Genomic DNA, 72,089 nt, shown 5'->3' on the forward strand with positions numbered 1-72,089 from the left:
GGTCGGGCTCGTCGCGTGGTCAGCCTCGCTGGGGCTGGGCAGCATGGTCGCGGTGCACGTCGCGAGCGCGGCGCCGGGCCTCGCTCTGAGGGTCGCCCTGTGGGTGCTCGCCGGCCTCGCCATCGTCCTGGCGGTTTACTTGTCGTTTGAAGCCCGCCGCGGCGATTACGGAACGGACGACGATGGGCGCTGGCCGGAGAAGGATCTCCACGAGCTCTCCCCGGAGCAGAGGGTTTGAGCTATACCTATACGTGGAATGGAGCTATGGAAGTAAACCATCGGTTTCCCTTTTCTTAGTTGGCGACTTGCCGTTGTCACCAAAATCGATGACCAAATATCTTTGATCCATTCCTTCCTGTATAGTTCAACTTACAATTGTATTTACCACACTTTTTATTTGATTGCCACAACTGTTTTCCGTTCCATTTTGATGTCTTTTTGGACGGCCTCCCGAATCCTGAATTCCCGATACGGTAACGGGGCACCAGTCGCAAAACCATGAACTCAAGATAACAAACACTGCATATTGCACATAGTAAGAAGTTGTGACCAAATAAATAGGTTTGCCTCGTATATCCAGGCACATCTTTTTAAGACATCCGATGGTGGTTTCAGGACTTGGTACTCCATCAGACTAAGAACATCTTTAACTGATACCTCTTCGTATGCTAATTTTATTGCACCTCCATCTAGATCTCCTTGTGGGTGGGGGACACCGGAACACACAGCTTAACCGATTCCTCCAATTTTAGAGGAGTACCCGGCCAAGTATCATTTAGAGCAGTACATTTTCTCCTCTAAAGTTTAGCCATTTTAATCGAATTCCTAAATTTATCGGAGTAACACCGATATGAATCGCAATTTTACACGAATTCATCCCAATTTGATTCAAACTAGTACGTAATAAACTTAATAATACTACTAAATTAACCTAAATCTTGTCTACAACTCATCCTCGTTGCTCGAGAAACTCTCGATAGTGACCCTTTTCATGGAGTCATCGTTGTCATCAACGATTTTCTCGCTCGATGCTCCCCATATGCTTGAGGCGGAGCTCCTCCATGTAGTCCCAGTCGGCCCGCTTCATCGTGAGGCATTCACGAGCCTCCCAATCCTCCCGAGCCTCGCGGTCACCGACCACATGATGGTTGATGTCCTTCAGCCATGGCTGACCAATTTGTAAGCCGACTTTCGGATCAACGTCGTGGAGGCTAACCAATGCGATGTGATAGGCCTTCTCCGCCTACACCGCCGTTTGGAAGGTGCCAAGCCAATGGCGTCCATGGGTGTTGTGGTTAGTTACTTGCGCCAACCATGTGGGCCACGCGTGCTGATGCACGCTGTGGTAATTCCTCCTCGTCACGATGGTACGTCGAGGGACCCAGCGCAAGACGAAGAAGGGCCGCGGGATAAGAATACACCTTGAGTCTTTCGTTGATTGTTGTCTTTGTCTTCTCGCTCCTACAACAGATGGTTCGCAGGAAACATCCGTTTTTCTTTTTAATGCTTGTGATGGAAGACTTGTCAAGGCTCATAGTGGGTAGTCGGTTTAGCCCAAGGAAAGGCCACGGTCCACACTCCACACCCTAAAAGCTTCACGAGGTAATGCGCAGCAGGTGGGTATAATTAACAACAACTTGACTCGCCTGCAATTTCGAGGTCCGGAGTTACCCACACTGTATTTCTCATGTCAAGAACGAATCTTCTCCCATGGGCATTTGCAGAATTTGTCAACTACCACTTTTTTTTTTTGGAGAAACGGCAGTTGTTCTGTCAATTCATCCACTTGGTCAGATGTGCAAAGTCAGAAGCTTAGAGCATCTCCAGCCGTCTCCCCGACGAGGCCCCCAGGACGCTTTTTTTTTTCATCCGGATGGACGAAAACAGCTCAGTCGCGCCCCCGGCTCCTCATTTTCATCCGGATTAGGCCTTTTATCCGTCCGGAGAGCCCATGCCATCCCCCCTGGTGTGCTCGGGGACTCCGAACGAGAGAAAAGCGGGGACTGGCCCGCTCTATCGACGAGAGAATAGACGAACCCCACCACTTTGCCGACGCAAATCCCTCCTCCCCTCCCGTTGCTTTGTTTGAAAACTTATTTTATTTTATTGAACTGTAACGTTTATTTGTAAAAATAAGCCAAATATTAGCAACACTGATCAAATCGCCAAATTATGCCGGAAATTTGATATCCAGGGACGTTTTCCTCTAAAAAAACGCCGAACCCCGGGTGTCTATCGGGGAGACGACTGCAGGTGCTCCCCAGGCCAAACTTTCGTCTAACCTGGCGCTATTTAGCGCCGGATTACGGCCCGAGGAGCCCAAGGGGTGGAGGATGCTCTTAACCACATCTGGCGAGAGGGGAAAGCTTTTCTTTTTCTTTTTCTTTTTCTTATTAGATGCGCTTGCTGTTTTGCCTCCAATGGTGGACAGAGTCGCTTCCCAGCTGCTTCTGTGCGCTGTTTGCTGTCCTATAACCAGTAAGAGCGGCCCCTGCTCACTGCAAACAAACGGACTCGCAGCACACCGACCACTATAGCTCAATCCGTCCACGTACGCCCCCTGCTTACGCCGGCCGCCAGCTGCTGCACCTCAAGCTCACGAAGACCTCGCCCGGCATCCAGAGGCGTGCATGGAGCCGGCAGCGACCTCCTTCCCCGGCGAGAAAGACCCGCCGCAACCACCCACGAAGGCAGCGCACCTGAGCGAGGGCCAGGGCCCGGCGCATGGAGGATGGGCCCGCTGGGCGTTCCCAACGATTCTCATCCTCCTCGCCATAGCCTTCGGGTGGGGGCTGTGCCAGGGCTACGACCTCGTGTTCGTGCTCAGCACCTTCTACCTCGCGGTTTGGTGCTTCTGCCTATGGATGCTCCAGCTCGACCGGCGAGACCATGGCGGCGACCCGGCGGCAGCGGCGCGCGAGCGGCAGCGGTTCAGGCTCGCCGCGTGGGCAATCTCGCTTCATTGGAGCAGCATGGCCGCGATACTAGTCGTGAAGGCGGCGTCGGTCCTGGCCCTCAAGATCTTCCTGTGGGTGTTCGCCGGCCTCGCCATGGTCCTAGCGTTGTACTTGATGGTTGCCGTCCGCCGCAGTGATTCCCGTACGGACGACGACGGACGCTGGCCGGAGAAGGATCTCGACGAGCTGTCCCCGTAGCATAGGGTCTGAAGTATACGTGGAACTGTGGTATGGATGTAGCCATGGTTCCGTTCTTTTCTGTTTTTGTTTTTGTAAAGTTTGTTTGGAACTTAATTGAACTTAACTGGCGGGAGAAGGATCTCGACGACCTGTCCCCTGAGCAGAGGGTTTCAACCATTCAGCTATACGAGCAATGGAAGTAAACCGTCGTTCCTTTTTCTTGTTTTGTATAGTTCGTTTTGGAACTTAATTTTGGTAAAATGTTTTGCTGTCGTTGTCACCAAAATCGATGACCAAAGTATGTACCAAACCACTGTTGTCCTATTTGTATCATGTAATTTGAATGAAATTTACGATACTTAATTTTACGATCTTTGCCAGTATTGTTTCTCTTCCATTTTCTTTTGTCTTTGCACGGGCCAGCCAACACGGTGAGACAGCACCAGAGACAAAACCCTAAATTCGAGATGGAAAACACAATGGAAAAATGTGGCCAATTCAATAATTTTGCCTTGTATATTCAGGCACTTCATCGGAACGTGGGTTTTTGTAGGGATTGTGCATCAATTATAAATGATACTCCCTAGTCTAATTTTTTTTACAGATTTATCTAAATTCAGATGTATCTGCATACTTTTCGGAAGGGACGGAGTACATGTACTCTCTATACCTTTCTAATTGTTGTATTGCATCATGATTCGTGCTATCTGAGTTGCAACACACTAACACACGAGGTTGTAACTGAGATTTTAATATTTGCAACATGGATTGCAACCAAAAAAAGATAACCTAGACAGTTAAATTGCTTTGTGATTCGTCTTATTCATGAGCTGTAAATAAAATTCGATGACATCACCTGAATTGACTAATTCTGAGTCTAATAATGTGCCCACTTAGAAGGTACTACCTTCTTTCTATCTAAAGTTTCTATTATTTTTTAAAAATCAACCCATTGAAATTTGATCGAATTGTTTTATAAAAATATTTACACTCAAAATACAAAATCAATATTGTTTGACATATCATGAAATATCTGGATTATGTGAATGGAAGGAGTATAAACTAGAATCCAATTAGACCATAAGAGTATATCTCCGCCGGATCCCGCTCATCCGGCCGCCGGCTCCCGCCGTACTCCGGAGGTCCACGACGCCTCGCTCCTGCTCCTGTCCATCCGGCGTCCCTGTGAAGGTCTACCCAATCCCGCCGGCCCTGCACGTCCAGATCGCGAGGCGGATGCAACGTATCCGTCCCATCGCCCGCATTTCGATCGGATCGAAGAACTGGAGTTCCGTGGCGCGTGATGGGGCCTGCGCGTGATGGGGCGGCTCGGTCGGATCCTGCGCGTGCCGCCGGCGCATCGGCTCCTCCCTCGCCGGCGCGGCCAACCGTTGGATCCAGATTCTGCTGCTTAGCGGAGGACGAGGATTCTGATGAGAAGACGAGGGAGACGGCGGAGGAGGCGGCGTGGTCGGTGCTTGGGTTTGAACCAGCAGTGCAGCAGATCGGGCGGTTGCCGGAATTGTCCCTAGAGGAGGTGAGAGAAGACTTCTGGACAAAGATCGGATTCCCGACGTCTGAGTCCAGGGAATGGTCAAGGTCTGCGTCGCCGGAGGTACGTTTTTCGTCGTGCAGGTTGTCGGAGCGGGCAAGGTCTGCGTCGCCGCCGCCGAGGGAGAAGGTCAAGAGGTCCGTGATGAGGGCGGCGTCCTCGTCGCCGGTAGGCCTACGGCTTTCCCGGATGCCGCGGATGAAGCCCTGGAGAGGTCCGCTTCCGCGTCGTCGAGTCACGCCGGCGCCTGTCTTTGGGGACTTCCTCGCTGCAGCCACGGCACGTCGGCCGGCAGCGATCGCGCCGGTGGATCCTTCGTTGGGGTCTGCTACCTCCGTGGTGCTTGGGGCGTCTCCGACGCTGAGTCGCGTGGTGGTGGAGGCGACGCCGGCAGCTTCGCCTTCGGTGACGGCCGAGGAGCCGGCGGTGCGGCCGTTGATCGCGGCGGGTCTCGAGCCGCGATTCAAACCGGCGGATGCGGCACTGGAGGCCTCCTCTAGTGGGCCGCAAAGTCGCTGGGCCTGGTTCGGTCGGGCCGTGATGGCTGTGCAGAAGGCGCCTCGCTGCGTCCCTATCGACAACAGCATTCGATCACGGGAGATCGACCAGGTCCCGTATCGTTCCAGAGTCATCTTCACCGCCGCCGCTCGCCCTTGCGTGGTGGTGGAGGCGACGTCGGCAGCTTCGCCTTCGGTGGCGGCCGAGGAGCCGGCGGTGCGGCCGTTGATCGCGGCGGGTCTCGAGCCGCGATTCAAACCGGCGGATGCGGCACTGGAGGTCTCCTCTAGTGGGCCGCAAAGTCGATGGGTCTGGTTCGGTCGGGCCGTGATGGCTGTGCAGAAGGCGCCTCGCTGCGTCCCTATCGTCAACATGCAGCAGTCGGCCGCGGTGACCCCAGCGTCGCTGCAGCTGACCACGGGCCTGCTGGCATTGGGGCCGATGCACCGGCCGGCTGAGGGGCAGGCTGATGGGACGAAGGGCGCTTCTTCTTCGACACCCTCTTCCCCCGCGAAGGGGGACTCGCCTGGGGCTGCTGTGATACAGGGGGCTACATCACCTTCTACCCCTGTATTGACGACCTCTTCTCCCTCACCGGCTTGGTCTCCACCGCCCTCGACAAAAGACAAGTCTTTTTCTTAAACGATATGTCTCCTCGAACCCGGCTTAGTGAATTCTACGCAATTCTATAATCCTCATGCGTGCCATGTCTCCATAGTTTTCCTGCAACTGGTTCACCTGACATAAAAAAATCTAGACAAAAAATTCTTGCAAATTCTGAAAGTTAAGTGAGTAATTGGACATAGCATAGTCATAACATGTCACAAAATTCAACTATACAAACTCAATAAAATTAACGGTTGTGCTAATTCTCAATTGACTCTTATAACATTAGCTTGCGTCGATGAATCATGCTAGCCATATGTTGTAGTAATTCTTACTTGACTCCAATAATATTACCTTGTATCGTGATTAAGAAAAAAAGAAAGAAAAGGAACCCGTGGACAGAGTCAGTGCCAGCCTTTTCTCTATGCTACTCTATCTCTGTCCTCGCCATAAAGAGCAGCCGCTGCTCGCAAGTCGCAGCCAGCAGGCACACCATTTACCACCGCCGCGCCGACGCCTACAGCGCAATCAGTTCCTGTACGCCGGAAAGCAGCAGGTGAGCTACACCGTAAGCTCACGGCGATCTTGCCCGGCGCATGGAGCACGCCGCGGCCCCCTTCCTCGAACCGCGAGAACCGGCACCGCCGAAGACGGTGCAGCTGGGCCAGCCCGGATGGGCGGTCTGGGCGATCCTCTCGCTCGTCACCGGCGGTTTCGCGTGGGGACTGTACCGCGCGCGCCACGACGCGCACGACCTCGTGTCCGTGGTCGGCGACTACTGCATCACCTACTACGGCCTCTGGCTGCTCTACGTCTGCCTGAGGAAGCACCAGCTCCTGCGGGGCGACGACGACGACCCGGCGGCCGCGACCGAGCTGCGACGGGTCAGGATCGTCCCGTGGGCGATCTCGCTGTTCCTGAGCTTCCCCATGGCGCTCTCCGTCCCCAGCACGGTGCCGAGCCTCCAGCCGAAGTTCGGCATGTGGGTGCTCGCCGTGCTCGCCATAGGCCTCGGGCTCTACTTCGCGGTTGCCGCCCGCCGCAGCGATGTTGCCCGTGTGGGCGACGACAACCCGGCGGCCGCGACAGAGCTGCGACGGGCCAGGCTTGTCCCGTGGGCGATCTCGCTGTATCTGGGCTGGTGGATGTGGTTGCTCGTCCTGAACGCGGTGCCGAGCCTGGCGCCGCCCTTCGGCATGTGGGTGCTCGGCCTCCTTGTCATGGGCCTCGGGCTCTACTTCTTGGGTGCCGCCTGCCGCAGCGATGCACGCGTGGACGACGACGACGATGGACGCCGGCCGGAGCCGGAGGAGGTTCTCCACGACCACGAGGTGTCTCCGGAGCACAGGGTTTGAGCTATACACGTGGGAAATCGATTACCACGTGATGTTTCACACACGGATCAATGACCAATCGCCGTGCCTTTCCTGTAAATTTCCACCGACGACTATATCTACACGATTTTCATACTACTGTTTTCGCTTATTATTCATGCATTTCGCTTCCTATTTCCTCTGGCCCGCAATAAGCGCCAACGATCGTAGTCCAACATGGGAATTAAAGCACACAGCAACCCATGGAAAATTTCGCGTCAAAACTATATTTTTGTCTCATGTATATTGACGAACAGAAAATATGCTGGTTCAAAAGCTGAATCATAATTATATTAGAAGCTTGGGGAATAACACTTTTGGTTAGGTGTCATGGTGATGATGAAGCAAGGTGGGATCCTGATGGGATCCTGATGGGATCTCATTTTTAGTGTACTATGCCTTTTTCTAGTTCAAAATTTTATGAGTACCAACCTTTTGGCAACCTGAGGTTGGGTGATTAGGAGGGTGGTTGTACCCCCAGCCCACCAGAGTTCAAACCTCAGGTTTGACATCTGTGTGTCTCATAAAGACGGAATATTCATTCAGTGGGAGGCGACATTCCCGTCGACAACGAGGTTTCTGTGGTGACTTCATCAATTTCTGCCAGCTCAGTATTCCGGATGTGCTCATAGGGGTAGGATGTGCGTGTGTGCGTTTATAGGGTTGAGTGTATACGCATGTATGCGAGCGTTTGTACTGTGTTTCTCAAAAAAAGAAGTTCAAAATTTTGGGTCAAAATTTACACTAGAAAAAATAAAATGTACTACAAGTGGGATTTAGGTGGGATCCCACTTGACACCTTACTTGCCCCTTGGAACTTTCTCTATTATGGACGAGTCGATGATTTGGTTATGTGAGGGTAAATGACTAAACACGAACATCGTTCTTTCATTAATGCGGTGAAAGAAACGCTTCGCGTCTCGCATCTCCTCTCGCATGGTCGATCAAGATGCACCTATAGCGCAGCCCCGTCCTCCTATCCCCTCCCTTCCTCCTTCGTTGCTGAGCAAAGCCCGCGTGGAGCCGGTGGTGGCGGAACCTCCCCTACCCGCGTGCTAGAAACAATTAAACATCTTTCTTCCATTGTAGGTCTATGCGCACTATATAGTGACATTAAGGTGGCTTCGAACTCTTACCTGCATCATGTAGCCTTAATTTGGTCTATGTGATTACTTAGAAATAACATGTTCTTTGATGGCAAAAATTAATTGGTTTTGTGGGCTATCTACAATTGTACATAGAGGTTCCGTTCATGTCCTCTTTTCTTCGGCGACCAGAACAACCTGTTTACGGTTGTGTGTACGTGTTTTGAGCGGGCGGTCAAGGATGTTTACCCAACATTGATAATAATTATGTAGTATTCGTACCGGCCTTAGAGACACAGGGGATTCTTGTTTTTTCTGCTTTTTTCTCGCATCAGACTCATCCATTTCAAGATCTGGGCCTATGGGACATCCATTTAGCTAATTGGCTTAAGGTCTTAGCTTCTATTACCACAATAAGATTTTTCCAGGCCCCGCCCCCCAATCCCACGCGCACCACCGCCTTCAAGAACATGAGCATTGTTGCCCACCACAACAAGCAAGACAAATTAAGATGAAGACGTTTGTCCTCACCTCGTCATTTAGAGGTAGGTAGCCAGGTTGGAGTACAAAATAAGAGGTCTCTACAAAGAGGCAGAGCTATGTGCAACTCGTAGGGAGGGGGGCACTGCCCCCAGCCCAACAACTTTTTTTCTAGAATTCCTTTATATTTGGCACATTTTGCCTAAAATATCTTATGTTTAGCGCCATTATCCCCCCCCCCCCCCCCCCCCCCCCCCCACACACACACACCCACCCAAGAATGACCCAAAACATCTCTCTATCACATTTGCCCCAGCAACCTCTTCCACTGCCTACACACAAGAAGATATGGACGTGCCACCATCCCTCCTATTGCTTGCTCTACCTAAAATGTGGCATAAAAATTAAATGAGTTTACTAGTTACAAAAACTCGTAGACATGGGAAAACAAGTGGAATTCACCCTAACAAAAATTGTACTACTAATCCACACCGTGTATAAACAGAGGCCAAGTTGAATATCGATGTTCTCCCCGATGGAGTTTCTCCTTCTCGAACTGGCTCGACCTCCCCATCAAGTATGGTCGGCACCATCACAGAGCTGGCTTAGTTGCAATCTACAAAATTCTAGCGCAGGTGGACCATGTCCACATGTCTTGCACGTCACCGGAATTTCAACTACTGAGCTGATTTAGACCAAATCGAGTCAAAATGTCAAGTTCGGGCGAACGATTGTGCAATTGGCAAGTATGAGGACTAAATCGTGCCAATGACACAAGTACAATAACCGTAGATGTTTGCATCTCCAAGAATTTCATGTCAACGAAATTTCTTTGTCCTCACGCAAAAAGAAGAGGAACAGATAGAGATATGATTAGAGAGGATAGTTTGTTGTTTCTTTATGAAGAAACGAACTAGCACTGATGGCAAAGACGTGACGAGAGAATCTGTCAGCTACCACTTGGTCAGAGTTGAGGAGTCAGAAGCTTACCATATCTATCCAGCTTAAATTTTTTTCCATCAGACGCGCTTGCTGATTTGGCCCCAATCGTGGACATAGTCGCTGTCCAAGATGCTTCTCTGCGCTGCTCAGCTCGGTGTCTATCCTATCCTATATAACCACGACCGGCAACCATGCTCGCAACAAACAAACGCCCGCGCAGCGCCGGCACCTGCAACTCAATCAGCCGACGTACGACGGCCGGCGGCTACTGCAACTCAAGCACACAAAGAGCTCGCCCGGTTGGCAGCGGCGCAGATGGAGCCCGCGGCGACCTCCTTCCTCGTCGCCCGAGACCCACCGCCGCCGACCAAGACGGCGCACCTGGGGCAGGGCCATGGCCCGGCGCTGGAAGGATGGGTCCGCTGGGCGTTCCCGCAGGTTGTCTGCGTCCTTCTCGTCTTCGCCTTCGCGTGGGGGCTGCGGCGCGCGAGCTACGACGTCGGAGTGCTCCCGGGGCCAACCGCCTACCTGCTCGCAGTGCTGTGCTTCTGTCTCTGGAAGCTCGAGGTCCTGCGGCGCGACCTCGGCGGCGACCCAGCGTCGGCGGCGAGAGAGTGGCGGAAGGTCGGGCTCGCCACGTTGTCGGCCTCGCTGGCGCTGGGCAGCATGGTCGCGGTGCACGTCGCGAGCGCGGCGCCGGGCCTCGCTCTGAGGGTCACCCTGTGGGTGCTCGCCGGCCTCGCCATGGTCCTGGCGGTTTACTTGTCGTTTGAAGCCCGCCGCGGCGATTACCGAACGGATGACGCCGAGCACTGGCCGGAGAAGGATCTCCACGAGCTCTCCCCGGAGCAGAGGGTTTGAAAAAGAATGGAGTATTGATCCATTGTTCCGTTTTCGTATTTTGTAAAGTTTGTTCTGAATTCCATTTTCACATGTCTTTTCATGGGCCCGCAACACGGTGATACAACACCAGAGGAATAACTATAAATTCAAGATTTAAAACACAATGAGAATTACAAAACAATGTGGCTAATTCAATAAATTCGCCTCGGATATTAAGGCATTTCGTCAGAATGTGGGTTCTGGTTGGAATTGTGTTCATCGACTTTATCCAAAATAATACTTAGAGTGTTTATGACACCTTTTGGAGGAACTGTTGACCATGGAATTGCTTACTTTGGATTTATTGCTGATTTGGATTGGTTACCGATGGTATTTGAATTTGAGAAATTTCTATATATGCTCAAGATGTACTCAAGTAATTTTAGTATTGGAGTGCCGTAATAGTTATTATACCGCAAAGAACACTCATGTATGATAATAATTGGAAAGGACTAGGTTGATTATTGTCAAATTACGGTCCCCATGGAAATGAAACTGCATAATTAAATTATGGCACATGACACAAACATCAATTGTGCAGGAAAGGGGAATAAACAAAGGTACGAGAACCAAGTTCATTCTCGTTGAGGTGATCATCAAATTTTAGTTGCAACCCACGTTGCAAATCATGGGTAGCACGAATCACAAAGCAATTCAATGATCCAAGGGAGTTGCAGCTCATGCTACAACTCATTTTAGCACAAATCATGACCCAGTCCTAAGATTTAGAAGTCGAGTGAGAACTGATACGCGTAAAGCATACGTCCGTTGGGAACCCCAAGTGGAAGGTATGATGCGTATAGAAGCAAGTTTCCCTCAGTAAGAAACCAAGGTTTATCGAACCAGTAGGAGCCAAGAAGCACGTTGAAGGTTGTTGGTGGCGGAGTGTAGTGCGGCGCAACACCAGTGATTCCGGCGCCAACGTGGAACCTGCACAACACAACCAAAGTACTTTGCCCCAACGTAACAGTGAGGTTGTGAATCTCACCGGCTTGCTGAAAACAAATGATTAAACGTATTGTGTGGAAGATGATGATTGTTTGCGAAGAACAGTAAAGAACAATTGCAGTAGATTGTATTTCAGATGTAAAGAATAGGACCGGGGTCCACAGTTCACTAGTGGTGTCTCTCCCATAAGATAAATAGCATGTTGGGTGAACAAATTACAGTCGGGCAATTGACAAAAAATAGAGAGGGCATGACAATGCACATACATGATACGATGAGTATTGTGAGATTTAATTGGGCATTACGACAAAATACATAGACCGCTATCCAGCATGCATCTATGCCTAAAAAGTCCACCTTCAGGTTATCATCCGAACCCCTTCCAGTATTAAGTTGCAAACAACAGACAATTGCATTAAGTATGGTGCGTAATGTAATCAATAACTACATCCTCGGACATAACATCAATGTTTTATCCCTAGTGGCAACAGCACATCCACAACCTTAGAACTTTCTGTCACTGTCCCAGATTTAATGGAGGCATGAACCCACTATCGAGCATAAATACTCCCTCTTGGAGTTAAGAGCAAAAACTTGGCCAGAGCCTCTACTAATAACGGAGAGCATGCAAGATCATAAACAACACATAGGTAATAGATTGATAATCACCATAACATAGTATTCTCTATCCATCGGATCCCGACAAACACAACATATAGAATTACAGATAGATGATCTTGATCATGTTAGGCAGCTCACAAGATCCAACAATGAAGCACATAAGGAGAAGACGACCATCTAGCTACTGCTATGGACCCATAGTCCAGGGGTGAACTACTCACTCATCACTCCGGAGGCGATCATGGCGATGAAGAGTCCTCCGGGAGATGATTCCCCTCTCCGGCAGGGTGCCGGAGGCGATCTCCAGAATCCCCCGAGATGGGATTGGCGGCGGCGGCGTCTCAGTAAGGTTTTCCGTCTCGTGGCTCTCGGTACTGGGGGTTTCGCGACGAAGGCTTTAAGTAGGCGGAAGGGCAGGTCAGGAGGCGACGCGAGGGGCCCACACAACAGGGCCGCGCGGCCAGGAGGTGGGCCGCGCCGCCCTGGCGTATCGCCGCCTCGTCGCCTCACTTCGTTTCCCTTTCGGTCTTCTGGAAGCTTCGTGGCAAAATAGGACCCTGGGCGTTGATTTCGTCCAATTCCGAGAATATTTCCTTTGTAGGATTTCTGAAACCAAAAACAGCAGAGAAAACAAAGAATCGGCTCTTCGGCATCTTGTTAATAGGTTAGTGCCAGAAAATGCATAAATACGACATATAATGTGTATAAAACATATAGATATCATCAATAATGTGGCATGGAATATAAGAAATTATCCGCTTCAGCCAGGGCCTCGGCGTCCCTGACCGGATCGAGGAGGTCGGTGCTGTCGTCGGAGCTCGAGGCCGGGGGAGGTGGAGTGGGAGGTGTAGTGGGAGGTGGAGGCGTGGCAGCCTGGCCGCTGCCGGCGCTGCTCATGGTGGCTCCGGTGGAGGCTGAGCGGCAGCGGTGCTACAGTGGAGGTTGTTGATGTAAGTTATTTCCCTATTTGTTAGGGGCCTCGATGTAAGTTGTAACCTACCGACGATTTAATGAAGCAGCCTGGACCTTCGGGTCCTCCTTTGTTCAAAGAAAAATATCTGAGGAGTCAGGGCGAAGCGTTCACACGCGTATGCCGATATATTTGCCCGGATAGAGTCATCCAAAACAAAATAAAAAAATTTGTAGACACTTTTCTTAAGTGAAAATCTCAGTCAGACATAGACACCCTTTTCTCTGTCCTGGCTATAAAGAGCAGCCGCTGCTCGCAAGTCGCAACCAAGCATCACCACCGTCGCACCGCAATCAGTTCCCGCACGCCGGAAAGCAGCAGCTGAGCTCAACCTGAAGCTCACGACCACCACCTTACCCGGCGTCCAGTGGCGCGCATGGAGCCCGCCGCGACCCCCTTCCTCGTCCCGCGAGAACCGGCACCGCCGAAGACGGTGCAGCTGGGCCAGCCCGGATGGGCGGTCTGGGCGATCCTCTCGCTCGTCACCGGCGGTTTCGCGTGGGGACTGTACCGTGCGCGCCATGACGCGCACGACCTCGTGTACGTGGTCGGCGACTACTGCATCACCTACTACGGCCTCTGGCTGCTCTACGTCTGCCTGAGGAAGCACCAGCTGCTGCGGGGCGACGACGACGACCCGGCGGCCGCGACCGAGCTGCGACGGGTCAGGCTCTTCCCGTGGAGGGCCTCGCTGTTCCTGGGCTGTTCGATGGCGTTCCGCGTACCCAGCGCGGTGCCGAACCTCCGGCCGAAGTTCGGCATGTGGGTGCTCGCCGTCCTCGCCATAGGCCTCGGGCTCTACTTCGCGGTTACCGCCCGCCGCAGTGATGTTGCCCGTGTGGGCGACGACGACCCGGCCGCCGCGACCGAGCTGCGACGGGCCAGGCTTGTCCCGTGGGCGATCTCGCTGTATCTGGGCTGGTGGATGTGGTTGCTCGTCCTGAACGCGGTGCCGAGCCTAGCGCCGCCCTTCGGCATGTGGGTGCTCGGCCTCCTCGTCATGGCCCTCGGGCTCTACTTCTTGGGTGCCGCCTGCCGCAGCGATGCACGCGTGGACGACGACGACGGACGCCGGCCGGAGCCGGAGGAGGTTCTCCACGACCACGAGGTGTCTCCGGAGCACAGGGTTTGACCTGTACACGTTGGAAATCGATTACCACCTGATGTTTCACACACTGTATCTACACGGATTTCATACTATATTTTCGCTTATTTTTCATACACTAGCAAAAGTGCCTGTACGTTGCACCGGGATAAGTAAATATTTAAATGCTTCTATAAACTATTTGCGTTGACACTTGTCCTCTTGGCCACTGTGGCACATTGCGTATGATTTTCTTGGTATAAATTTGCCGCATTAATCAACCACAGCTAGGGGTGCCTTCACTGGCTCATCTACCTACCGATTAGATCACGCTACACCGTCTATGCGGCAATGCCACATCAATATACCGTTGGCGTTAAGAAGAGAAAAAAGAGGATGAAACCCATCCAATCTTCTTCCACCTGTATCCCTCTTTATCAAATTGGTCTGATCCTTAGCTTCCTCATGCCACCAGCGTGAGATTCCTCGTTTAATAATCCGTTCCCGCATGTCACTTGTGTGACATTATTCTTTTAAGTCTTCCCATATTTGCTGTTGATTGTTGTTCTAATTCGGCTCGGATTAACTCAAAATATTTAGGCATATAAACTGGTGGGAGTTATTATATGCCAGCGAGGTGGGACTATTTCAACGCGTCCTTTCTATTTCCTGATGTATACGCACTGGTTAAAATAAAAAGAACATCCATGTGCTTGCGGCCTGGTCAGTCTAGCGGCCCATAATGGGAGGGCTAGCTGACGATTCTGAAATCTGAAAAGAAAGGTTCGATCGATTCAGGAGGAACCTCCCTCGGTTGATCGCGCTCCAAGCGGTCTGCGCCGTCTGAGTGAAGCGAAGATTTCCAATCGAGGATTAAGGATCTCTAAAAAAAAAAAAATTGACGAAGAAAACCATATCATCAGCTGCCTCCATATCGCCGCTGAAGATGGGGCAAGTGAAGAAGAGGTGTGTTCGGTCCTCAACCAGGCTTGGCATCCCAGGCACTCTTCAGAGGCGATGATGTGCTTGTGCAGCAGATTAGCCCTTGTGTTGAGCCTGTTTACAGTGGCGGAGCTGTAACACGAATTCTGGGCGGGCCAGCAGCACAAAAGCCTTCATTTCTACAATAAAACTGAACCTTTCTTGGGCTAGCCCAGCAAAAATAACAAAGGATTGTTCAGATCCTGGGCGGGCCACGGCCCAGGTAGGCCCCAACGTAGCTCCGCCCCTGCCTGTTTAGGTGTAGAAGCCACCCAAACACCTTCACCTTCTTGTGGACCCTGGAGCTCCATATCTCTATGACCTCTGGATCTTCGAGCTGGGATTGAATGTGCAAGTATGCTCCCTTGGCAGAAAAGGGAGATCCATCCAGCAACGTTCTTGTGTCATGAGCATCCGAGAGGCGCACACCCCACAAAATATTAGAGAGAGACAAGTTGCTCTGCCGCAACATTGGTTAGTCTACACTGCAGGCCGATAGATATTCCATTTTGCATAATATCACATACCAATGCATGGGTTTGGGTGTGGTGGGAGTATAGGGCAGGGTAGGCTGTAGCTAAAGATTCTAGGAGGAGCCAGGTGACATGCCAAAAGAAGACTGATTTTCCATTGCAGACTATGCAAGTAGTGATCTGTATGAGCATGTGTAGATGTTTTGTTATGAGTCTACTCAGGTAGGATGGGTTTGAGGCAATGTATGAGTTGGGTGACTATATGATCCATTGCTTCCATGGTAGGTTATCTGAATGCAATAATTTGAAACAAAATTTCAGAAGAAGGCAAATGTTGGCGTCAAGACCCCTCGGTTTGTCGGAACACAAAGTTCATCCCACGCAATGAGACATTGTGCACCTGCACACGTTTCTTCGGTGGTCCAAAAGAAGGCTCTACGGCGAGCGTTGATTGCTTTTAAACTTGGATAGGGATGAGGAAGGATGACATAAAATATGTTGGCATGGAATCGAGCACTGTGAGAGGAGCACTAGTCTGCCACCTTTGGCGAGGAGGGTGGCACACTAGTTCGGTTGAAGAGAGGGGTAGTCGCTCGACTCCTACAGTATACTATCTTGCATTGTGATTCGTGCTGATCATAAATTGTAATATGGGTTCCAAGTGACATTTTCCTAGTTACACGTGCGGTTGCAACCGAGAAAATGCATTGAAATTGTTGGAATTGTGTCATGATTAGGTCAAATTATGGGTTGCATGTTCGTTGTAACTAAGAAAAAAACTTTCAAACCGTTGAATTGGTTTCGTGATTCATTCATTCATGAATTGCAACATGGTTACAAGTGAGATGTGGTTGCTTGTCCTGAACAAGGTGCCGAGCCTGGCGCCGCCCTTCGGCCTATGGGTGTTCGGCGTCCTCGTCATGGTCCTCGGGCTCTACTTCTTGGATGTCGCCTGCCGCAGCGATGCACGTGTGGACGACGACGACGACGGACGCCGGCCGGAGCCGGAGGAGGTTCTCCACGACCACCAGCTGTCTCCGGAGCACAGGGTTTGAGCTATACACGTGGAAATCCATGACCACTTGTTGTTCATTTATGCACAGTTTGACTGATCACTATACGCCATCAACGAATGTGTTGTTTAAGATTCAAGCACACAACAAAAAACTATACATGCGTGCTTACAAGGAGACCTACATGTACTATCCAGGGAAGAAGAAGAAAGAGGAGGACTGATTGGACTGAAACAATGTAAACCAAGAAATTAGTTCAGGATGGATGATTACCTGCTGGAAGATCTCAGGTCGCTCGCCATAACGACTCCGTACGTCGTTTGGCTACCGTCCATGGCTCTATCTCTCCTGATCCGGCGGTCATCAGCTGCCTCGTCTCTGGCTGACGGTGCGATCTGGCCGGAGTGCCATGGCCTCTCCTCTCCTCTCCGAGCAAGAGTCAAAGTCTAAGTCATAGTCACACGCGCAATCCACACGCGGTGTGTGAGGAGAGCTCTTTACTTATAGAGTCGACTTGCAGATGTTTCAATTTTGAGGAGGGAGGTGTGAGCGGGAAGGAGATGATGGGTTGGTGCTAATTTCGCTTCTCTCTTGATCACCTTCCCGTTCGTTTCTTGTGGGGAGCTAGATGAGTGGCTGGGATTTACCTTGCCATGGATCGGTGACGTGTACAATACATGCACGACCGTGCTGAACCAAGTCAATTAAATTCATGGTGATTAAATGACTTGTGGTTACCGGGTATACATGACGAGCGGATCAGCTCTATGGAGGTATTTAATATAGACACGGATACGCAGGACGGACGGCTCGGTTCGCTGACCTCCATGAACGGGATGGCTCACAAATATCAGTATTACACGCCCGCACGTGTGCCTAAGATCCAAACCAATAAGATTTACTCACGAACCGGGTAGTAGTAGCCGGGAAATGAAATACCCACAAGTATACCTTGATTTACATCACACGAGAGTGTCACCGCCGCACCAAAGATCAGCAAAAGAGAAGGGCTCCTCTCCTCTCCTCTCCTCTCCTCTCCGAGCAAGAGTCAAAGTCTAAGTCACACACGACGCACGCGTATGATAGACCCCTCCTAGTATTTATAGACATGTATGGAGGAGGGCAAGGTTCAGTTTTTGTTCAAAATCACCAAAAAATTGGCGCCACTTTTTCATTCTCGCTCTTTTTTTTTGTTTTGCTCCATTCTCGGCCCCTTTTTTTCACGGCAAGTACTCCCGGGAGAGATATGGCCTTCATGCCGTGATTTGTGAAAAAAAAGTCAATCCCTGGATTTCTGGCCTCTCCATACCCGACTCCTTTTCTTTACGGCAGGTAATCACAACAACCAACGCGAGAATAATAGTGAGATATGGTTTTCATGCCGTGATTTCAGAAACCAGAAAGCTCTATTTACTCCTAATAAATGGGTCAGACGGGCGAGTAATTGAGAGACGGTTTTCATGTCGTGATTTGTGAAACCAAAACCATATTTAGACAGAGAGTAATTGAGACATGGCTTTGATGACGTGATTTGTCTGTTCATGCGCTTGGTAGTCAATCCCTTGTTTATGGCCGCTAGTTAATGATTGATTGGCAAATCTTTTAGTACTATTTCTATTTACTAGTACTCCACAAAGTTGCTACTTTATGAGGGCACGTCCATCCAGAATTTAATCCAATTTAGCTCTCTCAGCCCGGTGTAGGGGGTCGCGATCTGCTTCGCCTCCGACTGGCAAGCTTGTGTTGCCGGCCAAGAAGAAGATGCCTGGTGTTTCATTCCACTTCTTCACTCCTCCACTATCAATGGCAAGCATCAGTCTTTGATTGGCTTATATTGCCGGGTTTTTTTGTTGACAAAACCAGAAAAGCAACACAGTTCCGTGATCATCCACCATATACGAGGGACCATGATCATCCACCACCAGATGTGCGCTGAAAGGAAGGAATATCATTTTTCCACCTTAATAGCAAGTTATTTTGGTAATTTCCTTTAATCTGGCGATTAGTTTCACTACTTACTACTAGCAATCCCATAACTAGTGCAAATCGTGTCATGTACGTATACTATTTTTTTCCTACTGCCCGTATCCATCTCATTAATTTGTTTATTAGTTTCTTTCTCTACCTGGCCTTTCTTAGAGAGATAGAAGTAATGTGCCAGTCACCCAGTCAGTATGATTAAATCAGTTCATATACATGTACATGTCTCAACTGTACTTGCTTTTTTTTTAACAAGGCAAAAAACTTGCCATTATCTTTGATAAAGAAGAAGGTCTTAGAAATATTACAAACCAAAAAGCCTAGGAAAAAAGCCTAAGGCCAAGATCAAGACTACTCTCGCGGTATAACAACACTCAAAGCTTAGCCCAGGCTAACCTTGCCTCGCTCTTTACCTTTTCTAATAGAACCGTCGAAGCGGAGAATGTATTACGAAACACCCTTGCATTCTCCTTCAAAATCTCCCAAAAGATTAGCATTGCCAAAGAGCTTCGAAAAGATATGTACCAGTTTTCGTTCAAATCCCAAAAAACAAATTCTTCATTCCCGCTCTTTTTTGTTTTGTTCCATAGCCGTACCCTATTTTTATGGCATGTAATCACAACAATCGACGGGGGAGTAATTGAGAGATATTATTTTCATGCCGTGATTTGTGAAAACAAAAGGCCCTATTTCTCCTATTTACTAGGTCATGCGCCATAGTCCTATTTATTCCTATTTATTCCATAGCCAGCCCCTACTTGAGAGATGGTTTTTCATGCTGTAATTTGTCATACTCCCGCCATACCGGTTTAAAGGGCTTATCTTGCCGAGCACTGCGACCTAGGTTCATATCGATTGGTCCATGAAATCTGCCGAGTCAAGAGAAAATCAGTTGTTAGTCCATCGATCAGAGCTATAATTATGGACGGGGCGCGAAGGATCGAGTGTAGGCACACGTTCAGTTAACCCTTTTGGTTTGCATGCAACAAAAATCAAAGCGGAAACGGGAGATATTCTCGCGTATGCATTGAGCAATTCCTGTTCTCGCTTGCTTCCAGGAAAAGCTTGCTTCCAGGAAATGTTTAGCCACCCTGTTAGTTAGCATAGCTTGAGCTGACACAAAAGATTAGTTTAGGGACTTGGCTGAACTTCAAAAATCACAACACCTATCAGCATTAAACAATTTGAAGATTTACCATCGTCTTTAGAGCAACAAAAACTTCCAAAATAAGACGGCTTTACTGAACCATGACAAACCCAACATTGTTTTCTCAGAAGTTCACAGATCAATTCTGCTCAAGTTACAGATGCATCAACATTTTTACAGGGATCTAGAGAACTACATGCACAACAAAGTATGGAGCAACCCAGCATGCACCCAACACCGTTCCTAAAAGGTTGAACTACTTTGGATGTTCAATGACCCAACTAACAAGTATGAGCAATACTAGATTCCTAGAGAAACTCGACAAGGACAAAAGCATAAACCAAGAAAATCATCTGCCTGTGACAAAGGTCCAACAATTGATTATTCATTGCTCATTTAAAATTGCACATCTCCAAGTACAACCAATTGCTCACCAGCTATCCTAGATTCACTCCAACACATGACATACAAAATTCATGGCAAAACACTAGGCGGAGAGAGGAACCAAGATAGGTAGGATCTGCTTGCAAACATCAACAAACGGCTTGGCGAGCACAGCCCCACTCTGCAACCTGTCATGCTTCATGCCTTCCAAATAGGGAGTGAACATTGTTTCTGCAATCTCTCTGCATGCAAGGACCAACAAATGCATCAACACAAGACAATCTGGGCTCTGACAACCACCAATCCAAGCCTCCAAGGACTCGGTGTCGTGCACCGTCTCATCACTGAACAAATTACCAGACACCAGTCACCACGGCAGAGATCAAACATCCACGAACCGGATAGGTTACCGTCCCAACTCCCAAGTAAGAAAATGCAAAAAAAAAAAAAAAAAAACTGATCTAACCTTGTGGTATTAGCTCCGAAACTCAAAGCACATATACTAAACAGAGAATAAAAAAAGATGACTTAAAACTTCATGATCCTGGAAATCTGTAGAACAGAACAGTAAGTTTGTTTTCTCAAAATGGCACCTACTGGAAAAAAAAACTGTTTGGGCAAACATTCAACAAAAAGTAAAGCAGTGTGTCTTCATCATAGATCATACTTGTTTAGCATGCAAAGCAGGAAAATGGACAAAACACTGGAATGGTACAACATACTGGAGAAAATTATAAAATCCTATATGCATTTTGAACTTGCACGTGATCAGTTATTACTACTAAATTCCGAGAAACCTGGTCTGAATCGTGAACACAATTATTATACTGAGTCGTTCTGAATAAATTCAATGACCGGGTACAAGTGTTATACCTTCTTAGTGATGAACTCAGGTAGTTTTATGCAGCAGGGCGACACTCTGCTAGGTGGCAAGTGTTCTTCTTTCAAGCTGTAGTTGCATCCGTACTAAAATAAGTCATAACTGGTGAAGAGCCTGCAGTTAACAAACTATGAGTTAATCAACAATCAATAGTGCGTGGAGAACAGTAAAATTACACGCATTGATCAAACACTTAAGCTGCAGATTAGTGGATATACGAAAGATTAAAGTACAACTAACTTGAAGTGCTTAATCGGTGTGAATAATTTCCCGGAATTTACATTGTGAGAATGCCTAAAGCTCAAATGCTAAGATCTACTAACGTGGGGGCAATAGATGGTCTTGCAGCATTAACGAACTCCTGCGGAGATCACTTAAGGTCAAAACTAAAAGTGATTTGAATCACACTACACAATTACATGGCAAATAAAATAAAAAGGGCACAACTCACATAGTATTTTGATGTGGAGCAATACAAAGACCATACTAGCTGCAAACTAGAGGAAAGATGTGTAACTTCTAGATAGACAAGTGGTCTGGTGTGCTGTGTAGACTACATATCTATCCACTCTTGCCTCAGGACACAGAAATTTTGTAGAAAAGAATCTAACAGAGTTCCCTAACCTACTCATCACATTTGGCAACATACATGAGCACACCATCTCCAGCAAGCAACCATACCATACTTCCAAAACACATGATTTTTATTGTTGCATAGAGAACATGTACCAAGCGAAATATAAACCATCTATGATACTGAAATGGGTACATGTACAATACCTTCATTGAGGACTTATTCCCAGGCAGCCGCGGCTATCATAAATTCCATTGAGAATACTAACCAACCCATAGAAGAGAAACATGTGAAGGAAAATACCTAGATGACTCTATCCAGAGATGGGAGGATCGATGGCCATGGGCATAATCTGGAACTAGCGGTGCAGGACACCGGCAAGTTAAGCAAGTAGACGAGGACCTGGATGAACTACCGCCCTGCGACAGCGGCATTGCCAGTGCACCGCATCTGTCTGTAGATATCAGATATCTACACACACAAAAGAATTATTAACACCATAATCAAACTCGAAAAGTTGGTAATTGGAAGAAAGTAAATAAGCTAGTAACTTGACAAATATGATTTCCAAATCTGCAACCAAATACAAGGAAACTTCATTTGTAGATCTCATTGAACTCCCATGGAAAACACAATGCTTGGCACTGCGCTACATGGTTGCATGACAAATAAAAAATGAAGGGCACAGTCCACAAAGTTTATAGTGCTTTACGCAGCTACAAACTAGAGAAATATGTGAAAATTCTGGATAGAATGGTGGTATATCCTGTTTTGCAGGGCACATACATCCACACTTGACTCAACACCGTCCAAGTTTCCTAGCAAAATTGCTAACCCATGTCTCTAACCTATTCCTCTCATTTCACAAGAACATTCATAATGCATAATGCACACCATCTGCAGCAAGCAACCATACAAGACCAGCAGGGTTTCAGAGAGCGATATTACCCCCAAAGTGTTCTTCAAGGTGATGCCAGTGGGTGTGTCCATCCTGGACACCTCGTGCTTGAGGTCATCCTGGCCGTACAGCAGGGGTCAGGGAAGACGACGGTAGCACTAGCTTGTGTAGGACAGCCTTCTTACTCGGATATGCACAGAGCCTTGATCTCCGGCTTTGCATGACCAACCAAGGTCCTTATATGCACGAGCAAGATGAAATCTTGCGTTTTCTGGTCTGCACGGGGAGAAGAGATGAGGCCGAGAACTTACAACAGAGGCAGGTGAGCTCGACTCGGACCAGATCGGAGGTCCTCTAGCACCGGCAGTAATCGAGGATCTTCCTCGTGTCTTGTATCCTCCCGGCTATCATGACCATAGAAGCCTATAAGCGCCACCGATGTGCTTGATCCACATCTTCCCTCCTCAGCTTTCCAAGAGCACGGTTTTCCTTGTTGTACTTCTTGATCAACTTGATGAAGTAGTTCATGATTCTATGGTCGAAATCTTCACCTAGAGAGATTATACAACTCGGTTATATATATATATATATATGCATGACTCAGAGCTCATGACATGACAAACTAAACATTACTAGATCATTTTAGGTCCAGTCAAAGTAATACGCCAACTAAAAAGGATTATTGTTGGGAGCTCGTTGTGGAACCAACCAATGCATATATCACTAAACAGCATTGTACTGAAAAATATCTTTTGTGCAATTGCAACATGTGGCATCAAAATCATTTGTACTTTATAAAATCTTCACATAATCACTTTTTAAATCAATGACTATATAGCAGGTGGTAGTACACTAACCAGGCGCTTTGTATTGCCTATATGAACTTTTTAGCTGGTAGATGATGGCAATATACCAAAATTATATATACTAGTGAATGGCAGAAGAGTTTTTATACCTCCAAGAAGGGTGCCACCATTGGTGGCCAACACCTAAAAGCCACCCGTTGGCAGTGGTCAGACATCAAAAGTAACACCACTTAGGTCAAAGACAAGGATGTTCTTCTCCCTGCCCTTTTTGTCCAAGATCAGCAAGACGAAGACTTGACTTTCATGTCGGTGTGTTCGATTCCTCCTTGTCCCACCAGCAAGACGAAGACTTGACTTTCATGTTGGTGTGTTCGATTCCTCCTTGTCCCGGAAGGAGGTCAATCAGCAGCAGTTCGGCGTCCTTGTAGCCTCGCCCTTCTCCTGGAAAGAGCTGGCTATTGCTATGGGTTGATACCGATAGCGGCATGAGCTCGGGGAGGCCGGCGCTGACAAGCTCCCTGTAGTCCTTCTTCGACTTCCTGCACCCGAATCACCATAGAAAAATAAACAATTATCTCACGAAACTTGATTAATTAACCATGGCTATATCTTCTTGCAACAAGACAAAATTAATCAGCACTTCAACATGATACATTTTCCATTAAATTGATAGGTTAGAAAAAAATTAATACTCAAGCAATACAAACTCTAAAGACAATGACTATTCATAGAATCATTACTAACTTGTATGTTATCACCATAAGTAGAAAATCGGCATTTGTGTCTATATGTGTAAACAAAAAACAGAAGCAGTTTTTAAATTGCACATTAATGACTCAAATAAAACTCAAACTAGATCTTGTGAATATGCATACACAAGACCTGAAACCCGCCAAGTAACAGGAGAATTTGGTGAGTGGAACACATGGAACGAGAGGAATCACCGGATTTTTCCAGGGCGAGAACATGGGTATACCAGTTTGTTTATATACTGAAAGAAGACCCAACAACGCTACAGGTTGCTTATAGATAAAATAAAGAAGCAAACATGAAAAAATAAACATCTAAGAATGTAGGTGCATAAGCCAAGACCATTTCCTACCATTAAAATATTTAAGGATTGAAATGGTGATAATCTTATACACAACCAGCAAGGTTTGCAATAAGAAAAAGGGTGACATCACCAAGAGGGAGTAAGCATGACTTCTGAAACACATGATTTTTATTGCTGTATAGAGAGCATCTGAGCATGTACCAAGAGAAATATAAACCATCAAGGATAACGAAATGGGTAGATGCACAATACCTACAATGAGGGCTTATTCCCATGCAGCAGAAGGTCAGGGGAGACGGCGGTAGCAGCAGCTTGGGTAAGCCAAACTTCTCGCTCGGAGATGCGCGGAGCCTTGATCTCCGGCTTTGCATGATCAAACAAGTTCATTATCTGCACGAGCAGGAGCACAAGCAAGATGAAATCTTACGTTTTCTGGTCTAGACGGGGAGAAGAGATGAGGTCATGAGCTCACAACGGAGGCAGGTGAGCTCAACTCGGACATGATTAGCTTATAAGAATCTTCACTAGCCGAAATACATACAGAATTAACTCAACGATCTTAAGCTGAAACTATTTGTAATCCTATATATCTATCTTGCAATTGATCACCTCGAACATTAATTTAGCAAAAAATATTGAAATCACAACTTACTGAACATTTTCAGGGGAAACAATGTGTGTGATTTAAACGAACTAAATATCCCTTGTTCTCAACTAAATGTGTGACTATACAATCCAATGAATAGTAGTAAGATTTTGACATGCAACACTACATCAGTTACTTAAAAAGAGAAGATCCATTGCTACCAACACCCCATATGCCAGATGGCATACATGAAATACAGAGATCGAACACGAACTACAGGACTACATTGAGAGCAACATCAATGCATTCTTTCCTTCCTCAAAAAAACATCAATGCATTCACTAGTGATCAGAATTTGTGAATAAGGAACTTAACTAATCCATCCATGGCAGAGGCAAATCAGGAAGTAGTCGAAGCTGAGATACACACCTAAGATGTTTTTATGCCTTGGTTATGTTTGGCTGGCCAAAGATGGTACTTACAAACATTCAAAACACTGGAAGCCTCGGGGCATGCAAAGTTCATACCATGGATGTGTGGCCATGTATCTCCTTGACAGAGACGACATGATCCTCTCGTTCAGCTTCAGGGTGGGCCACCTCGCCTGCTTGGCTCCACTTGGTGAATCGTCCTACCAAAAGAAACCACAAAGAAAATATCTACGGCATCACATACTCCATAACAGGATGAACCATCATGTTTGTTTTATTATATCTCAAATAATTTAGTGATATCCAAATTATTTTTTCCTAGAGAACAAATTTCAGAGCTGGACAAACCTAGCACCCATCATACTTATTATACACAAACTGGCTATATTTGCATGACAAGTTTCACATCAGATCGTCATTTTTTCCTTCCTAAGATAAGCACATTTGATAACGAACATAGAAAACAAATCAGGACAAAATCATTTTGCCAACACATGTAAGGAGAATAGTACACCTCATGTACACAATTCACTATTAATGTTTACATTACGCACTGCACATAATTGGACACATTATTTAAAAACCAAAGGGAGGATTTAGCTACGTATGCACTAGGCATGTAATTTCTAAACAATGATAGACAGCTCACCGTTGGACAAAACATATACAGGAGCATGAATTTGATCAAAGGAAAGTACCAGATCATAGGACATTAGAAAATTTCACACCTCACAAGTAGCATATCTGTGAAACAACAGAAACTAGAGCACTAAGATCTGGATAGGAGCTAGCAATTAAATCAAAGTACTCCTAATCCTAAATAGCCAAATCCTAACAATTAAAAAATAATGTAAAGGAGAGAAAGAGAACCATAAACTCACCTAAACATAGAAGCATCAAAGAAGGCCGAAAAATTATGATGCAACAACCTGCTAGGTACAAAAGGTAGCATCAAAAAGGATTGTTCGAATAATTAAAGGTGACTTGCAGGAAAAGACAACAAAGAACAAAATGATAAGTCTAATCAAGGTTTGTCTCAAGTCCAATCCTAAATGATGATCATCGTTCAACTACGGTAATCCATAATAAATCAAGAGTCAACCAAATAGCAGCATGACAAAATTAACCATGATGAACCATAGGGAGACACACAAGCAATAGTATTAGAGATAGTGTAAGTCAAAAGTATGGATACCAAATATCAGGTTGTCATCATAGAGAAGTCTTCGCCATACAAAAGAATAGGAGTGGTACGATACTGCAATACAAGCACACACTAACACAATGACAACTACTCGGTTTTAACCAACGCTGCAGTGCACTACAAAAATACATTCACTGACACAAGATGTTCCTGGCACCTTCTTTGCGCAAAGGAGCTGGCAAATAAGAGAAAACATACCAAGGACGACTAATGACAGTAGGTAAATATATATATGGGAGTGTGTATATCTTGGTAATATTTTCACTGAACATGAGAACATCAAAAACATGCAACTAACACTTCTAGAGATTTGTGATGTAGCAGATTGTTTGAGAACTGTGTGGCATGGAGAACTGCATATTGTTATCGCTAACCTTCAATACAAAGATTCGCCACTTTACCAGACCACTTTGCTCTGTAAATTGGCCATCCGTTTCCAAAAAAATCAACACCAAACATGAGCCAGAATTTCTTAACCAAAACTAGAACAATGTAAAATAAAGGAGTTATTCTCCCTAGACAAAACATGATCAAGACCACACAGTACTAAACAGAATCATTCACAACCATATAACAACAAGATGAGTCTAGGAACACAATATCATCAAGTCCATTGGCTTACCAAGAATACTAGACAGGCCTAGATATCAGATTCTTAGTAAAAGACTTTTGAAAAGTTAGAGGACAAGCTATAAGAGCACTTGGAGGAAAAAGAAGAGAAACCCGACAACTTACCTAAACTTTGGAATCTAAGAGGAGGTCATTTGAAAGATCATTTAGTTTGCAATTGGCACCTTGGTGCAAGTGCTCGCAAAATCAAAATAGACCCTTGCTTGGCTCCTTGCGTCGAAGTAGTCCCTGAGAAGGTGTTGGACCTTTGGTATCCTCGTGCTACTACCAACAAGAAGAATTTCATGGATCTAGCTATTCTCAAGGCCAGCTTCATCCATGGCCTTCTTCACAGGTCCCATTGCCTTGCGGAAGATGTCATTGTTCGGCTCATCAAAACCTGCCATGGGTCAGAGCTTCCCTCCTCAGCTTTCCAAGAGCATGATTTTCCTTGTACTTCTTGATCAACTTGATGAAGTTGTTCATGATTCTGTTGTCGAAGTCCTCACCTAGATAGGTTACACAGCTCAGTTATATATATGCATGACTCATAGCTCATGCATGACAAACTAAACAGTACTATTCCATCCGTTCATAAAAGGATGTCCTAGATTTGTCTATAATTGGATTTAGACAAATCTAAGACATCCTTTTATGGACAGACGAAGTAGATCATTTTAAGTCCAGTAAAAGCAGTACATCAACTAAAGGATTATTGCAGATAGCTTGTTGTGGAACCAATGCATATATAACTAGACAGCAGCGTAATACAGAATATCTTTTGTGCAATTGAAACATGTGGCATCAAAATCATTTGTATTTTATAAAATCTTCACATAATCACTTTTTAAATCAATGACTATATAGCAGGTGGCGGTACACTAACCAACAGCTTCGTGTTGTATATATGATTTTTAGTTGGTAAATAATGCCAGTATATCAAAAAAAATACTAGTGAATGATGGAAGAGATTTTATACCTCCAAGAAGGCTGCCACCATTGGTGGCCAACATCTAAAACCGACCGTTGGCAATGGTCACGATACGAACATCAAAAGTATCACCACTTAGGTCAAAGACAAGGATGTTCATCTCACTACCCTTTTTGTCCAAGATCAGCGACACAAAGACTTGACTTTCATGGCGATGTGTTTGATACCTCCTTGCTGCGGCAGGAAGTCAATCAGCAGCAGGTCGGCCTTCTTGTCGTCTCGCACTTTTCCTGGAAAACGCCGGCTATTGCTCTGGGTGACACCGACAGTAGCATGAGCTCAGGGAGGTCGGCACTGCCAAGCTCTGTGTAGTCCTGCACGTGAATCATTATAGAAAAATCAACAACTGACATCCACCGGAACCACTGCAGAATATATCAGGGTTGGAGCTTACTGCAGAACGGCAAGGCGGAATCTTTCTCCCGCACAGCATTCCCTTGTTGAGTTCCCGAAGTCCTTCCTCTCACCGGACAATGCAGAGCCGATGGAGCTTCCTTGGGGAAGCCATTCCGGCAGTCAGAGTGATGCCGAGATAGAAACCCCTGGTTTCAGTACGCGCCAAACACGCACCAGAAGCCACGGCAACGGGTAGCTGCAATACATTAGTAAGCAAACCTCAGTGAAACAGAAACACAAACTACTAGTAAGTAGCATTACCAAACAAAATAGAAGCTTGCAAGCACTATCGCCGTCCAAATCAATTACCTACATAGCAATCTATGCATAAGCAGAAAAATCCTACATGCTTTGAATCTGATAATGTGCAAGAAAAAATCATACACTGTCTATGCATAATAAGCAACAAACAATCAAAAAATAAGCAAATCAATTTCCTACACATGTAATGCTTATGCACACAACAAATTATAATATGGAGTAGAGGTAGATAGATTTCTATCAAAACATGCATGATTCTGTACTGCCTACACATTAGACGAGAGAAAAGATACAATGCTTAGCAATAATAGATGGAGGAGAGAGAGCTCACTCAGCAAGTCAGCAGCAACTGGTTGGGGAGGGAAGTGCAGCAACATGTCAGCGACGTCGCCGACAACAGCAACTCCAGGATTTGGCCAGATTCCCATTTCGGGTGGTGCCAATTCCTACAAAAGAATATTAAGAACTAACCTGATTAAGTCTGCTTCACTACAGATAATAATTCATGAGCTAGAACCAACATAGTTGCAGCTATGCCAATTCAAATGTCAAGCATGATTTACCACCAATTAGAGATGTAACAGTACAGTTACCACCAGCCACACATGTATTTTCTACCAAACTACAATGAGAATACTACATGTAAAAATTAAGCTAATCCATATAATATGCGCTACAGATGACCGATATGCATCTATGCACCCTTGGATCCACTTACTTCACTAATCCTATTGATATGAAAATAGACTGTTCGCTCTAAGCTAGTAGAACAATAGAAAGGGCAAGCATGACTCCAGAGATCTCGAAGTACTACTGACCACCAAACACTCAAAACCTCAACCTTCTCTGTACCAACAAGCTAAGTCGGCAACCTTCTCTACACCAAAAATTGTGTTGCACTGGCAGCCAAACACACACAAAAATATTAGTAAAAGGCATCGGGAGGCACCTACCATTCCTAGTCGTTCTTGCGCCGATTTCCCGAGTGGAGGAATTCGTAAGCCGGGTGCCCTCCTGAACCAACCACCAATCCTCCACACCCGCGCCGGCACCATCATCTCCCCCTTGGGCTCTACCACCACACCGAACCATGAAACATAGCAGGAAAGTTAAGCTAAGGTTTTCGCCGCAGTAAAAAAAGAATCCACAGGGTCAACAAAAGAGAAATGGACAGGTCCAAGAGAATGCACCAGGGTACTTACCGGCATGCGGCAGCAATCAGCAGCAAAGAAGTGGCAGGTCAGAATGGGGAGGGCACCGACTAAAAGCATGTGCACAATCAGTATAGGAAAATTGTGAGAGTATGTTGAACAAAAACAAGGTTTATGCTACATGGAAAACAATAACCAAATTGGAATTCATCTCAATGAAACAAATATCGCACAACAAAACAATTTATGAGCATCTAAACTGAACAACATATATCAGCAAAGTACAACATATGACCAGGAAATATACAGTTTTGGTTTTTCTTGTGAAGCGAGTTAGATAGATTACCTCCAGGCATGTACAATGAAGCAAAGGAACATAATAACAAGAGTATGATACTGTTTGCCCGATGATAAAGACTCTAGACAGACTTCTTTTTAAGCAAGAGACAGAGGCCTTCCACTGTCAGAGACCTTACTAGTAGTATATGTGTAAACAAACAGAACAAAAAGATAAAACATAAGCAGATGATCACTGCTGCGATCCGACCCAGTAGAGATCTAAGACACATCAGCAGTATCAGTTAATAACATTCTAAATCCACAAATAAAGAAATAATCTTACGCACAGTAGCCCACAACCACGGGAATAGTGGCGAGTTATTTTACATTCAAACCAAGATGGACAGATGGATAGATTGCTGATGGGTGGATTAATTCATTGGTGCAATTGACAGCCGTTGAGAAAATAAACATAGTCGGTCGATCAATCCAAAACATGGACAGAGAAGAGAATTCCTTACAACAGCCACTTATGCTAGTGCTATGGCCAATTCATAATTTGCCAAAGCCATGTTTGGCTGATCAATAAAGAAAAAAAAAACACTAGCTTGCAATTGACATACATATACGGATACCCATCTAGGCGTAGGAGCTTCAATCCATTTTTCAAGAAGCAGCTAGCAGTATCTCAATGCAGCTAGCTACATCGATCAGAAAAAACTACCTAGGCCGCACTAAGAGATGCACTTGAAACATAGATAGGAGAAGAGGAGTTATACCTTCCAACAGCTGAAGCACGTCCATGAACATAGGCGCTGAGGCTTGCGCTCTGGATGCCGAAAAGCCCGAGCAAGCAGGGCAACATGGCGTGGCAGCGGCTTTGGTTGTCGGCGCCGGCAAGTGGGCCGATGTACAGGTCGCCGCCAGCCGACGAGCCGCCCAACTTCTCCCCGCTCAACCTCTCCGCCTCCTACAGCTAACCACCCGCGCGGCTGCTGCAATCGGACGTGAGGGTGTCGTTGGAGGCCGGCTGACATAGGGAATGACTGAGAGGAGGGCTATCCGGAGTTGCAGCCACCCCGCGGCGCCTGGATCCGCTCGCCGGTGGTCAAGAAGGCCCCGAGGACGCCGGCGTCCGCAAGGGCCGTGGTCTACTGGCTGGAAATGTCTGCTCCGCCTGGTGCAGCAGTGTAGCCATGCCGCCTCACCCCCACCCGTCACCGAGGCGCCGCGATACCCATGGACGGCAAAGACCGATCATTGACGTATTGCTCCTCTGTAACGCCGGTGGCTGGGCTAGGGTCTGTGGCGGGCGGAGCAGCGGTTCAACGGCGTTGAATCGGGAAAGGGGGAGGAGGGGGTGTCGTGGTGGTGGTCGTCGGGGAAGGCATTTGGCGTAGGAAGGCCTCGACGGTGGAAGCCCCCTCTCCATCCATCGATTGGAGGCGGCCGGTGCCCTGGGACGACCAGGAGCGGCGCTTGATTCCGCGTAAGAGCAGCGACGGATGCGGCCGGTGAACCGAACGGCGAGGCCCATCCTGTGCCTTTCCGCCGGAGCCGCGTCGTCCTGGACGGCGAGCCGACAGATGAGCCGCTCGCGGTATCCAAGATTGGGGAGCAGGGAAGTGGAGACGGGGAGCTAATCGGGTGGATGGTGGCCGGCGAGCGCTTCGCCGGTGAGGTTGGGGTTGCGCGGGCGCTGGAGGAATGGGGAATCGAGGTTGGGTGGGTGTGTTCACTTTGTGTGTTTAGGTTGGGTTTGTGTTTTGGACGGCTAAGATCGCGAGCTTGTTTCTGCTGATTTCATCGGCAACGTCGGAATTAATCGCGGCGTCAGCGTGGACTCCTCCCGGTTAATTATACGCTTCTTAATTGCTCCTTCTATTTTGTCACGAGTTGCCACACATCCGCGTCTCTTCAATTTCTACACCTATACCGGTTTACATGGCTCATTGTGAAACTAGTGAAGTCCCAAGAAATTAGGCCAAAATTTCCCTAGAAACAGCGTCTCTATTCTCTCTTAATCGCGGTAATTAATACTGCCTAATACATGCTTCAGATACTCATCATTTCCATTTCAATGGGCTACATTCAAGGGAAAGAATCGCCGAGTTGTGGTCCTTCCTTAGATTGTTTGCCTTCCGATTTTAACTGCAACAATTTACGAGAGAAAAACCAGCATTACTAGGGCCCTAAACAGAATTATTTGACCAAATCGTTAGACACCTTGTTGTCTCTAGGCGAATTTCGGGAATTTGTCCCGTGCGGGGGCCGAAGTTGTCCGGATTCTGGTGAAAGTTCGGCGAGTCCCACGGCGGAAGGACACCATTGACCAGTTTAAAGGGCCTCAAGAGTTTTTCTTAAAAACTGTACAGACAAGGCTACCCTTTAAAAATCTTAAGGGTTTAACCACTTTTACGAGATCTGTTCTAGACAATTTTTTTACCAAAACCTTAAAAGTCAGATTTTTTGGGTTTGACCACTTTTAGGGGATATGTTAGGGTTGCTCCAAGCCAACCACGCCTTGAAAAATGTTTGTCGTATCGTCAAAACTACTACAAAGTTTATTGAATGTTGTTTCCTAATTATCCATGTTGAATTACTTTATCGAGTTTCTTGCACTAAAATATTGAGCATCGAAAAAGATGAAAATCTTCTAGATGTTAGAATTTTCCTTGAGTTTTGTTGATTCCCAGTATTGGGATAATATTCTCCAAGAAGTATGGGACTATATTTATTTTAAGAACATTGTAAAATGGTTTGAATAACTAAGTAAAATGTTATGATTTAAATTTTGCAATCTTAATTGGCAAAACATGTCTTCGGTCTTTTCCCTTTCCCCCTTTTATGTAATATAATTCCTGCATTATTTGTAAGAATTCAAAATTTACAATACATTAAATGTTCCCCTCTGTAGATTTTTAAATATTTATATAAAAGCAACATTAATTTAATAGAAAACTTCCTCATTGATTGATATAAAGTCTGGCAGAGCACATGAAATAACAGTGAGTATCATTTTATGAATATAAAATAAATTAAATTAAAATTACTTGTCACACACTAATAATAGTTAAAGAAGAGGATTCTTATAAACAAAGCACATGGGATAGCATGCTAGCATAGTGGTGGTCGGCCATTCAGAAAGTCCCTTGCGGTTAATTTCGATTTCTAATGTACAAGTGACATGCCGTGGAGAAAACATCGGCTTCCCTGGCCACTACCCTGTCAAAATCATATTCATTGCTACTAGACTCACTGAAGTCACCAACATTGTCTCTTATCCTGGCCCATATAACAATTTACATACCACGGGAAATTTTTTCCCGCTTCTCCCTCGAACTCTCCCCAATCACCATCACCCCAACACATTGTCGTCTCGGTCATTAGAAGATAGTGGACCAACTCTAACACCAACCTCGCCCCCACATAACATCAACTCACTAATCAAACAGATTAACGGAACCTCTCACATAACAACTAAAACTAGAAGAGTCTTTTGGTTCATCTTCTTGATCGATCATATGTCTTGAAAGTTGAAACTCTGCCACCACTCTACTGAAGAGGTTGTATTTGGATGGAACATTCACTCCACCACTATTCTTATGTGGATCAACCAAATAGGCTACGCTTGGTGCGAGTACTACACATCGTGGGATACTACTATAGAACATGCCCCTAGCTTCATGGATGTAAAGGCATGTGGAGCACATTAAATAACACGAATTATAACTTTTATGTATATAAGATATCAATTTTTTTTAATAATGTGTCAAGCATATAATAAATAATAATCCTTCAAAATTGTCATAAACAAACTACCAAGGATATATAACCAAAGGAAAAGTTGAATCAGTGGTCACAAAGTGGATGTTTTCCTCAAAATCCAGAATCTTCCCTCCATAAAGTCAAGTTTATGAAGCAAGTGCAACTATGGAGGGTATATTGCATGTTACTCTTGACACCACATTTATATACCCATATTAGAAAACAATGCATAAGTGCAAGGGTTTTCGACCCAACCCTTTCTCACGTGATTTCATGTGCCCCATGTCTGGCTGGCTCCTCGAAATCTGCACCCTCCCCCATTTTTAATCAAAAGTGGTGAATTCCATGTGAAATTCCTATTTTTTGTGTTATAATAGGTCACATAAACATGAACAACCTAAAAGGAGGTTAAGTTCTTACAAAAGTAAGGTATGTGGACTCGGAGTGGTTTTTTTGCACTATAAGTGCATAATGTTCATACATGGTAGTCATGCGTGTGAGCGAAGTGTCATTTCAAAGTTATGTATTGGTTTTTGCTCTTTAAACCACCTTATATACCCACAGTAGGATCCCATGCAAAAGGGGAGGGTACTTGACCATTCCTCGCATGATCTCATGCATCCTTTTGTCTCATAGGCCGCACAACACCTGCCTTGTTATTTGTGTTATAATGTGCCATAAGAACATGACAAACACCAAAAGAGGCCAAATCGTTCAAAAAGTTGGGTCGGTGGCCTCAAAGTCGAAAGTTTGCACTATAAGATAGTCAATTTGTGATATATTGCATTTCTTCTTTGCATCACTCTTAAAACTAGAAGAGTCTTTTGGCTCATCTTCTCAAGCAATGACATGTCTTGAAACTCTACCACCACTCTATTGAAGAGGTTGTATTTAGATGGAACATTGACTCCACCACTATTCTTACTAGACCATGATGGCGCGTGTTGCCGCGCCCGTCCATTTTACGATAAAATATTAATAGTAGAAATACACGATGCTAGAGAACATGGATTTGTTTGTAATAATTAGAAAATATAAATATTTGAGGAACCTTGAATATTTTGATACAATGTCTGGATGTAGATAGTGCAAAGGTATATGTTCATAGCTTGATGTATAATATCACAAAAATCAACACGACGGAATGAAACTATCCAAACAATGGACACAACATTGCACAAGAAACAATGGAGCAATATGTAATAGGTTTGATCACAGGTATTACCCAAGATGTGAAGTGAGCAGATCGCTAGACCATTGTAGATGGCAGGACAATACAAGAAACACCAGGTTGCTAATTTCACAACAACCATGCTAAGTGCAGGCATGGCTTCTCTTCCTGTTTTTTCCATCAAAATAGAAAAGCAACCTTGTGAACGTCGAATGAATTAAAACCTCATTTTAGATCCAGAAAGGTGTTCTTGCAATTGCTGAGAATAAATACTTATAAAAAAGATATCTATATACAGTGACCATTTCCGTAAACCTTTCAAATATATTTTGTAAAATAGTACCAGAACATAGCATGATGTAGATACCAAATATATGCCTATTGAAATGCTTGAACTACTTATCCAGCAGTCAAATATGCATTTTATGTCACAGAACTAACATAATACCAAAATATTGTTTACAGAGCTTACCGTACTATTACTTATCATACCTATTTTATCACAATGCAAATGCTATCTTACAGAACTGGGAATGAGATAGAAGTAGCAGATGGGCTGGAAAGTTGAAAAAACTAAGCTCTCATTTTCAGTTAAATCCAATGCATATAAAGCCTAAATTCTAGTTTTCAGTTTTGGTGATTAATCCAAGAAAACAAATGCTTTTGGAAAGTTTTTACAGTACTTAGTTAGAGAGAGCACAATTTATATGGGAGATGTATATGAACTCACCTTTAAGAGAATAGTTACAAACTACTGCTAGATATGTGCACTTATGAGACTTTTGGTTTATTATGAACTTGCAGCTTTTTTGGTTCGAGTTTGATACAATGCCTCGTAGATTTTGATAGCTCGCAAATTAGATGATCATACTTCTTTAAGAGATTATCCAAAGTTTGTGTAGCTGAAGTGGTCTAGTTGCTTATCTTGCACGAGATATGTAAATATGTAATAGTGACATAAGGAAGTGAACTTTTCCTTCATTTCCCTGCATATGCCATATGAAAAACTTGAGTCAGTGAGCAATTATATTTTATTCCTAGCCAGTAATTTAGATAATTTCTGCTAGGACTGTAGAATTGTCTACATAAGAATAGTCGTGTGTAAGACCAGCTTTTCTCCTGATATCTTGCATATTCTTGTGGAGACAACAAAACAAATAAGCATTGTATTCTTCTGTAGAAACCACCAATAAAAGATCATCTCTAAGAGAAAGAGGTCTTCCTGGTATATAATGACGTTAAAGTATAGGCTCTAAATTGACATTTCCCAGCCCAAACCTATTACTTCTGGAAACAAGTTAAACTTGCATAGTAGATATCTCCATTCTCTAACCTAAAATTCTAAAACAAACCAGCAGCATGCCTTTTTCTATTGATTGTATCGTTCCAATTTTATCAGGTGCACATCTTGAACATGAGGTGTACAGTAGAAAAAGACAAGAGGATAACGTCGATAGATAACCATCATATTAACTTCTATAATCTGCTACAAAAAAATCAAGATGGATAAAAAAAAACCACAAACGAACATTCCCTGGAAGTAGCAGACATTTAATAATCATTTCTTCTTAATTTGCAGGATGTGTACAAATGGACAAACAGTAGTTCCGTTATTTGACCAAATACAAAATGTTAGAACGGTATGTGGAAACAACTACGGCAAGATGTGTTACCTCAAGGCCACTTCTCCATGCATAACCCATTTTCTCGAGGGGCAAACTTGACCAGTAAACTGAATTCAAAGAAATAGATTAGTGATTGGAATGCGCTAATCAAATCAATATCTATCACTGGCTACTAAATACATAGAATCAGACCATACAGTCAAAAGTTAGAATTTTTAAGGGTAATTTTTCCAGAAAAAACAAGGGAGTTTTGGAACTTGCAAAAGTAAAATTCTTGCTATTGCTATACATCTGCTTGTTGTCGCGGATCTACAGCACCACCTTCAGCGGCAGATGCATCTGGCAACAGGGAGCATCTTGGGGATGATGCAAGTGGCTGCAAGATATATTAATTCAATCAGTGTAAGAAAAATTCTCAATTGATCTGAAATAGCGCAACTATATTGCTGGTTCAGTGACTACCATAGTACCATTAACTGATTTAGGTGAGAGAAAGATGCAATGTCAATATTGACATTCAACTGTTCTCTAACTTCTTTCAGTATACAATGATTTAGTACACTATCTTATTATACTCCCTCCGATTCATATTACTTACACTAATATAGATATAGATGTATCTAGACACATTCTAATTGTAGATACATCTATATTTTAGTGGTAAATAGTATGGATCGGAGGGAGTAGCAAAAATAAATAAAAATGGCACTAATATAGATTGGCTTGGAATCAGGATTCAACGACTAAAACATTGAGAGTAGGTCCTGTAACAAATATGATAGTCTAGCAATCAATTTTTTTCTTATCTTATCTTTAGTCCTTACCAAAGTACTTCAATCTCCTGCAAATAGGGCTGGTGGTTGCCAGGGGATTAAGTAAGCATATCACACAAGGGGGTCAGGCGAGCCGTACCTGCAGGGGAGGAACCGCCGGCGTGGAGGGAATGCGGAAGGGCGCCAGGGCGTTGGACAACAGTGCGCCTGGGAATGCCGAGTCTAGCGGCATCTCCGTCGGGCGAGCTAGCTAGTCGCGGTGGGTGCTGCAGGCAGAGGTCGAAATCGGTGGTGCGAATTGCCTGTGTGAAGAGGATAAAGAGATCAAGATCTGGGTCAGGCCGGTTGAACGAATAACATGGACACCTAAATTAGGATCGACAGTCGGAACGAAATTATGGAAGGATTTGGCCTCCTGCACTGCCGGTACCTTGCCGCCGCCGTGCGCGTATGCATCACATCTGTTGCAGGAAGAGGAACGGAATAGGAAAGGAGCGAGAGAGAGAGCGAACGGGCCTTGGGTACAAACATGTTAGCCTGTTTGAGAGTTCCACGTTTCAGCCCGATCAACCAGAAAATGCCCTGCTCAACCCGCGGCGTAGCCGCCCTTCAATGTTGGCCGGCATAGTTATTGCGAATTAATGAAGCGGCAAGCTCCGGTAGTGCAACGATCTGGAACGTAGATGGATCAGATCGGACGGTACAGGTCTCCAAAGCGCTGTGAGGGCTCCTAACTCGTTCCATTATACTGTTACTATAAATGTGGCTCAACCTAATAGGCTAGGCTTTGGTGCAAGTACTACGCATCGTGGGATACTAAATATAGAGCACACATATAACTTTTATGCACATAAGATATCAAATATTTTATAATAATGTGAAGCATATAATAATTAGTAATCCTTCAAAAAATTTCATAAACAACCTATCGTGGATATATAACCAGAGAAAAAGTTGGATGAGTGCCCACAAAGTGGATGCTTTCCTATAAGTCTAGAATCTTGCTTCAAGATGGTCATGTTTACGAAGCAAGTGCAACTATCGAGGCTATATCAAATGTTACTTTTACACCAAATTTATATACCCATATTAGAAACCCATGCAGAAGGGCTAGGGTTTTCGACCCAACCCTTCCTCACGTGATTTAATGTGCCCCCTGTTTGGCTGGCTCCTCGACATCTGCACCCTCTAGCTTTTTTTAATCAAAAGTTGTGAATTGCATGTGACCTTCCTCTTTTTTGTGTGTTATAGTAGGTCACAAAAATATGAACAACCCAAAAGGAGGTGAAGTTCTTATAAGTGCATATGTTCATGCGGGGTAGTCATGCATGTGAGCGAAGTGTTATCTCAAAGTTATGTATTGGGTTTTCATCTTTAAACCGCCTTATATACCCATAGTAGGACCCCATGCAAAAGGAAAGGTTACTTGACCCTTTATCGCATGATTTCATGCATCCTTTTGTCTCACGGGCCCCACGATGTCTACATTGTTATTTGTGTTACAATGTGCCATAGGAACATGAAAAACCCTAAAAGAGGCCAAGTCTTTGCAAAAGTCGGGTCGGTGGCCTCGAAGTCGAAAGTTTGCACTATAAGATAGTCAATATGCGATATATTTTATTTCTTCTTTGCATCGCTCTTAATAACCTGGCCATATTTGTACCCCATGAAAATTGAGATGGTATGGCTCAGCTGCGCTCAACGAAGGTCAACTTGATGGCGTTGCCATACCATGGGAGTCAAGAATGTCGATTTTCTTGCTAGAAGTCAACCAATTCCGTATTCACATGAGGAGGGAAGGGGAAGTTAGGTATGTTTGAAGAAAATACATAGCTAGTGGATCGATGGAATATAACCTCGCATCGACGCTATTCATCATGAATCTAACGTTGTTAGGATTTTCACATTTGCACCAACAATGTTTCATGCTCAATGTCCCCGGAGTGAGACTTATAGATAGCCTAGCGCCATCATAGTTCATGCCACCATCTCCGCCACGCTCATTCCGGCAAACCAAGACGCCTCAGGTCAAGCCCTCACACGCCCATAATGGAATCAATGCCCTGATTCCATTATGGTAATTAGTTATTTGATTCATTAATCCCAACTCCGGTATATGTACTTCTAGTGAAGCTCAGTTTAAATTTTTGTGCTCGAGTGTTATGCGATTGGTAAGAATAAGTGCAATCATCGCACCTAACTTGTATACAAGTATTTTCTTTTATCATTTCCTCGCCTTGTTTGCGTGTTCTCTGGTCCATGCTAATCGCCGCCGACGTTGATATCTCCGACCGCTCTAATTTGCGATCATATGGATCAATCCCTTCCGCCTTGACTCGTGGTTCGACCATTATCCCCGATGGCCCAACCCGGCCACGCGGTCGACCTACCCCTGAATTTCCTTGACTATTTCAAACTAGTTTTGGAAAAGGAAAATGAGATCGTTGAGTTCCTCGTCACAATCATGTATGGCCTATTCTACAAGGGAGGTAAAGAAAAGAGAGTAATGTGTAGTAATGGTAATGTGTACTGAGTGGCTTGCGTTTACCAGATTCTTACGTAGCTAACCCAACACGTATTCCACGTATGTCTTGGGCACATGTCTGAATCTTTTTCCCGCGCTGAATTTTGCTTTTACCGTTTTCTGTTTTGGGCCGAGTGGGAGAAGAAAACTTGGGCCGAGTGGGCGGGCGAGCCCGAGACGAAATCCACCCGGAAATGGCGAAATCGCCATCCTCCTTTCTCCCACGCCAGATCGGCCGCCGCCGCTTTCTCTCCTGCACCAGCTCCGACCCGATGCCGCCGTCCTCTTCTCTCCTCTCCTCCCCTCCGGCAAGCATTCTACGCCGCCCCACCGGTTGACCTCGCCGGCGCCATAACCCGTTCTGCAGCGCCGGCCCTAACCACCGCTTGAACCAGCGGCCGTAGCTCCCCCCACAAGGTGCGCGACGACGAGGCACAGAAGGTGCGCGCCGGTAGCTGCTCGCCCTGCCGCTGCGACCTACCTCGCCGTCGCCGTCCGTCCATGCCCTCCCCGTCCGGCATCATCCAAAGGTCCACTTTTTCCCCTTCCTTTGGTTGGCGCTCGAGTCTCTGTTTGCTGCCATACGCTATATCCAGTGATAACTCCTCTCATCTTTACTTACTGAAACGATGTCACGATTTTGCACCACACCACCGGCAGGGAGGGCTCCCTTGGCTCGACGGCACCGACGACGGCGGGTGTGGCTGGGAGAGGACGCGTTGCTGCTGCTTGGTGTCGTCCGGGATGGGCAGGCTCGACGGCGTCGTTAATCCCACTCTATTCCTAGGATTTGGATCAGATTAACAATTATCAACTATTGGATAGCAAGGAAAGATCTTAGACCTTGTTTTTCAATTTTAATTTTTTTGGTCCAAACTAGCTAATTAACTTTGACAACAAAGAAAAATGGACGTTGCTACAGATTAAGTAACTGCTTATGTATTTGCCATAGGAAATTCCATTTCTTGTAGAAATGTGTGAAGATTGTGGTTTCTGTTTGCTTCGTCTGCACCTTAACTAGAGGATTATTTCTCTACCTTACTACTAGTTGATTAAACATGTCGGTGAAGTATGTTATGTTTCTAACTTTGACATGGACTGGATTTCTAGACATGAATAGGTATTCTTTGCTGTACTTGTTTTTATTCTGTCATTTGCTTCCGGAGCAAGTTGAATATTAGGATTTAGTTATTATTAAGCATGCTATGGAGTTTAATTAACATTGGTATAATCTGGCAAGGGCAGGAAGCTTAGTGCTACAGCTACACATGCCTCAAATTTCAGTTGCACTATTTGTGTTCAACCAAGTTATCTGGTTACATCAAAAGCCCTGTGAACCAAGTTCCAGTTGCACCTATTTACAATTCTCAATATATGTTGCTCATGGTTATTATTCACAAGTGTCTTCTTTGTTTTGTTGAAATTGTTCAAGTCACTGCACTTGGAGATTGATGCACCAATGCGGCCTGCTGCTGCTGGTGAGCGCTCTGGCCGTGTTGCTGCTGGCCATGGCTTTCTGCGCCTCCTGCATGTTGGTAGGCTTGGTTGGCACCCCCCAGCCTCGACTACCTAGTGCCTCGGTGACACTGCCCTCGGGTACCATTTTTCGGGCATTTAGGTTCCGAGTTCATTAGTAAAGTTGCTTGTATCTAGTAACACCATAGAACATCTGCTGGCATGTTTTATCTTAGCCTGAATTTATGTGCTGTGAAAACTGCTCCATGAAAATCCTAGTGTTATTTGAATATTCATGCAAATGCTCGATTTGTTTGTGAAACCCATGGGGTTGCTGAACTTGGAGGCCTTGTTTTTCAATTTTAATTTTGGTCCAAACTAGCTAATTAATTTTGACAACAAAGAAAATGGACGTTGCTACAGATTAAGTGATTGCTATGTATTTGCCATGGGAAATTCTAGTTCTTGTAAAAATGTGAGGATTGTGGTTTCTTTTTTCTTCGTCTGCACCTTAACTATAGGATTATTTGTCTACCTTATTACTAGTTGATTAAACATGTTGGTGAAGTATGTTATGTTTCTAACTTTGCCATGGACTGGATTTCTGGACGTGAGTAGGTATTCTTGCTGACTAGTTTTTATATTGTCCTTTGCTTCCAGAGCAAGTTGAATATCGGCCGTGGCCTTCTGTGCCTCATGCATGGTCGTAGGCTCGTCTGTCACCCCCGGCCTCGACTACATAGTGCCTAGGCGACACCACCCACCGGTGAGTTCGTATGGTTCCCTTCTTTGTCCTCTACGTGCTCTGTAGTACCATTTCCATGAAGCCGATTCTGTGCTCCGCCTTTTGTGGCTTGGTTCATAATTGTTGAATTTTTCTTAAGTGTTCTTAAAATTGTTGGTAGACTAAGTCTGTTTTCTATGTGAACACAGCGTTGCAGATGATTTCTGTTGACATGTTTTACATGTATGATACCATTTTGGGGCATTTAGGTTCCGAGTTCATGAGTAAAGTTGCTTGTATATGGCAGCACCATAGAACATCTGCTGGGATGTTTTATTTTAGCCTGGATATATGTACTGTGGATAATGCTCCATGAAAATCCTAGTGTTATTTGAATCTTCATGCAAATGCTCGATTTGTTTGTGGAACCCGTGGGGTTGCTGCACTTTTGACCTTTTAGTCGTCTTTGCTTCTCGTCATGTAGGTTGTTAGTTACAATATGGATAAATCAAATTGTAGCCCTTGCTCTTGAACTGTACATGTTTGTAATTTCTTTAGTTTGACTGTCATTATTTTGTTTGGGCAAACAAAGATGGTCTGCTTACCTGATTTTTCCATCTACTTGGTCCTTAGGGAAGTGTAAAACAGCAAAACTACGGTGTTGCCCACTTGTATTGACGTCGGCCACATGCCGCTGTCGGCAGCTCGTCCCTGTGTCCAGAGGCTAAGGTAATCCGCTGAAAAATCTAGTCTTTCTTCCGGATGCTCGGCAGATTTTGCAGGTTGCGTTGTTGTAGGTTACTGCCAGGAGGAATATGAATACTGTGATTATTTTGTTGATGTGTAGTTACAGCACGAGAATGTAGTGTAAACGATTGTGCTAGTTAGTGATATGGGCAGTAACTTGATGTGCCCCTGGTCAAATAGCAGGATATATTGTACAGTAGCTTTGTTGATGTGTGCATTAGCAACACTGTTGGTCTTGCTGCTCTATATATGGTTGAAATGTGTTGTGCCTATTGTGACGCTGTATGCCTATTGTGACGTCGTATGTGGTTGAACTTTGTGGTGTCATTTAGGATTTGTATCGTGAGATGATTCTTTCAAGATTGATGCCTCATGCTTTAGCTTGGGCTGTGCTAGCTTTATTTAACTGTGTGCATGGTTGGTTGCTCATTGATGCTGTGTATCTTTGCAAACCTGCCACCGAACTGGTTTTAGTTGTTCATCAAGTTTTTGTACCATTGGAGCTTAAGTTAAGTAGTTGCAGGGATGTTGAATTCCCGGTGATTGGAAATGAGAATTGGGATTGAGTTTTGGTTTTGCATATTGGACTGCAAACAGTATAGTTGTCACTGGCAATGATATTTCCCTGTTGGTTTTGCATGATTACCTTTTTTTACTAGTTTGTCAGTGCAGGATTTTTGCCACCATGTGAGCTGTTTTCTGAACATAATGCCTCTTTTAGTGTATGCAGTATTGAATGGATCTGTTATGCCTTTTAGCAGCTTTGACTTGAAGTGCTCTCTCTATATGCGTTGATGCTGTTTTTTAATACTTACTAGCATGCGTGTTCACATGTTTCTGCATAGAATGGAACATGCCCCGTCACGCGCCCGAGGCCTGTTCCCGCCCAGCAACGTGAAGGAGGCAGCTGCCTGACAGCGTCCACATCCAGTGGCGTGTCAACCGACAAGAGCATGAACAAATTAGGCCCACAGAAGGAGTAGATGGGTCGGACAAATCGATGGAGAATATTTTGGAGCAGTGTAACGCATCCCGATCCAGCATCTTGTCCTACAAGGCCGTAGCCGCCGTCATCATCCAGGTCATGTTGCTGTTCCGATTGCTTATGTACCATGAGAAGAGAGAACATCGAAATCTGCTATTTGCTTCTTCTTTTTTTCAAATGATATTGCCCACTTATGATCTGTTACTTATTAGGGCTATATTGACTATTTGCTGATTCTCCAGTTTTGCTGTACTTGACCATGTGTTGTTCTTGTTCAAGGGAAAGGCGGATGACTAATTGACATGCAAAGCAGTAGCTGCACTAGTTGGAAGTTGGAGGACCCAGTGACGTGTGAGTCAGACAATATGCCTTGTGTTTAGCACAAGCATGTGTGTTGGAGGCGGATAAGATGTGCTCTTTGTGAAGTTGATTGATAATGAACATGCTAATGGTTTCCTCTTTGTTATCTGTTGTGTTGCCTCGCCTGGATCCGTCTGCTTGGGTCCGTCATGACCGTGGGCTATGTAGTAAATCTGTTTGAGTTGTTGAGATGAGAAGTTGCAAATTTTTCTGTTGCGCATGAAGTTGCATTTAGTTGGTCTCGCAATTCTTAGTTGAATTGTAGTACTATTATATTTACACGTCGCGGGAGCTGTGTGTGAGTATAAAAGCAAACAGTTATGTAATTGTCCTAAAAATTGGTGAAGGCCATGTTAAATTCTCTTGCTAATTAACCATTGATGATATGATGTGGCTGTGCCTGCGTCCAGCGCCAACATGCTAAGTTGTGCGCCTTGCGTCGGCTCGATCTGGCTGGTTGGTTCTGTCATGACCGTGGCGTATGTATTACATACAGTAGAGATACTGTTTGAGTTGTTGAGATGAGAGGTTGTGAAATTTTATGTTTGCACGTGTAGTAGTTACATACATCTGTCTTTGGTAGTCAGTGTTTCGTATGGTTGGCCAGAAATGAAGTGTGTTCCCTGTTGTGCTTAACCTGCAGTGTTATTTTTAGTGTATTCACTGTTGCCTTTAGCTTTCAGTCTCTTCTTGTGATATACCACTTGCACATGGTATATTTGCTGCAGTAGTTTCAAGAACTCTAGATTATGCAACCCAAGGAACAGTCCCGCTGATCGTATAGTGCTTGGGAGTTCAACTAGGACTCCGCTGTGAACCTGATGCTGAAAATGCACAAAGTGATAGCATATCCCTGTTTTGTGATTCCGGTGGATCGAATGTTTTCCTGTTTATGCACAGTGCTGGATATTCAAATTAGCTTAATCTTTGTGTTGCGCAGTTCATTTGTGTTTAGCATCCAAATCTCTAGTTTTGTGTTTACATCATTTTCGAAGCAGTATCATGGTTGTTGTGGGTGTGTTCAACTGAGTTTTATTTAGGCTGGAGGTTTCATTTCCTCACTTGCTATCAATCTGATAAGAAGAGTTGTTGCTTGGATTTGGTAATGGCGGTGGCATTGTAATCATCTTGTGCTGTGTAGGACTTGTTGATCTCTCTTTTGGTTCAAGTAGTACATACATATTGGAATGCAAGTTTTTGTTCAAGTATTTTTGGTTGCTAGATCATGAGTAAAAGAATGAAGAATACATGTGTGTTTATTAGCCAATGAACACACTTGCACTCTTTCCCAGCCAGCTTAGAAGAGCACTAGATGCTCCTGTTGGGTATTTAAAGAACACTGCTGTTTGGTTTGGTTAAAATGGCTTTTGTTCAAGTTGCATAATTCATTTTCTCATTTTGCTTCTATCAATCTGATAACCTGAGTTGTTTGTAAATGTCAGTGTTTTATTTGGTGACCTGGCAATGCTTTGCTCTTGTTTTTGAAGGATAACTGGGAGAACTAAACAACGGCAGCGGTGGCATTCATTTTCGACTCCTTGTGTGTTTAGGGAAGTTTCTGGTTCCTGCGTGTGATTTCTTTGTGTAGTTGATCATGTAGTATCTCTACAAGGCGTTTGCTGGCCTGGAGTTGTCCAAGCAGTATCATGGTTGTTATTTGTCAGTGTTATTCGTGTTCCAAGTGGGCACTGGGCCGTGATAGACTTGGTTGATTCATTGCTATTTGTGAGCAGGTTGTTCCTCCTCGCGCTTGTGTGTGGTGTTGCAGCAGGGAAGGGGAGGGGAGGATCCTGCGCCAAGCCAAGGAGGAGGTCGACCTTGGCATGGATCTGGCTGCGCTGCTACCTGCCATGGTGGCGGCGGCGGCTTGTGTTTTACATATTGTTTGGGAGGATGGAATCTTGTAGTGTTTGAGTGGTCTGAAGTAGTTTCAAGAACTTGTTGTCATTAATTCTAATGGTTCCTTTTGCACTTTTTTGGATTATTTGTTGATGAGTTGCATGTGGTGAGCTAAAGCTGTGAGTCTGGGAAGTTGAGCTCTATATGTAGTAGATGACTTGACAGGTTCTCTAGTATTATTTTGTTGTTTGATCTGAAATGTCGAGAAAATCTGTATGGGTCATGTCAAAATTGTGATTGAACTTGCTTATCCATGAAAATGGAGAAGGAGGTGGAAAAATGAAATGGTGAGGTTTGCATCCGTTTTTTTTATATTGCATGGTTGCATTACGCCGGTCAGAGCTGGAAGTGGCTGCTCAAGAGAGATCGAAAAAAAAAGATGTGTAGCTTCACTTTACTTGTAGGTTAGCGAGAGAAAAAGAAAAGTGGGATGGATAGGTAGAAATTTTATTGTGTAATACATCTGACCACCGTAAAATAGGTGTGGGAAATTTGTGTAAATTTGGATGTATCTATACATTTTTTAGTGTATAGATACATTTGAATTTGAAACAAATCTAAGGCATCTTTTTATGGACGGAGAGAGTAGATAGAAAGAAGAAAAGATGTTGTGCTATTTCCCATCTGTCCTCCAAAATAATTGACCCGGTTATGAATGTATGTCGATATACTATTTTAGTCGTAGATTGTTTTTGAAAGAAAGAAAAAGGCTTTGGCGCGAGAGAATTATGTTGGTACGTACGCAGTGTAGGGTGAGGTGAAGAAAATGGATGGATTTATGAATTTGACGTGCAGGCAGCGAACGGAGGTCCTTGGTGGAGCCAGGCTGGCAGCAGATCGATGGACACAGACTAGGTCAGCAGGATGGAGATGAGCGCGTGGGCGTCCAGGGAACCAACGTGAGCGCCGTCTTCGGATACGCACGCACGCATCCTCGCTCCTTGTCGTTCTCACTCCTGCGCCTCTTGCTTGTTACCTCCTCATTGGAAGAGGAATTGCCAGACGACGCGTCTGTGGAGGAGTTTCAGTCGGACGAAGCGGCGTCGTCGTCGGTGAACGGACGACGACGCGCCACCTGCGCCCTTGCCCGGGCCCTAGCCTCCTTCCTTGCCGCCGTCTTCTCGTCCGCCGCCTCCTGCGCCTCCAGCCGGGGGAACTTGGCGTCGGAGTTCTCCTCCTCCTCCTCACCATCACTGCCAATGGTGCATCCGTCCTCCTCCTGGCCGCTGGTAACGGCGCCTCCGTCCTGGTCGACCTCCCTCGGCGTGGAGCCAGGGTCGCTTGGCGTCGCAGGTGTTTCCCATCAATGCCGCCATCCCGGCAGCTTGCCCTCGCTCTCCGAGTCCGACGGCAAGGTGTAGTCGCTCATGACGCCTGGCTAGCCGGTGTTGGAGAAGAAGAAGATTGGCAAGCGGTTCGACGTGAATTACAGCAGGCGCAGGGGTTATATTCTGCGGGGATTAATGGCGGCGCATATAACGAAGAGGCATGCAGTTGCTCTTCCGTGTGGTGGTTCGGCGCTCCATTCCTGCGGTTGGCGGGTTGATCGGCGTAGTTGCCACTCCGGCGATTGACATCGGCGCGGTTGATGTGCTTTAATTCGAGGCCGATCGAGCTAGGGTCGCTGTCAGGCGGGCCCGTGGAGGAAGCGTGCGAACGCTAGGCACCACCGCGCAGCGTCCACGGAGACGCAAACGGGCCGCATATTTGCGCCGCGTTTGCGTCGCTGCGGACGCCCCGAACACGACGCGTCGCCCTGCTCCAGACGCATTTCCGGTTCGTGCGGAAGCAAACGGTCGCACAGCGTCCATTCGTCGCCCGTTGGAGATGCCCTAAACGAGACATATTCAGCTCGGGCGTCAGTTTTTCTCCTCCAATTTGGATAGTACTAGGTTAAGTACTAATAAATGCATGCAGTACCATTTTGGCTGATTTTTCTTTTTGTTTCTAGAAGTAGAATGGAGTGAGTACATGGGTATGTTGATAAAGTAGTGTTTTTGGAACGGGGACGGTCTCAGCAATACCTCATCCGTATGTTGCAATTTTTGGAATGTACAGTATGTGCTCTCTCCATCCCAGAAAACATCTCTAAGGTTTTTCCAAGTTTAGAATGTACTAGCAGAATGCCCGTGCTTTGCTACGGGAAAACAATTGTTAACAAGCGCGAGGACCTTTTCTCTGGAGCATTGTTGCTTGTACCATGTAGCTCGTCTATCAATTTCGTGCAAACTTCATATTGGCACTTTAGAAAGGCTTAAGCTTGAAACATCCAAGAGGGAAAATGCCCGCCGCTCCATCCGCCATGCGGCCGAGAGAGCTCGGTGGCCGCCGCATCCTGTAGACTCCGCTACTGCAGCGCCTCTTTGGCGGCATCCTTGTTCTTCTTGAGTGTCTCAAAGGACTCGACTAAATCCCTCTGCTCCGCCGGCTTCTCCTCCGGGCCAGGCCCATCATAGTCCCACTCGAAGTCGGAGTCATCGGTGGCGTCCTCTGCGGCCGCCGCCTCCCTGCAGCGTTCCTACTCCGCGCCGAACGCCGCATGGGCCGCCCGCTCCTCCTCTGCTTCCTGCTCAGTGACAGCTATGAACTTCGCGTCCATGGCTAGGTCGATGACATTGTCTGTGATATCCTCGTTCTCCTTGTCGGGGTTGTTGGTCGGGGGAGGTGGAGTCTGAGGTGGAGGCGCGGTACCTGGCCGCGTCCGTTCCTGCTCATGGCAAAGGTGGAGGACATACGCGAGGCAGCGCTACGGTGGAGGTTGTGCGATAGCTAAGATTTGTGTGGGAGGAGATGAGATGAGGCAGCCGAGCGTGAACCCCTCTTTATATACGCCGGAGGCAGTCGAGGGCACTGGAGCGCGTGGCATCGCTATTAACTTCGTTGGCAGAGGTGGGCGGTGGCCGCTCGGCAGGCGAGGTATTGCCATTAACGTGACGTGGACTGACGAAGCGATGCCTCGTCGCTAGTACTGGCGCCGCTGAGAAGACGCATTTAGCCAAGGTCGCTGACAGGTAGACTCGACGAAACGTCCACTCACACGCGAGCGGTCACGCGGCGCAGCTGCGCAACGTCCGCAGAAACGCATCCAAAACGCATATTTAGGCCGCATTTAGCGGACAGCCCTGTCACAATGTGTTGAACCGCTGGACTGGTTGCAGACGCATTTTTTGACCGTACAGTTGCAAACGGACGCTCGTTTGCATCGCTCCCTTGGAGATACCTCACATACAGTCCTCACACACAGTCCAGACAACTCAAAACTGAACTTACGTTAAGCCATAGCTGTCTTTCCCAAAGTATGAAGCAAAGAAAAACATAAAGAACCGCTCTACGTCAGCTCTTTCGTTTCAGTAATCCAGTTCTTCTGAAAACGTCAGAATAGATAGCACCTTCCGCTTTTTCTCGGAGAAGTTTCAGAATGGCACAAAATCGGTGCGGTGGCCTGGCCGTTGAGCGAGCAGTAGGAGTAAAGGCTTGCGGGACAGCCCCCATCACCACGGGGCATCGTTGTTGGTCGCGCCGGGCACCAGGTTGAACGCGGCGGGAACTTGGCCGGCGAGCAGGTAGGCCGGACCATGCCGAGCGCCACCGCGGCCGCCGGTAAGTCCTCCCCTCGTCGTTACCATCCATACTGGTCTCTCCGGTGATGGTGACACCAACCATGGCTCTCTCCCTTCGGACTCGCTCGAGATGCCACCACCGCCGCGTTCTGCCGTCTTGAGAGAGGATGGAGAGGATCGGGTGGGGTGGAGTGGATCTCAGTGGATAGGGTTGAGGGGCTAAATCGCAAAAGTCTAGATTTTGTACACGGCCGGTTTATTTCTCATTTTATACAGGCTAAAGTAAAAAAGACCCGAGACGCACCACGGTCGCATTGCCTTTTTATAGTAGAGAGAAGATTTGGATCCAATCCAAGGATGCGTTTCCCTTTTCTTGTGTCTGTGGAAAAGGGGCGCCCTTGGGTCCTGTGCGTGAGGGAGAATAAAAGAGATGGAGAAACGCGGCGATTAATTTCTGGATCGAGAGAGCGCGGGCGCGTGATCGACAGGCTGTGATTTCTTTATCTTTTTTTTCTTTATATTTTCGTTTACGGTCTCAGCAGTGTATGTCACGCGCGGCAGCTGGACTCACTCACCCACCGACCGACCGGCACGTGAGCGCCGTCTTCGGATACGCACGCATCGGCACTCAACCGCCGCACTCCTCGTCTTCTCTGCCTCGACGCCACGTCATTGCTCCTCTGCTCTCATCATCACCAAGCTGATTTTGTTGCGAATCTGTCAAGTACCACTTGTTCCCAGTTCACTAGTTTAAGTCCAGCCGTTGGCCGTACCTGACGACGCTCTAAAAGTCCGACGCGCTTGCCCATTCTCCTCCATCTGCCCCGCTTCTTCCATGCTAGCTCTTCTTTCCTCGCATCTGCGGCCACTCTGTCCTATACAAGCCAGCCGCTGCCAGCTCCCGTCGTGCTCACCGCAACGCGGCAGCACGTGCAGAGAGCTCCGTCCACGCTCTCCGCCGGCACCAGCAGCGCGCGGCACCTCGACCGAGCCCTCCCCCACAACCACCTCGCCCAGCAACGGCGCGCGCGCGCGCATGGAGACCGCCGCCGCGGCGACATCCTACCCGGCCGGCGCCGCAGACGGCGCAGCTGGGCCAGGGCCCGGCGCGGCCGGGGTGGGGCCACTGGGCGATCCTGGCGCTCGCGTTCCTCCTCCTCTCCGGCAGCTTCGCGTGGGGCGTCTACCAGTCGCGCCACCGGCCGCGCAACCTCGCCTTCGTCATCGTCACCTACTACCTCATCGCGCTGCTCTACTGCTGCCTCGCCAAGCTCGACCTCCTGCGCCGCGACGACCCGGCGCCGGCGGCCGCGGCGGAGCGGTGGCGGGTCAGGATGGCCGTGTGGTGCGTCTCCGTCGCGCTCGCCAACACCGTCGCCGCCCGCGTCGCCGACGCCATGCCCAGCGCGGGGTTCAAGGTCGCCGTATGGGTGTTCACCAGCGCCTGCATAGCCGTCGGGTTCTACTTCTTCTTCGTCCGTGCGGGCGCCGGCCGCCGGACGCAGACGGACGGCACGGATCTCCGCGAGGTGTCCCCGGAGCAGAGGGTCTGAACTGTACCTCGACCTGGCTATTGTTTCATTTTCTCAAATTTGTATAAAATTGTTTTCCAGTAGTGATAAATTTAGGAAAATGATTCAACGCCCCCGGGGGACGGAACGTTCCCAGCCTCCGCCTTGGTTGCGCGACGCGCGTCCCGTCCGAATCGTGGGTCCCACCGGTGCATCTTATCCTCACGCGTCTCCCGTCCAAATCGTTGGAGCTCTGGTCCGCACGCGCCGCCGCCCAGGTCCGCTCGCGCCGCCGGCTGGGTTCCGCTCGCGCCGCCGCCAAGGTCCGCTCGCGCCGCCGGCCAGGTCCGCTCGCGCCGCCGGCCAGGTCTGCTCGCGCCACCGGCTGGTTCCGCACGCGCCGCCGGCTGGGTTCCGCTCGCACCGCCGCCAGGTCCCCACTCGCGCCGCCGGCCTGGTCCGCGCACGCCGCAGGCCAAGTTCTCCCCCGCTGGCCGCCGCCCCCGGGGAAGGCCAAGATGGCTACCCTCGGCGCACGCGCTAGAGCGGGGAGGACCTTGCGCTGGAGCGGGGAGGACCTTGCGCTGGAGCAGGGACGGGCCGCGCGGAGTGCCCCCAGGACCATGCTGCTCCCCCGCCGCCCCCACACCGTGCTGCTCCTCCGGTGGCCCCACGAATCCTTGCTGCTTCTCCGCCGCTGCGCCTACACCTAGCACAAGCACGGCGCCACCGACCCGGCGGTGCTACCATGGGCGAGCCAGGTTGCTGCCAACAGCGGCCCTCGTTGCTGCTGACGGCGGGCCAAGTTGCTGCCCGCGGTGGCCTTCCTTGCTGCCGACGGCTTGCGACATGCATTACATGGATTTTGCTGTTATATATAGATTTTTTTTTTGCTACAACCGTTTCTATGGTTTTGCTATGTTAGTATACATATTTTGCTACTAAGTATTTTCGGTGATGTATTAGGCGAAGTCTATTTTGATACAATAGAAATGACCTCGCCACAGACCTTGTAAAAAATGTTGTGATGCTATTTTTTTTGCTATAATTGTTTTGTTGTTTTGCTACTTTAATATAGAAATTTTGCTACGAGGTCTCCGGCGAGGGTCTCCGGCGAGGTCTTCGTCAATATTTTCCGATGATATTTGGGTTTTGCTACATTAGCATTTTTCTGCTACAATAGCATAATTTTTTTTGCTACGAGGTCTCCGGCGAGCTCTCCGGCGAGGTCTCCGGCGAGCTCAGCCTTTTTATTTGATTTCGTGACTGAACCGTTTTTTGCTACAATGTAGCAAAAGCGGGTTACTTTTTTGCTGCCGGGAGATATTTTTTTGCTACATTCCGTAAAAGAAGATCTGGCCGTCCAAGATGACCGATCCAACGGCTGGCGACCCGGGGGCTGGGAAATCAGATCCCCCGGGGGACGCCCAGCAGTTTCCATAAATTTATTGTTTTTAGTGGTAAACTGTTCTGCCATTGGCGGTGTAAGTTTGACTCGTGATAATATCTACTCCGTATACGATATTGACGATTTTGACTCTATTATTTTTGGCGTCGTTCTACTATTCTTCCTGTTTCCACAGCCGGCGATATGGTGACAAAGGCGTATATTCTGACATATATGGGAAACAAGATGCACAAAATTATTGTGCCCAAACCAATATAGGGTCTCAGTCTCATAAATCACGGACGAAGTCGTTTCGTATCGGTTTGATGACAGTCATGTGAGACTAGAAATTGTCTGATCCTTGACTAGAATCATATGATTATGATATAATAACTCGGTGGAAAATCTTACCTGTAAGTTTCAAAATAATTAAAAAATCAAGCATGGATAAGATATGTAGACACTTCACATACACACGTAAATTTGGTATTAAAAAATGAAACCTTGAAAGTTTTCACTGGTATGGCCAGACTAAGAAAAGAGAACAAATTGAGATCATCCTCCACTTGTCCTATTACCACCGTGGGTTACTCTTAGCATCTAAACCCTGACAAAACCATAGATGGAGGAGTAAAAACAATTGGAATTCTAGCCAGGGCCAAGATTTTTTGGGTCGGCCTTTGGTCTGCCCGGTCCGAGAAATGCACAAGTACAAGTGAGACCCAGTCACTCGGTGACATGCTACAACTCTGAGGATATCCAATTTTGAACTGGCTCCCCGAGTACGGTGTAGGACACAGCCAAGTAAATATCACGTGGATATGGATTATCTGAAATTTGATTAGTATTATCCGAATGTTTCAAACCGGATAATCCAATTTTTGAGCCAAAATATCAAGAAAAAGTTAGTAATTACAGGGTTATAAAATTAATTTGCCGAGCATGTCTGCCTCTTAGTTTAAACACCGGCATTATGATGGTTTACATATTCAATTTAAACTAATTCCATCTCATGAATTCTTAGGTTTTAGCCTATATTGTGTCTCTATTTTCTTAATAAATAGATTCCTAAGGCTAAATCCCTCTTACGTTTTGTTAGCAATATAATTATTTGTCTATGAGAATATTTTTTTCCGAATAATTTCCTTTTTGGTTTGTCTCGTTTCCAATTTAAATCCGTGGTGCGATATATCCGCATTCGAATCTGCTACTGGCCATTATTTGCTCCACTCTGAATCCGAGAAAAATATACGGTAAAAGATATGGTATGATAAAAGTCCAATCTGATTCGATCCGTTTACGCCCCTACTAGTTACATATGCGGTTGCAACCGAGAAAAATACCCTTCTCCATTGAAACTTCTTCATGATTAGGCTTGCAACATAGATTATAACCGAGAAAAATAGTTTCAGACCATAGAATTTTTTTCAGGATTGGTTCTGATCATGAGTTGCCACATGGGTTAGAGCAAAGATTCGATGATATTAACTGACCGAAAATTAAGCTAATTTTTAATAGATTTAGAGTTAGTCGCTCCCAAAAAATAAAGAGTCTGAAGATGAATACTAGTTCCGAAACTTGTTAGCTAGTATCACTTGCCATGAGCGCATGACCGTATCTGAGTAGCCCGGACGAAGCGTTCAGACGCGCTTGCCGATGTTTTCGCTTATTTTTCATGCATTTCGCTCCCTATTTCTTCTGGCCCGCATTAAGCGTCAACGATCATAATCTAACATGGGAATTAGAGCACACTGCAACCAGGGAAAATTTCGTGTCTAAACTATATTTTTGTATCAAGTATATCGACGAACAGAAAATATACTGGATCAAAAGCTGACATATAATTATATTAGAAGCTTGGGGAATAACACTTTTGGTTAGGTGTCATGGTGATGATGAAGCATTTCTTGCTAGGGCATGGTTAGGTGTCATGGTGTGGGATCTCATTTTTAGTGTATTATGCATTTTCTAGTTTAAAATTTTATGTCAAAATTTACACTAGAAAAATAAAATGTACTACAAATGGAATTTAGGTGGGATCCCACTTGACACCCTATTTCTTGACCTTTGGAACTTTCTCGATTATGGACAAGTCGAAGATTCGGTTATGTGAGGGTAAATAGCTAAACACGAACATCGGTCTTCCATCAATGCGGTGAAAGAAGCGCTTCGTGTCTCACGTGGTCGACCAAGATGCATCTAATCCTAGAGCAGCCCCGTCTTCCTCTCCCCTCCCCTCCTCCTTCGCCACCCGGCAAAGCCCGCGTGGAGCTTTGGTGGTGGCGGAACCTCCTCTACCCGCGTGTTAGAAACAATTAAACATCTTTTCTTCCATTGTAGGTCTATGCGCACTATATGGTGAACATTAAGGTGGCTTTAAACTTTTACCTGCGTCATGTAGCCTTAATTTGGTCTATGTGATTACTTAGAAATAACATGTTGTTTGATGGCAAAAAATAATTGTTTTGTGAGCTATGTACCATTGTACATAGAGCTTCCGTTCTTGTCCTCTATTCTTCGACCAGAACAAACTGTTTACGGTTGTGTGTACGTGTTTAGAGAGGGCGGTCAAGGATGTATCCAACATTGATAATGATGTAGTATTCGAATCGGGCCCTCCACCTCCTTAGAGCATCTCCACTCGTCTCCCCACAGAGCACCCCACGGCCACTTTTTTTCATCCGAACGGCGAAAAACGGCCCAGTCAGGCCCCCGGTTCCTCGTTTTGATCCGGATTTGAGCCTATTTTCGTCCGGACTCCCCATGCCATCCTCGGTTTCCCGGGGGTCTCCCGGGGACTCCGGATGAAGCTAAACCAACCGCCCACGCCCACGTGTCTCCTCTTTCGTCCGGATTCCCCGAGCCGTCCTCTTTTTCCCCGAGAAACGCCGCTTGGGGAGCACACGACTGGAAATATACTGCCCCCCACGCCAAATCTTCTTCCAATCCGGACGAAAATTTCGCCGGATTTGGGCGTGGGGAGCGCCAACGAGTGGGGATGCTCTTAGAGCATCTCCACTCGTCTCCCCACAGAGCCCCCCACGGCCACTTTTTTTCATCCGGACGGCGAAAAACGGCCCAGTCAGGCCCCCGGTTCCTCGTTTTGATCCGGATTTGAGCCTATTTTCGTCCGAACTCCCCAGTGCATCCTCGGTTTCCCGGGGGTCTCCCGGGGACTCCGGATGAAGCTAAACCAACCGCCCACGCCCACGTGTCTCCTCTTTCGTCCGGATTCCCCGAGCCGTCCTCTTTTTCCCCGAGAAACGCCGCTTGGGGAGCACACGACTGGAAATATACTGCCCCCCACGCCAAATCTTCCTCCAATCCGGACGAAAATTTCGCCGGATTTGGGCGTGGGGAGCGCCAACGAGTGGGGATGCTCTTAGAGCATCTCCACTCGTCTCCCCACAGAGCCCCCCACGGCCACTTTTTTTCATCCGGACGGCGAAAAACGGCCCAGTCAGGCCCCCGGTTCCTCGTTTTGATTCGGATTTGAGCCTATTTTCGTCCGGACTCCCCATGCCATCCTCGGTTTCCCGGGGGTCTCCCGGGGACTCCGGATGAAGCTAAACCAACCGCCCACGCCCACGTGTCTCCTCTTTCGTCCGGATTCCCCGAGCCGTCCTCTTTTTCCCCGAGAAACGCCGCTTGGGGAGCACACGACTGGAAATATACTGCCCCCCACGCCAAATCTTCCTCCAATCCGGACGAAAATTTCGCCGGATTTGGGCGTGGGGAGCGCCAACGAGTGGGGATGCTCTTAGAGCATCTCCACTCGTCGCCCCCCAGCGCCCCCCCCGGCCACTTTTTTTCATCCGGACGGCGAAAAACGGCCCAGTCAGGCCCCCCGGTTCCTCGTTTTGATCCGGATTTGAGCCTATTTTCGTCCGGACTCCCCATGCCATCCTCGGTTTCCCGGGGGTTTCCCGGGGGGTCTCCCGGGGACTCCGGATGAAGCTAAACCAACCGCCCACGCGCACGTGTCTCCTCTTTCGTCCGGATTCCCCGAGCCGTCCTCTTTTTCCCCGAAAAACGCCGCTTGGGGAGCACACGACTGGAAATATACTGCCCCCCACGCCAAATCTTCCTCCAATCCGGACGAAAATTTCGCCGGATTTGGGCGTGGGGAGCGCCAACGAGTGGGGATGCTCTTAGAGCATCTCCACTCGTCTCCCCACAGAGCCCCCCACGGCCACTTTTTTTCATCCGGACGGCGAAAAACGGCCCAGTCAGGCCCCCGGTTCCTCGTTTTGATCCAGATTTGAGCCTATTTTCGTCCGGACTCCCCATGCCATCCTCGGTTTCCCAGGGGTCTCCCGGGGACTCCGGATGAAGCTAAACCAACCGCCCACGCCCACGTGTCTCCTCTTTCGTCCGGATTCCCCGAGCCGTCCTCTTTTTCCCCGAGAAATGCCGCTTGGGGAGCACACGACTGGAAATATACTGCCCCCACGCCAAATCTTCCTCCAATCCGGACGAAAATTTCGCCGGATTTGGGCGTGGGGAGCGCCAACGAGTGGGGATGCTCTTAGAGACACATGGGATTCTTGTTTTTTCTTCTTTTTACCGCATCAGTTTTGATTTTAATTCAGACTCATCCATTTCAAGATCTGATCCTATGGGACATCCATTTAGCTAATATAATTTGCTTAAGGTCTTAGCTTCTATTACCGCAATAAGAGTTCCCCACAACCCCACGCGCACCACCGCCCACAAGAACATGAGCATTGTTGCCCACCACAACAAGCAAGACGAATTAAGATGAATACGAGTGTACTCACCTCGTCATTTAGAGGTAGGTAGCCAAGTTGGAGTACAAAATAAGAGGCCTCTACAAAGAGGCAGAAGCTATGTGCAACTCGTAGGGAGGGGGGCCCTGCCCCCAGCCCAACAATTTTTGTTAGAATCCCTTTATATTTGGCAAATTTTTCCTACAATATGTTATGTTTACCCATTATCCCCCTCCCCCCCCCCCCCCCAATGACCCCCAGGAATGGCCAAAAACATCTCTGTAGCCCATTTGCCCCAGCAACCTCTGCCACTGCCTCCACACAAGAAGAAATGGACGTGCCATCGTCCCTCCCATTGCTTGGCCGGGCAGTAGCTGAAGATATCTCCTTGGTCTCTCAATGCTGCATTGAAGACATTAGGCTTTGGGCTTTTCGTTGTAACACCGCCTCATCTGCCTCTCTTCTTAATAATTGGTGTAACGGCCATGATCCGCACTGAGATCTTTGCTCCCCCCTTATGTCCTCTAAAAAAATTGTAATGACCCTTGTAAGCCTTTGTGAGTTGTTATAAAATGTTCGGGCCAGCGTAAGCCCGCCGTAGTCCAGGTCAAAAAAAATGTGGCATAAAAATTAAATGAGTTTACCAGTTACAAAAGCTCGTAGGCATGGGATAACAAGTGGAATTCACCCTAACAAAAATTGTACTACTAATCCACAGCGTGTATAAACAGAGGCCAAGTTGAATATCGATGTTCTTCCCGATTGGGTTTCTCCTTCTCGAAGTGGCTCGACCTCCCCATCAAGTATCGTCAGCACCATCACAGAGCGCCACCCCGTGGTCTCCACCACCTTTCCCTTTTTTCCATCCCTCGAATAGAACGGGAATTGAGCCGAATCAATGGGGGCGCTGGCTTAGTGGCAATCTACAAAATTCCTGCGCAGGTGGACCATGTCCATGTGTCTTGCACGAAACCGAAATTTCAACTACTGAGCTGAGTTGGACCAAATCGAGTCAAAATGTCAGGTTCGGCGAATGAGTGTGCAATTGCCAAGTACGAAGACTAAATCGGGCCAATGACACAAGTACAATAACAGTAGATGTGTGCATCTCCAAGAATTTCATGTCAACGAATTTTCTTTGTCCTCACACAAAAAGAAGAGGGAGAGAGATATATGATTAGAGAGGATAGTTTGTTGTTCCTTCTTTATTATGATACTAGCAAAAGTGCCCGTGCGTTGCACCGGAACAAAATGAGTTCTATATAGACATGTGTTGCAAAAGAGAAAAAAAAAATCCATGTCTTATTATTAGTCCCATTGTGGTTATCAACCGATCTCGTCGCGTGGTACCTCGTTGAGGACCCCGACCCTCCAAGGAAGTGTAGCCTATAGCCCTGGCAATATATCTTTTCTTTTGTTTTTTTGTTCCACACTTTCTCTTCGGGTTTGCCTTATTCCTCTTGCCCAAAGGACAGATAAGCCCATCTCCTTCCATTTAGCTTTCATTCAATTAGGCAACCGACAATTCTTAGTTTAATTAGATCACACCCCGTTGTCGATGCCCCTGCCCTGGCCGCCCCATCCATAGTCAGGAGGTGCACACAGAAATGCAGCCATGGCTGGCCGGCAGCTTCAGCTCGAAATCGCACCTAATTGTGGAGTTCCCGGGAGCCCGATGTGTGTGTAGGAAGAGCCAGCTTTAGGAGCTCGGACGGCCGGTAGAGCGGAGCCGCTAGACACACATCGAGCCGCGTGAGTACCCGGGGTCGTGCGCACCTTGGGCCATGGTGTCCAGATCACCGAAAAAAAAACTTACAAGCAGACTTGAACATACGAATAGTCCCCTATATCATGAAACCAAAAGAAAAAATAATCAAGATTTGAACACGCAACACATGAAATACCCTATTTTGTTTTGTTATTTTATTATAACGTTTTATAAAGCCCCCTTCCATTTTATTATTTTACATAGAACTAAAATAATAATATTTTTTGGATATGTTGTATTTAAAAAAACATTACAAAATTTGCAAATTTTTGGATACGTTTTTTTTCCTTTCCCCCAAACACCCTTTGCTTCCTTTGTTTGCTTTTCTATAAACAAATCGGTGGAAAAAAGAAAGGTAGAAAGAAAAAACAGAATGCATAGAAAGGCCAGCTCCCGTAGGCCGGACCTGCCCAAGGGCCCAAGTAAATCCTCCTCCGATCTGCTGCCCTAGAGAGTCAGCACGCGACCCCGTCCACTCGTTTTCTCAGGCGCCGCACACCCACTCTGTTCGTCCCCTTCCCAATTTCCTCCGCCCATCGTTCCGCTCCAAAGATCGGTCCCGAGCTCGCTGCCCGCGACTCGAAGCAGGCTTCATCCGTCGGAGAATCGAGCGCTCCCCATGGCTCCACCCATCTCTTTTCCTCCAATCTCCCCGACTTGGAGCAGGGGATGGCGCCTCTCCGTGGTCGTATCAGCTTCCTCTACCGGAGATCTAGGAGCCACTCCCCACGCCGGCCTTCCCTCTCTTTTTTTCCCGCTTGACCGCCTCTCCGCTTGATCTAGTAGATTTTTCCTCCGGTCTTGGCCAGTTGGCATGCGGCTCTTTCGTTGTGTGCCGGTTCGGGCTCGATTCTCTTTTCATTGGACAATCCAGCTAATTGCTTCCTTAGGATTTCTGTTCTTGTTCTCGGAGGCGGCTTGTTGATTCCAGAAATCTTACGTATATAAACCAGTGAGGCAAGTTATAATGGAGCGAGGTGGGACTATCCAACACACAGAATCCACCCGTATCATGTTTTGGTCGTGCATCATACCTATTATGATCGAGATTGTAGATTGAGACTTGGGCCAGGCCTTTTTTTTTTTTGCGCTCGGCAGGTAGTAGCGAGGCGGAAGGCTCGGGATGTGCGGGCGGCCTGCAAAAGCAACGAACCGGGTGGCAATTGCCTATTATGCGATTTGGTGGGCGTTTTTGCTTCCGTACGCACCCACCACAAACTCGTCAAACCACGAAAACACGTGGACGGTTAGGATTCGTTCATACCGATTCGGGTCTGGGGGCATGATCGTCATTTCCTGTGGACTTCGGGTTTGGCTGGGTTCGTATCAGCCCACGTACAAGCCCGTATGACCCATACCTCTATGTATTATACGCCTACGTGTCCACGCGCGGCCACGACGGAACCGCCGAGATATAAATGTCTTTCTCCCCTGTCCTCTTCAGCACATCTATCCAAAGCAAAAGCAATCCCCAAATCGGGCAAAAAACACTAGGTCAAGAACAGCAGAGCTCGCTCTCGTGCTCGCTCGCGCTCGTCCATGGAGAGGGGGAAGGGGAAGGAGGGGAAGGGCAAGGAGGCGGCGGTTGACGACACGCAATTGGCGGCACCATCGGCGGCCGGAGCTGCCCCAGATCTGAGCTCCGGTTGGGGCCAGACGGCAAGATACGGCTGGCCGGTGGCTGCACCGGCGAGCAAGAAGCGTGCGCACGAGACGGAGGCGCAGATGCGGCGGCGGAAGAAGAAGAACCAGAAGACCCGAGAGAGGCAGGAGAGGAAGGCGGCGGGGCTCAAGATCAACAGCCCCGACGACGTGCCCACCTTCGAAGAATTCGACTCCGCCGACCCGTCCGAGGTAAATTTCTCAACCTCTCAACCTTTTTTTTTTGCTTTACATGCCATTTTTTTTGCACATTTGGGGTTGTTGGCAAAGAAAACAGGGCATCATGGTCATGGTTTCTCAATCAGGCCATGGTTCAGAGCGGTTGCCTTCCGCTTCGATTGTGGCCTAAGCACATGCATTTGCATAATTCCCTAGAGAAACTAAGCAAGATGTAAATGGTAATCTGACAAGTCGTCCATATGTACCTGTGCCTTTTGGCTCATCCAATTAGTAACAAGAGAAATTCAATGATCTTTAATCACACCCCTTGGAACATTGGTGTTGTTTGCTTCCATACTCTTGGTTGCATCAAAATAGAGTGATTTCAGATTTGACTTATGTTGCCTCCATCGTTCTCCAATTGTTTTTAATATATACTTTTCCAATCGAGGAGGGTAAAGAAACCTCATCTACATATCCAACAAAAGTAATATTATCATAACATGAAATGTAAATCATAAGAACTGTAGCAAAATATTTTTAGTGAACTCTGGATCTACCTTTACTGCGCCAATATATCCATTTTTTTGCACATTTGGGGTTGTTGGCAAAGAAAACAGGGCATCATGGTCATGGTTTCTCAATCAGGCCATGGTTCAGAGCGGTTGCCTGTGTTTCTCTGCTCCTTGCTCAACGCATTGATGCTATGCTAATTTGATTAGCTCTTGCTTAGCTGCTTGCTACTCGATCTTGCTTAGCTCAGTAGCGGAGGACGACCCAAGATTATGGTGTGGTGAAGATGATAGCTTAGAGGAAAAATTGATACCACAAGCCAAGATTAAGCGCTAGTTCTAGCATAAAATCTGCTCAAGTAATAGTCTATTAGTATTAATTGCCAATGCTAGCTATTGCATAGGCTAGACCTTGCCAGAATGGGAGATCCGCCACTGGCTTAGCTGCTTGTTTGTGTTTGGTACATTGTTTGCTTAGCTGCTTGTGTGTATAAGAAAATTGGAGTAAAACCGAGGCTAACCAGGTATTAATCCTCGTATTCCTCAGAAATGTAGCATTACATGCTTAGGTTACAAATTTACAACATATTATAGGGTTATATGTGCCCATCTTGACTTCCTGTTTCATGTTGTTTACTTGAATTACATAACTGCGTGTTTCAAATGGAGCTTAAATCCTGGTTAGTAATTTGTATGAATGTGTTAAACTTTTATTTAACAGTGTGATTAAGAGATGCTTGTCATATTAATTTAACACTTATTTCCATCAATTCGAACAACATTTGTTAACTGGTTAATTCACACTATTGCTATAATGTCTTATTTATACAAGTTTTAAATTGCAGATGCTATCTACAGTTAATAACTAATTTGCATTATTGATTTACTTATTTATGCAAGCTTTAAATTAGATATGGTATGTATAGTTACTAACTAATGTGCATTTATACAAATAAATACTTTGCATTGTTTTCATTCCTTTTCTATTTATAGTCATTACATTGTTTGTACACCATAGCAGCTAATTAACCTAATTTACTTCATTTAACAGGAGGATCCTTCGGATGAAGTCTGTTACGACCGGAGGATAGGGACGTGAAGAGTAGGAATGTTCTCCATGAGCTTAGGTCCGGAGAGATTCGTTACCTTCTTGGCCCAGGGAGGTTCAAGTGCCCTGGTGCAGCCGCAAGGAAATGCCGACGGACTTCCTCGGCATGTACCGACATGCCACCTACATCGGTGTTGGCAGCGGGCGACACCCGCACACATCAGGGCCAAGCATGCCGCCTACGGCCTCTTCCTCAAGAAGTACGCCGAGCAGTAGGAGCATGCCGAGGATGCTGCCGACCTGCCTGCCTACCTGCCGACTGCTGCCTACACGATGCCTACTGCTATCATGTTCCTTTAGTTGTGTGTTTATGTTAAACTACTCGTACTTATGGTGTTGAAACTTGGTTAATCTTGTGTTGAACTATGTTTCTAATTAAGTATCCTTAATTTTTAAGCAACTGTAAGTTATTCTTACTACATATGATTATGTGTTTTGCATGCTTGGCCTTTGTTGTGTGCTTGGATGCTAGGTAAGCATGTTCTATTTGTTTTTGTTGATCTAGCTTTGTTAGCATGATGTAGTGACAAAGATTTATTTTTTTAGATCAACACGGGTTGCCCCCCAGCCCCAATTTCATTGAAAAAGAAGCCAAGTCTATTACAGGATTAAAACTAGACACCAACAAAATAAAAGGAAAACAGGGTTTAGTGGGGAGATTGGCTGCCATCCCAACCAACTCCGATGTACCAGGAAAGCCTGGAACAGGTTTAGAGCAGTGATCACACACTGAAAACAACCGCCATCTAAATCCATTACATGGGGTCAAACAGATAGGTAGGACACACTAGCACAACTGCCATGCTTCAATTCACCAAGTGACAAAGATTTTGCCAAAGTAAGCGTTTGATTATAGGAAATGTATTGTCAGTTTTGCTCAGTTGTGTTGCAGACGATTTGTACATAATTGATAAGGTATTTTCCAGTGGAAATGGGGGAAAACCTCTGGTAATCTAAAATAAAGACGGCGTGTTGGCAGTAGGGTGGAGTTGTTATCTTATGTGATACTTGACAGCAACAAATCTGTCAGTCAACAACAACAAATAGCTCATTTCACAGCTACAACACTCACAGCAGACAGCAGCCCAATCTAGACTTGATTAATGGGCCAACTCCATCCAATTAGGCCCATTAGGCTACATATAAAACAGGAACAACTATCTCATTTAACATCAACAATAATCGCAGCGGATAGCCCAATCTAGATTTGACTAATGGGCCATCTCCAACCAAATTAGGCCCATTAGTCTAGTTGAGGTGGTACATATTAGTGAAAGTGTGTGTTGGAAGGTGTGGATTCCCATGGCGACTCCCATGGCGACTCCACCCCCTTCGACGGCAAGCTATGGATTCCTCCTCTAGATTGGTTCATCCATGGAGCAACACACCATTGCCTCATCTCTGGATTTCAATCATGGGATCACGCTCGCGAGTAAGGTCCGTTCCATCTTCTCTACCCCTATCCACCCTCCCTCTCTCGATGGTTTCCACCTGGTGGTGTCTTTTGGTCGTGCCTCTTTTCGCCTAGATCTTCCCAATGTGCAATTAGCTTTGCAATCATGTCTTGGAGCTGAAGGAGCTAGTCTCCATATCACTCATCTTAGGGATCGAGTTTTCAAATTCACGGTCATATCTAAAGCCATTGGTTTCTTCATTTATCGTCTACGATCCTTTTCTTGCAAGGCTTTCACTTGCTTTTTCCATCTTTGGGGAAATGGTGGTGCGAATTGGCATTTTGAATTTTCCACTTGGCTATCTAAACAATCCAATGAATGGCACCTTGTCTCTCGCCGGAATTCGCCACTCACCGGAGCAAACACGGTGCCGATCACATTCAAACGTTCATTTGCTGACGTGGTCAATCAGCCTGGGCTAGATCCACGTTCCTCGGATCATGTGCACAATTCCCGCTCCTCCCCTTTTTCAAACCATCATGCGTCCACGTCATCTACACCATCCCACGTCTCCCCAACCCCTTCACCGCAGCCCAATGTTCCCCCATCTCGGCCTGCTAGTCCTCCTCCTCCGTTGCGGAGTCACTCTTCTCCTCTTTTGGGCTGTACACGGTGTCTGTGCCCTTTTCATTTGAGGCCCAACTGTAAATCGCAGGTACGTTGTAAAGCCTGCTATCACTATGGCCATATTCGGCGGAACTGTCTCCGATTTAATCGGAAAGTCCAGTTTTTTCGCATTAAAGAAAAACCACCTGGGAAGGAGACCAATTTATCCCCTGTTTTGACCCCCGTCGCTCCGCCTCCTAACCCTACTCCATCGTCTGCTCCGCCACCACCCTCGCCGTGCTGCCACCACCTCGCAGGCAGCAACGACGATCCTATGGCAAACTATCCATGCGACCCCCACCCCCACCTGCCTCCTGGTGCAGACATTGTGCCGCACTGTATCCATCGTCGCCGTCGGGCTTTCCATGTCTTCACCAACACCCCCCTGATCAACTGCGATGATTGGGCGATTGTCATCCTGGAGCCTGAATCTGATCCAGCCCAATTTGCTGGCGATGTTGCACTCATCCGCGCCTTCCTCAACGACCAAGGCCATCATGTTCGTCAGATGACACGCTCTGCAATGGGTGCTGCTCTGGTACAGTTTACTGATACTTGCTCTAGGGATGCTGCTATAGATCGAAGTCCTTTCTTTATTGGAGATAGCATTCTTAGGGTGATCCCCCAGAACCGAGGCCTAAATCATAGAAACTGCACTTTCACACATGATGTTTGGCTCATGATGGTTAATTACCCGCAAGAGGCTTGGCATGTAGAAAAAATTAAAGAATCTGCCAGTGAGTTTGGGAAATTTCTTGTCTGGAATCGTGATGGATCCAATAGATCAAGAATCTTGGTTAAGATTAGAGTTCCAGATTTACTAGAAGTACCTATCAGCCTAGTGCTTTGCCATAATGATAGTGATGAGGGACATGGACATTCATGGACTGTTGTTAACTATATTCTGCAAGCTAAACTGATTGGTGGACTTGGTGGGGATGAGGACCCTCTGCCTCCTGATGGAGGGAATCCACATCCATTGCCAAATATCCCCTTTGGAGGAATCTGGGATGACCTGGTTGATGGAAATAACCATATGGGGGAAAATGTTGCACCTAATATGGGAAATGCTGCACCAGCTGGACATGCTGCACCTGCTGCAGATGGAGAACCTATGGTCCACACACCTCCCCAGGACAATGCACAGAACAATAATGAAGTGGAAGCTGCTGTTGAAGCTGTAGATGCTATCTCTGCTTTTCACAAGATGCTGACTGATGTGCTGGCAACCTTCCCTGATGCCTTGGACAAGTTGAGTGATGATAATGTTACTGGGGCAAGGATTCAGATGGTAGATGTCAGTGCTGATGGATATGCTGAGAGGAAATGCATTGTTACTGTCTTCACTGCACAGGAGCCTTCAATTGCTAAATCTTCAGTCACTATATCTGAAATTTATGATACTAGTGAAGAAACCTCTGCTGGCCAATCTGCCCAAATCAATTCTACAAATGATGTTGTGCATATGAATCAGGTGCTAACTGATACAGATATGCCTGATACAATGTCAATGTTTGAACAGCAAGGCACCAATTTTTCATCAGCATCTGTTACACCAGCTTATAAGAGGAAAAATGAAGAGGCACCAGTGGATGTCAAAGAAGTGAGACGTAGCCGAAGGATTGCTGTCATTGCTGCAGGATATAAGGATAAAAATGCTGCTGATGCTGCTCTTGCTAGGGAAGCAGAGAAGGACATGCAGAAGAATCACAAGGCAGAAAAGGAAAAAGGGAAAAAGAAAACAGTATCAAAGATGACAAAGAAGAATTTCTCTCATGAGTTTGAAGCTGATGTGATTGATAAATCTGGTCCACCACCTCCAGAATTGCCCATCAAAACTATCCAAGCCATTGCTGTTGATCAGTGCCAGATCCCTCCTAGTGAGGTGTCTGAGGAAAAACTGCTGGATAAAAGTGGCTAGATGGATAGCCATCATTACTATCAGCAGTTGGGTTGCCTGCATTACAGCCTAGTTATCCTTAGTTATATTTCCAATCATTTTGCTACCACTTGTTTGAGAACTATGTTCACTCATGTAATAAGTATCAGCTGTGCTTTGAACCATATTACTTATGTCAGTTACTGCAGTTACATTATCTATGATGATTATATGGGGCATGTCTGTGATCTTTTGTTCTATACTTTGTGTGATATTGCTGTTGATTATTATGGAGGTGCAAAGATCAGTCCAACAAGGAATTCCATTTCGGTGATTGTCTATGTATGTCAGTGGCTAGTTATGCTATCACTAAAAATTTCACAACTGTTAAAGTTATATAATGAGAATATCATGGAATATACTTGACTGGAACATTAGAGGGATTAATTCCCAGGAGAGATGGGATGATATCAAACAGAGGGTGGAGGAATGCAATTGTAATATCTTATGTCTGCAAGAAACAAAGAGGGAATATTTCGATCAATCTTATATTCAAAAATTCTGTCACAGGAAATTCAACAAATTTGCATATAATCCATCTATTGGCAATTCAGGTGGGATCATTACAATCTGGAATGGAAATGTCTTTGAGGGGAAAATTGTCTCACAAAACCTCTTTCAAGTAACTGTGGAGTTCACATGTAAAATGTCTGGCAAAATCTGGTATTTAACTAATGTTTATGGACCAGCACATAATGACAACAGGGAAGATTTCTTCAATTGGATGGCTGAGCTGGATTCCTCTTCTTTTCACTACTGGATGATCCTTGGAGATTTTAATTTGATGAGAAACCCAAATGATAGAAACAGAAGTGGTGGTGACACAAAAAATATGCTGCTCTTCAATACTGTCATCCAAATTCATGATTTGGAAGAAATACCACTGAAAGGAAGATCATATACATGGAGTAATATGCAGCAATCACCTCTCCTTGAAAAACTGGATTGGGTATTTACATCAGCTAATTGGACTACTGAATTTCCCAATACATTGTCCTTCCCTCTATCTAGATTGGGCTCTGATCATATTCCTATTCATGTGCAAATTGGAACTGATATTCCTAAGGCCAATCTCTTCAGGTTTGAAAATTATTGGCTTGACTTTAATGGATTTCATGATACAGTCAGTAAAGAGTGGACTTCATCAGAATATAAAAGGGATACTGCATTGATGATAAATGGAAAATTCAAGAAGCTCAGATATGGTCTGAAGAAATGGAGTAAAAATATATCAAACCTTGGTAATCTTATTACTAAATGTAATTTTACCTTGGCCCTCCTTGATGGATTGGAAGAGCAAAGATTGCTCTCTACTGCAGAAAAGAATTTTCAGAAAATCTTGCAGAATCATACAAGGAAATTGACTGAAGCAAGAAGGATATATTGGAAAAATAGAGCCAAAATTAGATGGGCAACCTTGGGAGATGAAAATACTAAATACTTTCATACAATTGCAACAAAGAGCTATAGAAGAAATCTTATCACATACATTAAATCTTCTGATAATGTTATGGTCTATAACCATGATCACAAGGCTGCTATTATTTGGGAATCATATAAAGAAAGACTTGGTGTGAGTGAGAATGCTACAATGAATATCAACTTGGCAGATATTATACAACCAGCTGATCTGGCTCATCTAGAGGAACCATTTACCAAAGAGGAAATAGACAATGTGGTCAAAAATTTTCCTACTGATAAAGCACCAGGGCCAGATGGTTTCAATGGAAAATTCCTCAAGAAGTGCTGGCCAATTATTAAAGAGGATTTCTATAAGCTCATTGAAGACTTTTATAATGAGAAAATGAATTTGGAGAGTATTAATACTGCTTTTATCACACTCATCCCCAAAAAAGCAGATCCAGAGAACATGAATGATTATAGGCCTATCTCATTGGTCAGTCTTCCTCTCAAGATTATTACCAAACTTATGGCTAATAGAATGCAGCAAGAGATTATCCCTTTGATACATCAAAATCAATATGGTTTCATTAAAGGAAGAAATATTCAAGATTGCCTAGGATGGGCTTTTGAGTACCTGCATATATGCCATCTCTCCAAAAGACCTATTATTATTCTGAAAATTGATTTTGAAAAGGCTTTTGATAAAGTGGATTATAATGCAGTTATTGCTATGCTTAAGGCTAGAGGCTTTGGACCAAAATGGGTCAAACTCATATACAATATCCTCAATTCTGCATCAACATCAGTGCTTCTTAATGGAGTACCAGGAAAGAAAATTATATGCAAAAGAGGAGTAAGACAAGGAGACCCTCTGTCTCCAATCCTTTTTGTCAATACTGCTGATCTTTTACAAAGTACTATTAATAAGGCCTGGCAAGATGGATTAATTGATTTACCAATTTTGGATGATTTTGGTCAGAAATATCCAATTGTTCAATATGCAGATGACACATTATTGATAATGCCAGCAGATAGTAATCAGTTGGGTTATTTGAAAGAGTTGCTTCAAGTCTTCAGTCAATCTACTGGCCTTCATGTAAATTTCCACAAAACCACGCTTGTCCCCATCAATATTGATAGTGACAGAGCTAATGAGCTGGCCAACATTTTTGGATGCAAAGTAGAGACACTTCCGTTTGCATATCTGGGATTGCCATTGGGTACCACAAGACCATCTGTAGCTGACCTCATGCCAACAGTTTCCAGGATTGATAAAAAGTTATCTGGAATATCATCTCTGATGTCATACACTGGCAAGCTCACTCTATTAAATTCAGTGATACAATCATTACCAATGTTTGCAATGTGTTCTTTTAAAGTACCAATTACCATATTTGTACACTTTGAAAAAAGTGGAAGACAATTCCTGTGGTCTGACAGGGAAAATAAGATTCAAGGAAAATGCCTAGCAAGCTGGGAAATGATGTGTAGGCCAAAAGATCAGGGGGGCTTAGGAATTCTGAATCTCAGAGTACAAAATCAAGCTTTACTTATGAAGAATTTGCACAAATTCTATAATCATGCTGATATACCTTGGGTTAATCTAATCTGGCAAGCCTACTATAGTAATAGAGGCACCCCACAGACTATTAAACCAAAGACATCATTTTGGTGGAGAGATTGCTTGTCATTACAGGACAAATACAAAGAGTTGACATCAGTGGACATTCAAAATGGAAAATCAGTGGCACTTTGGAAAGATAATTGGGATAATTCCATCAGACAGGATGAATACCCTCACTTACACTCGTTTGCCAAAAATCAGAATATCATCTTTGATAAGGCTATGGAAATGTCCAATGAAAATATATATGATATGTTTCAATTGCCCCTAAGTACTATTGCACATGAAGAACTCCACAGTTTGGAACAGGAATTCTTGAACATGGAAATCACCGGGGATCATGATATTTGGTCATTCAATTGGGGAAATTCTTTTTCCACAAATAAAGTGTACAGAGAGCTAATTGGAAATCTTGAAGTACCAAGTAGTATTACAGCAATATGGAAATCCTGCAGTATTCCAAGACATAAATTTTTCTTCTGGTTACTTCTAAATGGCAGACTTAATACTAAGGATATGATGAAACACAAGAATTTTTATGTGGAATTTTCTGATTGTATACTTTGTGAAGCTTGTCCAGAAGAAACAATTATGCATCTTTTCTTTGAATGCACATTCAGTCAGAGCTTTTGGTGGGCACTTGGATTGGAGTGGAATGTGGATATGAGCATATATCAGATGATTGATGAAGCGCAACAAAGATTGTCCCTGGGCTTTCTCATGGAAATAATGATTGCAGGCTGTTGGAGCATTTGGGATCAAAGGAATGATGCTATCTTTAATGCAAAATATCCTAATGTCCAAACTTGTATGGCTAGGTTTAAAGCCACTTTTACTCTTACAATGCATAGAGCTAAGCCTAGTCTTAGAGAAGGAATGCAATCATGGCTAGATACTCTATGAGTCTGTAATAAGGTTATCTTCATGATAAACCCATTGTAAATATTCCATTTATTAATAGAAAATGACACAGTAGGGAGCCTTTCCCTAATGTATTTGTGTCAAAAAAAAAAGGTGGTACATATTAAATATCAAAAAAAATGAAGCAAAAAATGGGTGTTGCCGCGACTCGAACCGCACACCTAGTGGGAAGTCATCTCGCAGGGGTAGTCTGGTAACCAGTGGGACGGATAGATACATATTGACACTCACAAGTAATAAAGGTATCTATAGTCATTTTATCACTTCCGTTAGGTTATTAAATGCATGTTTGTACATTTTTCAACACACAGATCTTTGTGTAGTCTATTATATACAATTCACTAATTCACTAATTGAATATGAAATAGATAATTCAATATGAATCTTAACACTAAATTTGTAATATATATGAATAACAACTTAAAAAATTGAAAATAGCTAAAATTCTAGTCTTAGTGGATTAGAATTTTTTGATTTTTTGTTGGGTTATGTAAACAATTTGGTACAAGAAATAGTAGTCATTTGAGGACGAACAGGTTTGAACACACATAGAGACTCACTTAGATTACATAAATATGTCACTTACATAAATAAGGATGTAAACAAGTACCACCGTCGTTACATAGATAAGTCCAGGGACACGACACGGTACAATATATAAAAACACGGCATTTTAAATAAACACGATAAAACTAAAAAGTAGAGAAACGTGCATGACAAGCTTCACGAAATTCCTCCTCAACTTTTTTCCACCCTGGCCGTGCTACTCGACCACCGTACGTCATCAACACCTCACTCCTCGTAGGGGAGGGAGTGCATCTGGTTTTTGGTGGGGAAGATGCACTCGCAGTTGGTGAAGATGTTGTACGTCGTGAAGAAGATTGACTCGCAGCCGCACCAGAACACTTGGCCGAGGAGCTCGTACGCGTCCCACGGGTTGGTGAGGGTGACCGTGAGCAACTTGAGGGTGACGCCGTCACGAACCTCCTCGAGGTGGAACATCGGCGGCGAGCCCGGTGGGAGGTGGGCGAAGCCGGCGGTGAAGAATGCGTCGGCGAGCTCGACGGGGCTCCTCCACCTGGATTGCGCCCACACACGGAGCGTGCGCTCGACGAGGACGCCCGGCGGGTAGCGCAGCTCTGGCACGGTAGGCGGCCGAACGAAGGTCGGTCCGACGTACTGCATCTTCTGGTGGAGCTTTGGCGTTCTAGGAAAGGAAGAAGGGCGTCGTGTCTGGAGTGGAGCGGGGTGGTGTGTGGGAGAGGAATGTAGACGTATAAATAGGCTAGAAAAATGTGGTGTGGGAGACGAAGATTGTTGTTTGGCGATGAAACGACGCGAGTGACGCGTGCATGTAGCCGTTGCCGTTTCGCACATTAATCGAGGGGGTGTCCCGTGTCGTTATCGTTTTACACTGAAACGGGGCGGCGCGTCTGC

General features: G+C 45.9%; 2 protein-coding genes, 2 long non-coding RNA genes and 1 pseudogene across 7 annotated transcripts; 3 read left to right on the forward strand and 2 right to left on the reverse strand.

Annotated features, from left to right (window-relative positions):
* The first annotated feature begins 13,336 nt into the window (after positions 1–13,336).
* Positions 13,337–14,287, forward strand: LOC127341589 (uncharacterized). The gene has a single exon (XM_051367451.2). It carries the CDS (start codon positions 13,471–13,473, stop codon positions 14,224–14,226), a length of 756 nt encoding a protein of 251 aa, XP_051223411.2. The 5' UTR covers positions 13,337–13,470; the 3' UTR covers positions 14,227–14,287.
* Positions 14,288–20,108: 5,821 nt separating this feature from the next.
* On the reverse strand, positions 20,109–31,995 carry LOC127341592 (uncharacterized). 3 transcript variants are annotated; one of them, XR_007875647.2, is made up of 15 exons: positions 31,056–31,995; positions 30,049–30,107; positions 29,800–29,918; positions 29,178–29,292; positions 28,584–28,781; positions 28,178–28,503; positions 27,325–27,707; positions 26,267–26,314; positions 25,482–25,585; positions 24,621–24,758; positions 23,464–23,853; positions 22,559–23,059; positions 21,817–22,081; positions 21,030–21,150; positions 20,109–20,398 (listed from the first exon to the last, which is right to left on the reverse strand). It is a non-coding gene; the product is annotated as an uncharacterized lncRNA (long non-coding RNA). The 3 variants fall into 3 exon arrangements; XR_007875646.2 differs by having other exon boundaries at positions 21,914–22,081; positions 31,056–31,994; XR_007875652.2 differs by lacking the exon at positions 26,267–26,314 and having other exon boundaries at positions 21,914–22,081; positions 27,384–27,707; positions 31,056–31,994.
* Positions 26,904–27,005, reverse strand: LOC127346277 (small nucleolar RNA snoR86; annotated as a pseudogene).
* Positions 31,996–40,317: 8,322 nt separating the features above from the next.
* On the forward strand, positions 40,318–44,734 carry LOC127341594 (uncharacterized). Of its 2 annotated transcripts, XR_007875654.2 has the most exons (5): positions 40,318–40,667; positions 40,798–41,733; positions 42,253–42,358; positions 42,950–43,045; positions 43,909–44,734. It is a non-coding gene; the product is annotated as an uncharacterized lncRNA (long non-coding RNA). The 2 variants fall into 2 exon arrangements; XR_007875653.2 differs by having other exon boundaries at positions 40,324–41,733.
* Positions 44,735–47,506: 2,772 nt separating this feature from the next.
* Positions 47,507–51,531, forward strand: LOC127339369 (uncharacterized). Its single transcript, XM_051365230.1, has 2 exons — positions 47,507–47,662; positions 50,710–51,531. Exons 1-2 carry the CDS (start codon positions 47,507–47,509, stop codon positions 51,418–51,420), a joined length of 867 nt encoding a protein of 288 aa, XP_051221190.1. The 3' UTR covers positions 51,421–51,531.
* Positions 51,532–72,089: the final 20,558 nt, after the last annotated feature.

Source organism: Lolium perenne, chromosome 3, assembly GCF_019359855.2.
Source record: "Lolium perenne isolate Kyuss_39 chromosome 3, Kyuss_2.0, whole genome shotgun sequence".
Taxonomy (NCBI): Eukaryota; Viridiplantae; Streptophyta; class Magnoliopsida; order Poales; family Poaceae; genus Lolium; species Lolium perenne.

Excerpts from the sequence above, each read along its gene's own strand:
- LOC127341589 (XM_051367451.2), top strand. The coding sequence starts at position 13,471 with ATGGAGCCCGCCGCGACCCCCTTCCTCGTCCCGCGAGAACCGGCACCG.
- LOC127339369 (XM_051365230.1), top strand. The coding sequence starts at position 47,507 with ATGGTGCATCCGTCCTCCTCCTGGCCGCTGGTAACGGCGCCTCCGTCC. Across the intron at positions 47,663-50,709 it reads TCTCCGAGTCCGACGGCAAG|CTCTTCTTTCCTCGCATCTG; the intron begins GTGTAGTCGCTC and ends CTTCCATGCTAG.